This window comes from Ranitomeya imitator, chromosome 4, assembly GCF_032444005.1.
Source record: "Ranitomeya imitator isolate aRanImi1 chromosome 4, aRanImi1.pri, whole genome shotgun sequence".
NCBI lineage: Eukaryota > Metazoa > Chordata > Amphibia > Anura > Dendrobatidae > Ranitomeya > Ranitomeya imitator.
In genome coordinates this window covers 20,348,903-20,420,991 of record NC_091285.1, presented here as the reverse complement: position 1 = coordinate 20,420,991, position 72,089 = coordinate 20,348,903, and the positions used below count along the sequence as shown (strand labels likewise).

Genomic DNA, 72,089 nt, shown 5'->3' with positions numbered 1-72,089 from the left:
AAAGGCTGCCCAAAATACAAACTCCTCCAATGCTACGTTCTTGCCGTTTTTGAAGCGGATCTGCTTTAAAATAAATGTCAAAAATGTCAAACTGAACCTAGCGCAAATCCTCTTAAAAATAATAAAAATATATATATTAGTCCCACTGAGCCACTGGTTTGCTGCTTTGCGGTCTGCTTCTTAAAATGGCATACATAGTTAGGCTAGGTCGGCATGAAGATCAGTGTTGCCATACATCTAACGATCGTCATGGGGTCGCATTGTGATGGCAACACGGGCATCACAAAATAAATCCAAACCTGTTGGATTTTTGGCTGCCGATTGATCGATCGTGTCTGACCTGATATGGAAAGGTCCTCTTGTGTGGTGACGGATGCATTGCTCAGATTCCTTTAGTAATGGCTCATCCCTTGCTGCTTGTGTAAGATGACATCTTGATGGCTGATCTTTTGTTCCTTGTACTGATTTTTCTTTTTTTTTTTTTTTCTGGGGTTAGATTGATGTTGGCCACATGTCAAGCTGTCAGGTCATGGCATCTGTGGTCATGTTGGTCACATCGTTATGTGTCAGTGGTCATAGCGATGATGACCCAAACCGCACACAAATCCTTTATCCTGCTCATCTTACTCATAGACTATTCTCAGCGTCAGGAGGCTGACAAAAAGGCACCACATTTAAGTGGTGGCTGTGGTCTTATTGACATTGAAACTAGTTCACAACTTCTAACCACATGTAAACCTTACTCTGATCATTGCAACAAAAACAAACATCTCCATGGACTAAGTTAGTGGAAAAGCTACCAGCATTTATGGCCTAGGATAAAAGAAAGGGTCAACCACAACCAAAGATTATCCTTGTATTCATCAACCTCAGATCAGTGGAGACCTGAGACGCCACTGTTGCATGAAATACATAGCAGGGACCCAACAGCGCCTGCATGATCTAGTGGCCGTTCTTGAGTATAGCAGCGCGGCTATTATTGAAGCAAATGGGAGCTGGTCTGCAGAACATAACGTGTCGGAGCCTCAACGATCTGATATCGATGATTCAAAATAATCAATATCTTAGTCTAAGACAACCCCATCATTATTTGATTCCCTTTTGCTCCAATGTAGAAGAAAGGGCTAATATCGTCCTGGTGGTCTATGGAGCAATAATGGGATTACTCCCTGGTGACCGATATTGGTATAATGGGGTTTATGTTAATGAATAATGTTTATGAATGAGTGAGTAGGTTTTGTGTTGTTACCAGGTCAAATGTGGTAATATTTTACTTTTTTATTACACAAATTATTTTTTTTAATCCGACACTCTGTTCCAGAAATATGGGCCCTCTTATTTAGTGAAAATTTTAGTGCTTACCTAGAAGGCGTTGCTTACAAGGTAATTATGCAAAGCAGCCTAAAGACACACCCGAGAGGATCCTATGAACAACACTCCTTTGTACATACCAAAAAGAATCAACACTGTATTAAAAGAAAAAAAGCCATATAACTGGAACTATTGAGTAAAACAGCAACAATAAAAACATTAATAAAATACACACTTTTGACATGGTGACAGGTCCTCTTTGAAGGTAATCTGTCAGAAAGATCAACCCTCCTAAGCCATCTATATGGGAATGCTGGCCATAAGAAGCTGAATAAAATGGTATCTTGATATATGTAATCCGGTGTCTTAATCCAGATTTTCATTAACATGTAAATTTAGATCTATGGATGGGACATGGGTATCCTTAAGAATCTGCCTCCAGAACTTATTTTAATTAAAAGGGGTGTTGGCCGTTCCAGACATGACTGACAGTCTACTCTCCTGATCTACATGTCTCACACTGGTAATGCTCCCTGGAGGCAGATTCACAGGGAGATCTATGTCCAGCCCATAGATCTTAACGGCTCATTTACATATTAAGAAAAATCTGAAAGATGACATTGAATCGCAGATATCAAGGTCTCATTTTATTAAACTTCCTATGACCTGTATGCTCGTAGAGAAAACTAAGGAGGGTTGATCATACTGACAGATTCCCTTTAAGCAATTTGGGGCCCTTGTCCAAATCTATGATACAAGAACTTGTAGCCGTAGATCTTTCTTTATAAATTGTGGGTCCATAGATCGTGCTAGAGGTTCCTACACGCATTTCTCATCTGTGATCTTCAATTAACGTCATTAACTCGAAACCGATGGAGCCCTGAAGGCTCAGGAGCTCATCCAGTCTTACTTTTCCTCTGATCCAGGGCTTTGATCTCCTCCTATGATGCCATGTGAAGCTTCTGTGGCTTATGAGATATTATATAGAACCTGAAGACCACACAATATTAAACTGGTATATCTGGTGGTCTGGAAAGAACTGTAACCTCGGAGTATATATCTCTCATTATAGATGCCTTATATATTGGATTTCATGGGGTTGTGTCCTGTCCTTTCCTCTGGCTCTTTCTGGCAGTTTCTCACATTAAGGCCATGTGCACACGTTGAGGTTTTTTAAGCTCAGTATTTGTAAACCATAACCAGGAGTGGGCAAAAAAGTAGAGAAGTGGTGACGTGTTTCTATTATACTTTTCCTTTTTTTCTTACAAATACTCGACGTGTGCACGTAGTCTAAGAGAACATAACACACTTCCCTCCGGACAACGCCATGTATGTAGTAGAGTCTTCAATTTGACTGAAATGAACCCTTTTCTTACTCTTTTTTAGCTTGTCCCAATCCAGGGGAAGGAAATAAAATGATTGGATTTTACAAACCAAAGACCTACAGAAGTTCCAGGGGCTGCTGCATCTGCAAAGTCAAATCCTCCAGCAGCCGATTTACGGACAGCAAGCGCTATGAGGGCGAATTCCAGAATTGTTTTGGGTAAGAACATCGTTTTGCTGGTTTGTATGTTTGGTGTAATGGTGCTTGACTAAATGTGCCTTCGTCAGCCAGTGTGTCGTTCAACAAGAGCTGGATGGTTCATGGTTTATTCCTATCTTCATAAATGGATATTGTCGGATAGGTCTTGTAATTACAATATATTGGTTATCCGTATCAAAATGTTCAGTTGTTGAACAGACAATGGTCCACCCGTGGATTTTGGCCGGATTATTTTAGATATGCGGATGGTGGATCGAAACACATTGGAAGTTCTCTCGTTTTGACGCTATAGAATCTAAATTTGCTGTAACTAATAGAGAGTTCTTCCAGTTTGATGGAATTTGAGAGGCTTTGTAAGAACGTCACGTCAACTAAAGGGGTTAATATCTGATAGTTACAGGATCTTGGGTTCTCCTCGGACAGGCCCACTCCTTGAACCTTCCTCATATGATTAGATGTGAGTCTCTCCTGGGTAGGGTGCGGTCTCCCCAAAGATGGCAGAACATATGGGAGCAGCCGAATCCTATAAATATGAAATTTTGATGTTTTGGTATCCCTCTCCGGAGCTCCTTCACAGACTGAACCATCAGCTCCCAGATGTTTGCGGGCGTTGTTGCTCAGCATTTGGGTTCTCAGTTCCACATTTTCTGAGCTTGCCCTGGGCTTGCTGGACTTTGGGGAAAACCCTAATGCAAAAGGTTCTTTATGTAGGGGTTGAGCTGGACCCTGCTACATACCTACTAAATGTTTCTCCTAGAAGAATGAGGAGGAATTCGACCAGGCTGCTGTTACATTTGGTTGCCCTTCATTGAAGACAGACTACTTCCCCCTTTTATCAGAAGTTATTGGATAAAATAGCTGACATCCGCAGGATGGAACACATTGACAACCTTATCGAATGCGAGATTGGACAGATTTGAGACCGTCTGGGCTCCCTGGGATTATTTTGGGGCCCAAAGCAAGAGTTGGGATCATGTTGGTTTTTGAACAGGTTTCTTCTTCCCTATGTGTGTCTAGTCTTATTTAGTGTTGTGGTTTTATAAGAATCGTAATGGGGATGGAGTCTCCTTATCGTGGCATCAATTATAACATCTGTTGGACTTTCTTTTTTCTGTTCTATTGCACAATATGTTTTGATGCCACTAGGAGGAAACATCTTCCAATAGTTTATTTTCATTTTACTAAATTCTTTCTGATCCTCTAATTTGTAAGCCAAATTTTGATTGTTTTGTCTTATTTCTGATTGTAAAATTTAATAAATATTGGTTATTAAAATAGGATTCCTGTATATTACTTTAACCTAACAGGTGTTTGTTTTGTTTTTTTTTCTTCTCCTTTCTGTCCGGCCTACCCATCGTCCTTACAGCCTTCGAGAAATGCGTACCGGTGATATCTGCAACGCTTGTGTCCTATTGGTAAAGAGATGGAAGAAACTTCCGTCTGGCTCCAAGAAAAACTGGAATCATGTATGTGTCGTCTTCTTTATTTTACTTAATTTTTTTTTTTTTTTTTCAGCATTAGCCGCTCCTAGGGGAGCTAGATGCATAGCGTAGGCAGATATGTTTCACCACTCCGTCATGTCTGTTTTAGTAAATATTAGTATTCCTCATAAAATACCAATTCTGAAACTTTTCTCTTAATTCTGTGTCGTTTCTTTGAATATTCCTTTCAAATTTATGAATAAATTGACAATTTTGGGGTTGTGACCGTACAGTCTGAAACTTTCCAACTATTGCTGACACGCACACCGTTTTGACAAGAAGAATGGTGACGCCCATTTGTAATTTATTCATAATGTTTCAGGAGGAATAACAGGAACATGTTACCGTAAATATTTAGTGCTGTTTTTAAGGTATGACACTTTGACTGTAATAGGGGTTGTGCGTCTTACTTTTGTGTGGGGTTTACATAGAAATAAATTGACGGTAGCCTAGTATGAATTGTCCATGTGACCATGCTTTGCTTTTTTTTTTTTTTTCATGTAGGTTGTAGATGCTCGTGGCGGTACCAACCTAAAAGCTCTGCGAATCCGGCCTAAACGGCTCCGAATGCTGGCTGCGCAGAGGATGAAGAATAGAAAGGTCTTAAAGATGAAAAAAAGCCTTTGTAAGATATTTTATTCTAATTTTTTTTTTTTTTTTTTTTTTTTGAGGGGGGTATTGCCATAATTCTTCAGTTTGTATTTACTACATTTTTTGCAGTCTGACCAATAGTGTTTTTTGTTTGATTCCCCCCCCTCCCCCCCACAGATTCTGTGGCGCACAGCACTGCTTCCAGTACATCACCCACACACTCCTCCTCCTCTTGTAGCAACCACTCCGATACAGAAACTGACACTGAATTCCACACCGCTTCCAGCAGGAACTCCACGTTCTCCTTCCTGGATCCAACATACTGGAAAAGGTAACGGGCCTGCATTCTTAGGCTATGTGCCCACGTTGCAGAAATGCTGCGGAAATGTCCGCAGCATTTCCGCAACTCCCTGCCGCAGGTAAAACGCATGCGGAATTCGAATGCATTTTCCAAGTGATTTTGAAGCATCGCTTGGAAAAGAGATTGACAGGTTGGTCAAGCATAGTGCTTGGCAAGTGTCACTAACTTTTTAGTATTGATGCTGCCTATGCATGTTAAAAATAATTTAAAAAAAATATGATTATTCTCACCTTCCGACGGCCCCCGATCTCAGTGGCGCTCCTGGTATGATCCGTTCCCAATGATGCTTTGTGCGAAGGACCTTTGTGACGTCCCGGCCACGTGACCGATGTCATCTCAGGTGTTTCGTGCAATGCATCCCTGAGAACGGAAGCCGCCGCTGTGAGCCGGGAGGGCTTTGGGGGCCATCAGAAGGTAAGTATATCCCTATTTTATTTTATTATTATTATTAGTATATGGTTCCCAGAGCCTGGAGGAGAGTCTCCTCTCCTCCAGGCTGGGTACCATCCGCACATGAAGCACTCACTTAACGCATGGTGGGTATAGCCACATGCGTAAAGTGAGCGTTTCAGTGCAATCCTATGGCGGCGGAATTGCTGCGATTCCACAGAAATAAAGAACATGCTGCGGATTTTACCGCTATACGATTCCGCAGCAGGAAAATCCGCAGCATGGGTACAGCAACTGCGGAATGCCATAGGATTGCATGGGAATGCGTTTGTTTGTTTTTTAGTGTCTCTGCTGCGGCAGAAACACATAAAAAAAAGCAACGTGGGCACACAGCCTAACACTACCGCTTGCCTGACGGTAATAATCATCAGCCTTTGCATATTATGTATATATTTTTATTTATTTTTGTTTTTACTTAAGTATTACCCCCCCCTTTCCATTTCAGGCAAAAAGTTTGCTGTGGGATAATCTACAAAGGCCGCTATGGTGAAATACTCATCGACGCCCAACAGTACAAACCTTGCTGCAGTAATAAGAAAACAGAGGAAAGCGAGAACAGATGAGCAGGTTACCGCGATGTGTAACACTACCTATTCAGGGGCAGGGTCTATACTGTTAATGCACCACTTTATTTTGTTGTATTTTTATGCAGTTTTTTGTGTATGTAGATATAAAAAAATATATATTTAAGACGTTTATAATGTGTTTGAGGCCATTCCCCTGTTATGTTATTTTTATATAATGGTTTGCCAGTTACCACTTTTATTTTATTGATTTTTAAATGGACTGTGATGCAAATTCCCCACCCCGAACTGGATGAGGTGTATAGAAACCATCAACTCTTATAGCTTGTACTGGGATCTTCGTGGAGTTTTCAGAGTGACTTTTGGTGAGGACCCGTGACGTTCTTATAGACACGACTACTCAGGACGACATTGGACGTGCCTTTTCCTTGTTGCCTTAAACTGGCTATGCATTCCTAACTTTTTTTTTTTTAATTCCTTCTACACTCTATGGATGACCTGTTTGTTCAACCAAAGTCTGAATTGTGGTTTTGTTTTTTTAACTTCCCTTCCCATGTTTAAAAAAAAAAAAAAAAACTCAAAAAATGAGATTTAAAATGAAGAGAAATTTTGTATAAACAGATTAAATTTTTTATTTCAGTATTTTATATATTTTCCCTATCGACCGGTTATGATGAGAAGGCAAGGACTGTGGTATACCTCTAGCAATCATTACTATATGCAATATTTTGGCCTAGAAGGCCATTTTCACGGGCAGCGGATTCGGTGCATAGACGAAAATCTGTTTATTACATGTGACTACATTTTGTTTCTTTAGTGGGGGACATATAGACATATAAACTTTATTTTTTTTGGCAACAAATCTACCACATGTGAAACCTTATAGTATTGTGGTGTGGTGGTTTTTGTTTTTTTGTTTTTCTTCACAGCATGAGACCAACTGCTTTACTGCACAGCTGTTTTGAATTGTTGCCCATAGCAACCAGATACCTGACCAGTTTCTCTTAGAACACATTCCGATGGCCGTAATACCTCGCACACTTCACGTGAACTGACCTTCGATCACCATAGGGTTTTATGATGATCTAGGTTTAGTCCATTTGAGCCGTGGGGCTGGATTTGGGGTTTTCTAGCCTTTATTATGGCTATCTGAATAAATCCATAAACGACATGTGTATGTATGAAGATCTGATATGTATATATGTTTTTGTTTTCCATTTACTCCCCCCTGATGTTCAGCGGGAACGATATTATGTTGACCTGCTTCAGGTCAGTAAGCTACATGGTAAAAATGTTATCCTTTACTGACAGACTTGTATATTTTAGTCACTTGTAGGCTGTGACTGCAGCCAATTTTGTACAGGCCCGTCTAGTTTAAAAAAAAAAAAAAAAAAAAAAAAACAAACATGGCTGCCTCTGCTATGTAAAGTGACTCTGGTGTGCAGAAGTCAATATTATCAGAGCATGAATGGTTTTATCTCCTTGGGGAGAGACTACTCTGGCATCAGCTTTTCTTCCCTGAGAACTAAAAGATTGCGCATGTTGCTTTTCAACATGCCCGATCGTGATCTCCTCTAACATGTCGTCGGGGGGAACTTTTAAGGTGCATTGAGGCAAACCGTATAAATCGGACCACAATGCACGGTGTGGTCGGTGGTAAAGACGAGCAAACCTAAATTTAAAGGTTCGGGGTTCGTACCGAACGGTTGGTATCCTGGAAGTCCATTAGTAATGTTCGGAGTTCCAGGAAAAGTGTTGCAGAATAACTCCCCTCCCCCACCCAAATCATCATTGGTTTTGATAACAGAACTTCCAAGGGTCTGCTCATCCCTAGCCGGCGGGTCTCCTGACACGAGGGCGATAACTACATAAAAGTATATGAAGTTGTCACTTTCCTGTCGGGAGACCCGCCGGCCACTGTGTGGATTTTGGTCCGATCTCGGTTGTCTCAATGCACCCTAATGTTTATGGCCGACTGCGCACTCCTTCAGACAGACTGACCCTACTTTAACCCTTTTATCCCTCGGATACCTCAAGCAAACTATATAGTTTGTGGGCAGCTAATTGTGAATAGGGCAAACTGGAAAAATTTCTATTTCGATGTGATGCTTTGTGTATTTATAATTATGATACCTGTAGCATATATTTGTGGTTTTATACTCGGTTTGTGTTTTTTTTTTTTTTTTTTATTTTTTATAATGTTTTGTAATAAAAACTTTGGTTAATAATTTTGGTGTCGTTTTGTGGATAAGGGGGGAAAACGTGGATTTTTATCGGTGAACAATGCCCATGGGTTGTCAGGTATTGCTGCGTGGGGCTGTTATTATTAAATCTATTAGTAAAATGATAAAAAATCATCCTTGCCAGATTTCAGGGTCTGTATATGGTCTAGAATGCCCTGACTGTCTGGGTCTCCTGACCCTAAATTGTTGCCGCGGTCCGAAAACCGATTGTGGAAAAAGCTCTGCGTTATTCCGCCTCTGCTCCCCTGTTATCCGGATGAGTCCAGTGATTGCCACCTCTTGTTCTCCCCGAGCAAACTGAAACCAAAAGTGAATGAGGCCTAAATCACACTCATTACCAAGTGTACACTCCTGATTAAAGATTGACCTAAATGGTTTCCTCCGAAAGTAAGAGATGGCTCTTTTATGGGTTTTGCAGTGTAAACCAATGTCCTGGTTAGCTGGTGGAAATGCCTTCAATTTAGATATACGTTGAGTAGGGGTGAGTAATGTTTGCAGTTGTGGAGGCCACTTGCTGGCATTGGGAGTCATGGGTCAGGCAATGCTTCCTGGGGTAAAAAGATACGTAAATTACCGTAGCTCTCCATCAGGAAAAAGACTTCAGTCTCTAGTGTCATCTACTTCCTGCAACATGAGACCCTTTTCCATGGGGGGGGAAAGCTAATTTCCTTACCTTTTCACAGGGAGCATTGCCTGGCCTATAAAATGCCTTAGAACAGCGTGCGGTGAAGCGGTAACTATGGATTGAGATATCGGTCTTCTATGTTTTGCAAATGTTTTGGTCTTTATCAAGAGGGCAGAGCTTACAGGGTAATAAGGCAGAAAAGCCAAAAGACGCCCCCAGGGAATCCAGTGAGCCACGTCCCCTTGCTATAGAAAGGGTTATATCCCTGGCACTGTATGGCAGATATTAAAATATTATTTTTTTTATTTTACATATTGTGCTCCCCATAAGGTCATAAAAGACTTTTTTTTTTTTGGGGTGGGGGGAGCATTTAAATTTTTTCATTTAATTTCCCCTGTAACTGAGACTAATACATTGGACCCAGTTAGAAGGGAAATGCAGCAGAGCTGTCTGTCTCCTATGACCCAGCGGGTCCTGCTCCCTCCTTATATACAGTGATCACATAACTTCTGTGGACGGAGGAAGAATTGATCAATCTCTTCAATCGCACGTAAGTACATTTTATTTTAAGCAAGCAGGACAATCCCTTTAACACCTTCACGACATGCGCCGTACTAGTACCGGCGCATGTCGTGTCTCCCACTTTGATGTGGGCTCCGGCGATGAGCCCTCATCAAAGTCGAGACATGTCAGCTGTTTTGTACAGCTGACATGTGCGCGCAATAGCGGCAGGTGGAATCGCGTTCCACCCGCCGCTATTAACTAGTTAAATGCCGCTGTCAAACACTGACAGCGGCATTTAACTAGCGCTTCCGGCCATGCCGGAAATGCGTGCATTGCCAACCCCGTCACATGATCGGGGGTCAGCAATGCGTCGCCATAACAACCAGAGGTCTCCTTGAGTCCTCTATGGTTGTTGATGCCAGATTCCTATGAGCGCCACCCTGTGGTCGGTGCTCTTAGCAGTGCAGTAATTCTATATAGAGACGATCTGAGCTTCGCCTCTATGTATCAGAACCAATCAGGCTATACCAACTTCTAGTCTCCCATGAAACCTATTATAGCATGGCAAAAGTTTAAAAAAAAAAAAAAAAATGTTTAACCCCTTACCGGCATTGGACGTACTATACCGTCCGATGCCGGCTCCCCTGCTTTGATGCAGGGCTCCGCGGTGAGCCCGCACCAAAGCCGGGACATGTCAGCTGTTTTGAACAGCTGACATGTGCCCGTAATAGGCACGGGCAGAATCGCGATCTGCCCGCACCTATTAACTAGTTAAATGCCGCTGTCAAACGCAGACAGCGGCATTTAACTACCGCTTCCTGCCGGGCGCCCGGAAATGATGTCATCGCCGACCCCCGTCACATGATCGGGGGTCGGCGATGCATCTCCATTGTAACCATAGAGGTCCTTGAGACCTCTATGGTTACTGATCGCCGGTGGCTGTGAGCGCCACCCTGTGGTCGGCGCTCACAGCACACCTGCAATTCTGCTACATAGCAGCGAACAGCAGATCGCTGCTATGTAGCAGAGGCGATCGGGTTGTGCCAGCTTCTAGCCTCCCATGGAGGCTATTGAAGCATGGCAAAAGTAAAAAAAAAAAAGTTGAAAAAAATATAAAAGTTTAAATCACCCCCCTTTCGCCCCAATCAAAATAAATCAATAAAAAAATATAAAATCTACGCATATTTGGTATCGCCGCGCTCAGAATCGCCCGATCTATCAACTAAAAAAAAGCATTAACCTGATCGCTAAACAACGTAGCGGGAAAAAAATTAGAAACGCCAGAATTACGTTTTTTTGGTCGCCGTGACATTGCATTTAAATGCAATAACGGGCGATCAAAAGAACGTATCTGCACCAAAATGCTATCATTAAAAATGTCATCTCGGCACGCAAAAAATAAGCTTTCAACCGACCCCAGATCATGAAAAATGGAGACGCTACGGGTATCGGAAAATAGCGCAATTTTTTTTTTTTTTTTAGCAAAGTTTGGAATTTTTTTTCACCACTTAGGTAAAAAATAACCTAGTCATGTTTGGTGTCTATGAACTCGTAATGACCTGGAGAATCATAATGGCAGGTCATTTTAAGCATTTAGTGAACTTAGCAAAAAAGCCAAGCAAAAAACAAGTGTGGGACTGCACTTTTTTTGCAATTTCACCGCACTTGGAATTTTTTTCCCGTTTTCTAGTACACGACATGGTAAAACCAATGGTGTCGTTCAAAAGTTCAACTCGTCCCCCAAAAAATAAGCCCTCACATGGCCAAATTGACGGAAAAATAAAGTTATGGCTCTGGGAAGGAGGGGAGGGAAAAACAAAAAATCCCACGGTCATGAAGGGGTTAAATATAAAATATTCTTTCGCCCCATTCAAAATAAAACAATTAAAAAAAAAAAAAATCAAACATACACATTTGGTATCGCCGCGTTCAGAATCGCCCAATCTATAAAAAGAAAAAGGATTACCGTATATACTCGAGTATAAGCCGACCCGAGTATAAGCCGACCCCCCTAATTTTGCCACAAAAAACTGGGAAAACCTATTGACTTGAGTATAAGCCTAGGGTGGAAATGCAGCATTTACCGGTGAATTTCAAAAACAAAAATAGATCATTATTTCCCCATAGCTGTGCCATATAGTGCTCTGCACTGTTCATATTCCCCCTTGGCTGTGCCCCATACAGTGCTCTGCACTGTTATTATTATTATTTATTGTTATAGCGCCATTTATTCCATGGCGCTTTACATGTGAGGAGGGGTATGCATAATAAAAACAAGTACAATAATCTTAAACAATACAAGTCACAACTGGTACAGGAGGAGTGAGGACCCTGCCCGCGAAGGCTCACAATCTACAAGGGATGGGTGAGAATACAGTAGGTGAGGATAGAGCTGGTCATGCAGCGGTTTGGTCGATTGGTGGTAGCTGCAGGTTGTAGGCTTGTCGGAAGAATCCATACTCGCCTCTCTTGCTTGCAGCTCCCAGCGTCCGGTCCCGGCGTCTCCATCTTCCCGGCGTCTCTGCTCTGACTGATCAGGCAGAGGGCGCCGCGCACACTATATGCGTCATCGCGCCCTCTGACCTGAACAGTCAGAGCGGAGCGACGCAGGGAAGATGGAGCGGCGCCCGGCGGCTGGAGCGTGGACAGGTGACTATTACATACTTACCTGGTCCCGACGTCCCGCTCCCTCTGCCTGTCACAGCTGGTCTTCGGTGCCGCAGATTCTTTATCAGCGGTCACCGGCACCGCTGATTAGAGAAATGAATAGGCGGCTCCGCCCCTATGGGAGGTGGAGCCGCCTATTCATTTTTCTAATGAGCGGTCCCACGTGACCGCTGAAGAGGGGAAGAAGCTGCAGCACAGAAGCCCGTGGGACGGCAGGGACAGCGCGAGGATCGCTGGGACTAGGTAAGTATACCTCAGCGCCCTCACCCCCTCACCCGCCGACCCCACCGCTACCGTGAGTCGAGTATAAGCCGAGAGGGGCACTTTCAGCCCAAAAATTTGGGCTGAAAATCTCGGCTTATACTCGAGTATATACGGTAACCTGATAGCAAAAAGGCGTTGCGAGAAAAAAATTCAAAACAGAATTACGTTTTTTTGGTCGCCGCGACATTGCATTAAAATGCAATAACGGGCGATCAAAAGATCGTATTTGCAACAAAAGTGGTATCATTAAAAATACCAGCTCGGCATGCAAAAAATAAGCCCTCACCCAACCAAAGATCACAAAAAATGGAGACGCTACGGGTATTGGAATATTGTGCAATTTTTTTTTTTCCACCACTTAGATAAAAAATAACTTGGACATGTTTGGGGTCTATGAACTCGTAATGACCTGGAGAACCATAATGTCAGGTCAGTTTTAGCATTTAGTGAACCTAGCAAAAAAGCCAAACAAAAAAACAGTGTGGGATTGCACTTTTTGTTTTGCAATTTCACCGCACTTGGATTTTTTTTCTCCCATTTTCTTGTACAAGACATGGTAAAACCATTGGTGACGTTATACATCGTCTCACGATAAACAAGCCCTCACATGGCCATATTGATGGGGAAAAATAAAAGTTATGACTCTGGGAAGGAGGGGAGCGAAAAACAAAAACGCAAAAACGAAAAATGGCCGCGTCTTGAAGGGCTTAGGCTACGTTCACATTAGCATTTTGCGTGTTTGCGTCGGGCGACGCAGCGGCAACGCATGCGTCATGCACCCCTATATTTAACATGGGGGACGCATGGACATGCGTTGTGCTGCGCTGTGCGACGCATGCGTTTTTTTTGCCGCAAGCGTCGGGCGCAGGAAACGCAACAAGTTGCATTTTTCTTGCGTCCAAATTTCGGCAAAAAAGGACGCATGTGTCGCAAAATGCAGCGTTTTTGCGTGCGTTTTTATTTGCGTGTTGCGTCGCTATTCTCACTTATGACCACATGGTGGTGCTGTTTAGCCTCCCCCCAAAAAATAAGGTAAAAACAAAAGTTTTCTGAAGAATAGAGCTTTCTGGTTTTGTAGCCAGTGACAAAACGATACAGCATGGCAGCTTTTTGTTACAGTTCCTGCTTGCTGTCAGTGAATGGAAACATTCTTAAAATGACCAAATTTTTGCTTATGTAGCTGCTGGTGTTATCACTGTATTGGCCTAGTTGAAGGGATCATATCGCCTTGTATAAACATCCAGATAAGAGGAGAAACTAGACTTTCACACAGTATCCCCTTACAACTGATACTTAGATTGTATTAAGTCATTTCAGATGAGGACATTATATAAAATACTATAATAGAACAGCGCCCCCTTGTCCACAGGATGTGTGTGGTATTGCAACTCAGACCAATTCACTTAAATAGAGCTAAAGTTGCAGTATCAGACACAACCTGTGGACAGGGGTGGCGCTGTTTTAATCCTGGACATAAAATGTGATGATATAGCAGTGCTGGCCTTCAGCCTGTTGTCCCCTACATGCCGGGGTTTATAGTTGAGGGGTCCGGCTGCATCACTGACTACACTCCCCCGTCCAGCTGTGGTAATAGTGGCCTCTGTGTTGCTGCCTTTGTACATGGATTATTTATGCACCTGATAAAACATTCCACAGGCCGGAGGACGAGAACCCTCCTCCATCCCCCCCCAGCTGCCCATGGCCGAAAGGTATGGGGGCAGAAGGTGGGCCTCCTGAGGGGTACAGTAATACTTCAAAAGCAGCAACTGCAGATTTCCTTCCTCTCAATTCCATTGACTTGCCAAAAATTTTAACCCATTCCCATAAGACATTGGTCTTTAACCTTAGCATTCAGCTTTTTGTGGAAGGAGCCACATTTTTGTCACCAGGTAGCTATATGGGCCCACGTATCTTCACCATGTGGCTGTATAGGGGCCACATTTTCAGTCCATATGTACGGCAAAAATTATTTTAATATAACTTAACTCGTTTTTATTTAAAAAAAAAATTGAACTATGTTAAATTTTTCCACATCAGAATGACATTTGCGTTTTACTATCCAAGCCATATATTTGTTGTTTTTTTTTTATATTTTTTCATTTTCATATATACAGTATATGTACACTATATACAGTACAGACCAAAAGTTTGGACACACCTCATTTTAAGATTTTTCTGTATTTTCATGACTAATAAAATTGTACATTCACACTGAAGGCATCAAAACTATGAATTAACACATGTGGAATTATATACTTAACAAAAGAGTGTGAATCAACTGAAATTATGTCTTATATTCTAGGTTCTTCAGAGTAGCCACCTTTTGCTTTGATGACTGCTTTGCACACTCTTGGCATTCTCTTGATTAGCTTCAAGAGGTAGCCAACGGGAATGGTCTTCCAACAATGTTGAAGGAGTTCCCAGAGATGCTCAGCACTTGTTGGCCCTTTTGCCTTCACTCTGCGGTCCAGCTCACCCCAAACCATCTCGATTGGGTTCAGGTCTGGTGACTGTGGAGGCCAGGTCATCTGGCGTAGCACCCCATCACTCTCCTTCTTGGCCAAATAGCCCTTACACAGCCTGGAGGTGTGTTTGGGGTCATTGTCCTGTTGAAAAATAAATGATGGTCCAAGTACACGCAAACCGGATGGAATAGCATGCCGCTGCAAGATGCTGTGGTAGCCATGTTGGATCAGTATGCCTTCAATTTTGAATAAATCCCCAACAGTGTCACCAGCAAAGCCCCCCCCCCCCCCCACACCATCACACCTCCTCCTCCATGCTTCACGGTGGGAACCAGGCATGTAGAGTCCATCCGTTCACCTTTTCTGTGTCGCACAAAGATCTCAAATTTGGACTCATCAGACCAAAGCACAGATTTCCACTGGTCTAATGTCCATTCCTTGTGTTCTTTAGCCCAAACAAGTCTCTTCTGCTTGTTGCCTGTCCTTAGCAGTGGTTTCCTAGCAGCTATTTTACCATGAAGGCCTGCTGCACAAAGTCTCCTCTTAACAGTTGTTGTAGAGCTGTGTCTGCTGCTAGAACTCTGTGTGGCATTGACCTGGTCTCTAATCTGAGCTGCTGTTAACCTGCGATTTCTGAGGCTGGTGACTCGGATAAACTTATCCTCAGAAGCAGAGGTGACTCTTGGTCTTCCTTTCCTGGGGCGGTCCTCATGTGAGTCAGTTTCTTTGTAGCGCTTGATGGTTGTTGCCACTGCACTTGGGGACACTTTGAAAGTTTGCCTAATTTTTCGGACTGACTGACCTTCATTTCTTAGTGTAATGATGGCCACTCGTTTTTCTTTACTTAGCTGCTTTTTTTCTTGCCATAATACAAATTCTAACAGTCTATTCAGTAGGACTATCAGCTGTGTATCCACCAGACTTCTGCACAACACAACTGATGGTCCCAACCCCATTTATAAGGCAAGAAATCCCACTTATTAAACCTGACAGGGCACACCTGTGAAGTGAAAACCATTCCCGGTTACTACCTCTTGAAGCTCATCAAGAGAATGCCAAGAGGGTGCAAAACAGTCATCAAAGCAAAAGGTGGATACTTTGAAGAACCTAGAATATGACATAATTTCAATTGTTTCACACTTTTTTGTTAAGTATATAATTCCACATGTGTTAATTCATAGTTTTGATGCCTTCAGTGTGAATGTACAATTTTCATAGTCATGAAAATACAGAAAAATCTTTAAATGAGGTGTGTCCAAACTTTTGGTCTGTACTGTACATGATGAAAATGTATATTTTTCCATACAATTTATGAAGTACCTCAATCCAGCTTGAGGTAAATGTATTATCTTGCGATCGTATTCAAATTGTAAAAAAAAAAAAATTATTTTACTTTTTTTTTATCTTTTAGGTAATATATCAAAAATATTTTATTTTCTTTCCTGGTTTTATTATCAAGAATGTCATTTCGACCTGAGGTACAGTTTGTTGTGGTTGGTTACTAAATATCGTTTATTGCATTTTTTTGTGTTTTTTTTACATTTTTATATATTTTATGCTTTTGCAGATATAATAATGAAAATGCTTTTCATATTTTCCCCCTACATTTTAATGAGTATGTCATTCCCGGCTTGAGGAGAAGGTTTGTTTTGTGCTTGGTTTTCAAATCCGTCTCCAGTAACAAACATCCCCTTGTTTTGTTGAAGGGGCAGTTGTACCCCAGGGAGATTATAATTGGCAGAATACAGAACCCGCTATGTGGACGCCGGGCCGCGCGTCGCTCCTTCCAGATGGTTGGAGTAAGATACACAAACATGAAGTGATCGGGAAACACTGACATGAAGCTGTGGTCACACGGAGCCTCGATGCTTTCCCCCCCACTGTTCACGGGAGCGCAATTAATCTGTGCATCCAGAACATATTGTAGGACTCATCTAATATCCTAAGATCTGACACCACTCGATAACCAATATGGCCGCCACTAGTGTTTTGAGATTGTGTCTCAGCTTTCTCAGTCCTGGTCTACAGTAACTAGTAATGGTTGAACGTGACACACCTAGAAACCAAACTGAATAGAACACTAAAATACTTGTAGATGGTGTCTTGATTGCAAGATCTGACTACACAATGTTTGATTGTAGTCTGTTACCATGGAGACACATCTAATATATAAAGCTGTATGTGTGTGTGTATGTCGGGGATTGGCATCTGCACCGTCGCAGCTACAGCCACAAAATTTTGCACAGTCACACATCTGGACCCCGAGAGCGTCATAGGCTATGTTGTGAGGTGAAATTTTAACCCCGCGCTTTCCAATTCACCAAACAATTTTGCCCCTATCTACATAATGGGGGAAAAAGTGAAAGGAAAAGTGTTGGAGGCAAATTGACAGCTGCCAGATGTGAACAAGGGGGACTTAAAGAGTGAGAGCGATGGCGCCAAAGAGTATATACCGTACAGTTGCTAAGGTGGGGCCCCGACATGGGATACTCGCCACACACGGGGATATGAACTCCCACAAAATGCGCCACACACTACCACGTACTTGAACACATATACCACCCTCAGCACCCATTTCACCACACATACACCAACCTCGCCACATAAAAGTCGAAACACAAAAGTCGCCGCTCAAAACTCGCCACGCGCTAAATTCGCCACATGCAAAACTAGGCTCACGCAAAACTCACCTCATGGAAAACTCGCCACACGCAAAACTTGCACACGCGGAAAAATTGTCACATGCACAAAAGTTGCAACACATGCAAAAGTTGCCTCACACAAAACTTGCACATACTCAATAGGAACCAGACATAAAACTCGCCACGCGCAAAACTTGCTGCACACAACTTGCTACACTAACCCGTCGCATGCAACTCGACACACAAAAAGTTGCTACACGCATGTCGCCACACAAAACTCATCTCACAAAAGTCGCTACATGCATGTTGCCACACACAACTCAACACACAAACTTGACACATGAGACTCGCCCTAAAACACACACAAGTCTGGTATTATCCTTCAAAAATAAAAATCTGATTAGACAAACTACAAGAGCAACAAATGTACCATATAGGAAATACGGCAGCTGTCAGTCACATGACCTGTCTATTATGTGTATGTGTGAGCTAATATATACTGCCAGGGGGAGGGCTTCCTGTTGGCTGCCAATTTAGCTTACAAATACTGAGGTAAAAATACTGACGAAATAACGTGTGAACGAGGTCTAATACAGGAGGAGATGACACACAGATATATACTATATACAGGAGGAGATGACACACAGATATATACTATATACAGGAGGAGATGACACACAGATATATACTATATACAGGAGGAGATGACACACAGATATATACTATATACAGGGGAGATGACACACAGGTATATACTATATACAGGAGGAGATGACATACAGGTATATGGTGTATATATAGGAGGAGATGACACACAGATATATACTATATGCAGGAGGAGATGACACACAGATATATACTATATACAGGAGGAGATGACACACAGATATATACTATATACAGGAGGAGATGACACACAGGTATATACTATATACAGGGGAGATGACATACAGGTATATACTATATACAGGAGATGACATACAGGTATATACTATATATAGGAGGGGATGACATACAGGTATATACAGAAGAGATGACCTACAGGTATATACTATATACAGGAGGAGATGACACATAGGTATATACAATATACAGGAGGAGATGACATACAGCAGGTATATACTATATACAGGGGAGATGACATACAGGTATATACTATATACAGGAGATGATATACAGGTGTATACTATATATTAGGGAGATGACAAACATGTATATACTGAGGTGTGAGGTGAAAATGAAAAGGTGTGAGTGCAAAATGAGAGGAGTGAGGGAAAATAGTGGAGTGATCGGAAAATGACAGATGTGAGGTCGAAATGACAAGTGTTAGGGCGGAATGAGAGGAGTGAGGGGGAAAATAAGAGGAGTGAGGGAGAAAATGAAAGATGTGATGCGGAAAATGAGAGGCGTGATGGGAAAATAAGAGAAGTGAGGTGCTATAACTAATCACAGATATTTACTATGCCCAGGCAATGCCGGGCTCTTCAGCTAGTAGACATATATAGGAGCTACTAGATGGTGGCCCGATTCTAACACGTCGGGTATTCTAGAATATGCATGTCCACGTAGTATATTGCCCAGCCACGTAGTATATTGCCCAGCCACGTAGTATATTGCCCAGTCACGTAGTATATTGCCCAGCGACGTAATACATTGCCCAGTAACATAGTATATTGCCCAGCGACGTAGTATATTGCCCAGTAACGTAGTATATTGCCCAGCTATGTAGTATATTGGCCAGTCACGTAGTATATTGCCCAGCTACGTAGTATATTGCCCAGCCACATAGTATATTGCCCAGCCACGTAGTATATTGCCCAGTCACGTAGTATATTGCCCAGTCACGTAGTATATTGCCCAGCCACGTAGTATATTGCCCAGTCACGTAGTATAATGCACAGCCACGTAGTATATTGCCCAGCCACGTAGTATATTGCCCAGCGATGTAGTATATTGCCCAGCGATGTAGTATATTGCCCAGTCACGTAGTATATAATAATAATAATAATTTTATTTATATAGCGCCAACATATTCCGCAGCGCTTTACAAATTATAGAGGGGACTTGTACAGACAATAAACATTACAGCATAACAGAAATACAGTTCAAAACAGATACCAGGAGGAATGAGGGCCCTGCTCGCAAGCTTACAAACTATGGGGAAAAGGGGAGACACGAGAGGTGGATGGTAACAATTGCTTTAGTTATTCGGACCAGCTATAGTGTAAGGCTCAGGTGTTCATGTAAAGCTGCATGAACCAGTTACCTGCCTAAGTATGTAGCAGTACAGACACAGAGGGCTAATACTGCATAAAGTGTATGAGAACATGATGCGAGGAACCTTTTTTTTTTTTTTTATTATAAATAGGCCACACAGGGATCGTTAGGTTAATGCATTGAGGCGGTAGGCCAGTCTGAACAAATGAGTTTTTAGGGCACGCTTAAAACTGTGGGGATTGGGGATTAATCGTATTAACCTAGGTAGTGCATTCCAAAGAATCGGCGCAGCACGTGTAAAGTCTTGGAGACGGGAGTGGGAGGTTCTGATTATTGAGGATGCTAACCTGAGGTCATTAGCGGAGCGGAGGGCACGGGTAGGGTGGTAGACTGATACCAGGGAGGAGATGTAGGGTGGTGCTGAGCCATGGAGTGCTTTGTGGATGAGGGTAGTAGTTTTGTACTGGATTCTGGAGTGGATGGGTAGCCAGTGTAATGACTGGCACAGGGTAGAGGCATCGGTGTAACGGTTGGTGAGGAATATGATCCTGGCTGCAGCATTCAGGACAGATTGGAGCGGGGAGAGTTTTGCAAGAGGGAGACCGATTAGTAGAGAGTTACAATAGTCCAGACGAGAATGAATAAGTGAAACAGTCAGAGTTTTTGCAGAGTCGAAATTAAGAAAAGGGCGAATTCTAGAAATGTTTTTGAGATGCAGGTAAGAAGAGCGAGCCAGTGATCGGATGTAGGGGGTGAATGAAAGGTCAGAATCAAGGATGACCCCAAGGCAGCAGGCATGTTGCTTTGGAGTAATGGTGGAACCGCACACGGAGATGGCAATGTCAGGCAAAGGTAGGTTAGTAGAGGGAGAGAACACGAGGAGTTCAGTTTTTGACAGGTTTAGTTTCAGATAGAGGGAGGACATGATGTTAGAGACAGCGGTAAGACAATCACTGGTGTTTTCTAAAAAGGCCGGTGTGATATCGGGAGCAGAAGTGTATAATTGGGTGTCGTCAGCATAGAGATGGTAATGGAAACCAAATCTACTGATTGTTTGTCCAATAGGGGCAGTATACAACGAGAAGAGTAGGGGGCCTAGGACTGATCCTTGAGGAACCCCAACAGTAAGGGGAAGGTGAGAGGAGGAGGAACCAGCAAAACATACAGTGAAGGATCGGTCAGAGAGATAGGAGGAGAACCAGGAGAGAACGGTGTCCTTGAGGCCGATGGAGCGGAGCATAGTGAGGAGGAGCTGATGATCCACAGTGTCAAATGCTGCAGAGAGATCCAAGAGAATTAGCATGGAGTAGTGACCATTAGATTTAGCTGTTAGTAGGTCATTAGAGACTTTAATGAGGGCAGTTTCAGTAGAGTGTAAAGAGCGGAAGCCAGATTGAAGAGGGTCGAGAAGAGAGTTATCTGAGAGATAGCGGGTAAGACGGGAGTGGACCAGGCGTTCGAGGAGTTTAGAGATGAAGGGAAGATTAGAGACAGGTCTATAATTAGCGGCACAGTTTTGATCGAGGGATGGTTTTTTAAGTAATGGATGTATGATGGCATGCTTAAATGAGGAGGGAAAAATACCGGAAGTGAGGGAAAGGTTGAATATTTTTGTTAGGTGAGAGGTGATAGCCGGGGAAAGGGACTGGAGGAGATGTGACGGAATGGGGTCACTGGTGCAAGTGGTCGGGCGCGAAGATGCAAGGAGCCTGCTTACTTCTTCTTCTGTAACTGCTTCAAAGTCAGAGAGTGAACTAGATGCAGTGGGGGAGGGAGGACAGTGCATGGTATGAAGAGATTGGGAGATGATTTCCTGTCGAATGTGGTCAATTTTTTCTTTGAAGTAATTGGCCAGATCGTCAGCACGGAGATCCGTGGTTGGGGCCTGCTCTCTTGGGTTGAGTAGGGACTGGAACGTGTCAAAGAGACGTTTAGGGTTATTGGACAGGGAGGTGATGAGGGTGTTGAAGTAGGTTTGTTTGGAGAGGTGAAGGGCAGAATTGTATGTCTTTAGCATGAACTTATAATGGATGAAATCTTCGGGTAGATTAGATTTTCTCCACAGACGTTCTGCGCACCTGGAGCACCGCTGCAGGAAACGTGTTTGCAGCGTGTGCCACGGTTGTTGCCGTCTGTGCCGAGTTGTTTTATGTATAGGAGGAGCAGCTTCATCCAGAGCACTTTGCAGGGTTTCATTGTAATGCTTCAATGCAGAATCAGGACATGAGATGGAGGAAATAGGGGCCAATGAGGACTGCAAGTTCTTCATAAGTTTCTGGGTGTTAATGGCCTGTATGTTTCTATAGGTGTGGAAAGTGGGGGTGACCTGAGCGGGATGGCAGTTCTTGATAGAGAATGAAAGAAGGTTGTGGTCAGAGAGCGGGAGAGGGGAGTTTGTGAAGTCATCCACTGAGCAAAGTCGGGAGAAGACCAAGTCAAGGGAGTTTCCATCTTCATGTGTTGGAGAGTTAGTATGCTGCGAGAGGCCAAAAGAGGAGGATAGAGATAAAAGGTGAGAAACAGATGGGGAGAGGGGAGAGGCAATGGGGATGTTGAAATCACCCATGATAAGGGTAGGGGTGTCACAGGAGAGAAAGTGTGGAAGCCAGGTGGCAAAGTGATCCAGGAACTGATGAGAGGGGCCGGGAGGACGATACACCACCGCCACTCGCATGGAGAAGGGGACGTAGAGTCTGACCACATGGACCTCAAAGGAAGGGAAGACAAGTGAGGGTACTTGGGGGATAACTTGGAAAGTACATATATTGCCCAGCGATGTAGTATATTGCCCAGTCACGTAGTATATTGCCCAGCCACGTAGTATACAGCACAGAGCCACGTAGTATATTGCCCAGCCACGTAGTATATTGCCCAACAACGTAGTATATTGCCCAGCCACGTAGTATGTAGTATATTGGTCAGCCACGTATTATATTGCCCAGGAATGTAGTATATTGGCCAGTGACATAAAATAAAAAATAAACATATACTCACCTTAGTCCTGGCTCCTGTGTACGGTGCACGCGCAGCTTCTGGTGCCAGGGTTGGTATGACTATGAGCGCAGGACCTGTGATGATGTCGCGGTCACATGACCGTGACATCATGGTAGGTCCTTCTCGCCCAGGCGCGCAGGACCTGTGATGATGTCGCGGTCACATGACCGTGACGTCATGGCAGGTCCTTCTCCCATAGCATCCTTAGCACCGGAACCTGCCGGCGGAAAGCACGCACATCGGAGGGTGAGAATAACTGGGTTTTTTTCTTAATATTATTATTATTTGTAACATTAGATCGTTTTACTATTGATGCTGCATGCGCAGCATCAATAGTAAAAACTTGGTCACACAGGGTTTATAGCTGCGGTAATGGAGTGCGTTACACCGCACTCCGGTAACGCTGGCATTAACCCTGTGTAAGGGCTGACTGGATGACTGGAGGGGAGTATGGAGCGGGCACTGACTGCGGGGAGGAAAGAGCAGCCATATTGCCGCCGAACTGTGGCCGTCGCTGATTGGTCGTGGCAATGGTCGTGGGCGTTTTGCCACGACCAATCAGCGACTTGGATTCCATGACAGACAGAGGCCGCGACCAATGAATATCTGTGACAGAAAGACAGACAGAAGTGACCCTTAGACAATTATATATAGATTGATTCAAAATGGTTCAAATTTTTTAGCAAAATCAATCAAATGGTTCCAAATTTCCACACACCTAATTTGCACCTCTCGGTTGTTGTTAATATATATATGTTATAATCGTTCAAGAAAGAAATGGTCAACAATTTTACTGCATGTCATAGCAGTCTACATAGGAAAAAAATAAATGGGGTTTCCCACACAGGAAATAAGAAAATATTGCTAAGATATGCCAAGACTTACTGATCGGTTAACGTCTTGTAAGGTGTGACCCCCAAAGCTCCAGAAATGGAGTGCTGTAAATGGCTTTGGCCACTGAAGAAGAATCGGAGAGCAGTGCCACTGAAAAAGGAGGAGTTGTCGGAGAACCAAAAGGAACTGATCCCTTGATATGTTGCGCGTAGAGGCGCCATGTTCGATCCCCTGGAAGTGACAGTGAACCTCTCATTCTTAGAGTTATAGGAGCACTTTATGAGGCAGTGGGGAGGCGGACTATTAGATAGTGGAGGCCTAGCGGGTGAGAGGAGGTTCTCTACCTAATAGGGAGATTGCTTGTAGAGGTGAGATGGCTCCTAATTGTTAATGACCCACAGAGGAGAGATGTCTCGTAATGATTGATGACTCACAGAAGTGAGAGAGCCTGTATAGAGAGATTGGAGAGGTGAGATGGCCCACATAGTGGAGAGGGCCACCTGTAAGGAGAGATGGCCGACAGAGGGAAGATGGCCTGCAAGGAGAGAAGGTCCACAGAAGAGTAATGGTCTGTAAGGAGAGATGGCCTGCAGAGGTGAGAGAGCCTGTAACGAAAGATGACCCACAGAAGTGAGGTAGCTTATAGAGAGTGGCTTATAGACAGATGACCCGCATAGTGTTCATAGCCAACACGGGTGAGATGGCCCTGTAGAGAGTATGGTGCATCGGAGTATGAGGCTGATTTCTGATGTCATGGAGAGCTGTGGTCTGGAGGAGCTAAGAAGATGTACTTCCACCAGGTTTAGGCTGACAGCTATCTCAGCAGAATTCCCCAAACTCAGTAGTGCCCGCTTGGCTGGGCACTCCTATGTTCTCTATGAAAAAAACTACTCACTCGTTGGTCAGCAGCTTAACTCGGGGAAAACAATGCTATCTGCAGTCCAAAATTGGACATGCATGGTCGACATCACTCCTGACCATTATTTAGCCGGCACCCCCATACACATTGGACCATCGGCTGAACCAATCGATATCAACTCATTCGACTGATTAAATTTAATTTGTGTGACCAATTGTAGTTGCCCCCTGGTCACACATGGCGTAATCTCTGAGGTATTGAACCCTGGAGGCAGAGCTGCAAGTGAGACCCCAAACCTGAGATACCAGAGGTCTACATGGGACAGTTGTCCGCCTGACATCATTTCCTCACCATCCCATAGTTCCTTTACAGTTTGACTGCCTGGTCCCACCAGATCCACAGAAAGGAGATGTCGTTGCACTGGTTGCGCCGCCCTACGTGCAGGAGCTAATGAGATATTTGTCTCTTCATTCTCCATGATTCTCAACGACATGGTTCCCAGTGGTCACCCCTCAATCATAATGTTATTGCATATCCCAATGTTAGGTCATAGCATTAAATTATAGAAATGCCCTTTAAAGCTCTATAAGACTCGTCTTTGTCCATTACCTTTTATCGATCAGTCACGTGGATGCATCACCCTATGGTCCTAATGTTTCACAGGTATAGTGCTATAGCCACAACGGGACCACTAGGCCCCTTGGAAAAGCGGGTGGTGGCCTTTTTAATGATCACCATTTTATATTAATTTTTTTAACGTTTGTTTCTTTGGAGAGAAGTATCTATGCGGCTGGCCGCTGGGGTCTGTATGTCTGTATTGAGAGGGGTCTGGTCTGGAGTTTCTATTTATTTGAGGAGTGTAGTTCAGGGTCTTTATTAAAGGGGTATTCCCATCGCCAAGATCCTATCCCAATATGTAGTAGGTATAATACTATTAACAAATACCTCCAATTAGAAATGTAGTATATATATAGTTCTTCTGATTAGCGATGTCGCGTACCCCATGTGCAGGGCATTGCAGTAGCTTAGCATAGGTTCTTGGACATGGGAATACCATGATACCATATTTAGAAAGTTTTTGTTAGTTAAAGGGGTCTGGTTTGAGGTATGTATATATTTAGAGGTCTAATTTAGTTAAAGGGGTCTGGTATGAGGTCTGTAGAGGGTCTCTGATATTTGAGGGAATCTGGTCTGGGGGCTGTATATCTAAGAGGTCTCTGTTAGTTGAATAGGTCTGTCTATATTTAGGGGGTCTATGTTAGTTGAGGGGTCTGGTTTAGGATCTATATGTATTTAGGGGGCTTCTGTCACTTAAAGGGGTCTGGTTTGGTGTTTGTAAGAATTTAGGGGGTCACTGATATTTGAGAGAGTCTGGTCTAGGTACTGTAAGTTAAATGGGTTTGGTCTTCCTATATTTAGGAGATATCTGCTAGTTGAAGAGTTCGGTCTATATTTGGGGGTCTGTGTTAGTTGAGGGGTCTGGTGTAGGGTCTGTATTTAGAGGGCTTCTGTTAGTTAAAGGGGACTGGTCTCTGGTATGGAAGTATTTAGGGGGTCTTTGTTAGTTGAGGGGTCTGGTTTAGGGTCTGTATATACTTAGATGGCTTCTGTTAGTTAACGGGGACTGGCCTCTGGTATGGAAGTATTTAGGGGGTCTCTGTTAGTTGAGGGGTCTGGTTTAGGGTCTGTATATACTTAGATGGCTTCTGTTAGTTAAAGGGGACTGGTCTGGGTTCTGGAAGTATTTAGAGGGTCTCTGATAGTTGAGGGGTCTGGTTTAGGGTCTGTATATACTTAGATGGCTTCTGTTAGTTAACGGGGACTGGCCTCTGGTATGGAAGTTTTTAGGGGGTCTCTGTTAGTTGAGGGGTCTGGTTTAGGGTCTGTATATACTTAGATGGCTTCTGTTAGTTAAAGGGGACTGGTCTGGGGTCTGGAAGTATTTAGGGGGTCTCTGATAGTTGAAGGAATCTAGTCTGGGGGCTGTAAGTTGATGGGGTTTAGTCTGGAGGCTGTATATATTTAGGAGGTTTCTGTTAGTTGTGGGGTCTCGTCTGAGTTCTGTATTTGCTTGGTAGGCCTTGTCTGTATAAGATTGGGGACCTAATGTGGGGTCTTACAAAATGTTTGGGTGTAATTCAAAGGGTCACTTGCATTTTTTTGTGATGGGGGGCAAGGAGTATATTTTTTGAAAGGTAAGAGGAACATTTTTGTGCAGCGTTCACCACTTTTTATGGCACTTTTCAGATTCTCCTTCACCTCCTTTCCTAAAAGTTGGGATCAGACTGAGCTGTGGGACTTGCTCTCCACCCCATGTGAGTGCAGATGTAAGGGGGAATGGCGATGTGCTCATGAATGACCGGACCCGACACTGAGACTTCCTGCAGTACGGGGGCTGTGACCAGGGGTCCAGGATACAGAGACGCAGCCTTGTTTTTAATCCATGATTATTACACTGAGCCTTCACATCCTTAAACCTGAGGAGCTGAACGGAGACCTCTGACCGCACACTGGGATGGGGGTATCTCAGGAGACTTCTAGTGATGGAGACGAGAAGACCGGGGATGGGGCCGTGTACCTGAGGAAGAAGATTACCCTGCTTCGTGCCATCTCCTTGACTATTGGGACGATCATTGGAAGTGGCATCTTTATATCTCCTAAGGGGGTCCTAAAAAACTCTGGCAATATAGGATTGTCCCTCCTGATCTGGGTGGCCTGTGGTATTCTCTCCATGTGTGGTAAGTATGTACAACGCCGATTAGTCCTCCATGTTATGTGTTTCAGAAAACAGGGACCCTCCTTACAAGACACAGATACAGCTTAGGCCTCCTGGCCGGAAAACCTGCATGAAGAGTCCTCTTCCCTCATACTTTGTGGCACATGGACCTTTAAGACACCTCAGGTACCTGGGGCCTAAGTGAGATTCCCAAATTATGCCCCAGAGTTACACCATGAACCTTTTTCTGCTATGGTTACATAGCTCAATGGGCTCCATGCTAAATTGTGTACTCTGAGCACTATATGAATCTGCATTTAGTTACTTTACTTTGTAAATGTATTACTTTACTGATCATGCGTTACATCCTGTATTATACTCCAGAGCTGCACTCACTATTCTGCTGGTGCAGTCACTGTGTACATGCATTACATTACTGATCCTGAGTTACATCCTGTATTATACTCCAGAGCTGCACTCACTTTTCTGCTGGTGCAGTCACTGTGTACATACATTACTGATCCTGAGTTACATCCTGTATTATACTCCAGAGCTGCACTCACTTTTCTGCTGGTGCAGTCACTGTGTACATACATTACATTTCTGATCCTGAGTTACATCCTGTAGTATACTTCAGAGCTGCACTCACTATTCTGCTGGTGCAGTCACTGTGTACATACATTACATTACTGATCCTGAGTTACATCCTGTATTATTCCCCAGAGCTGCACTCACAATTCTGCTGGTGCAGTCACTGTGTACATACATTACATTACTGATCCTGAGTTACATCCTGTATTATACCCCAGAGCTGCACTCACTATTCTGCTGGTGCAGTCACTGTGTACATACATTACATTACTGATCCTGAGTTACATCCTGTATTATACCCCAGAGCTACACTCACTATTCTGATGGTAAAGTCACTGTGTACATACATTACATTACTGATCCTGAGTTACCTCCGGTATTATACTCCAGAGCTGCACTCACTATTCTGCTGGTGCAGTCACTGTGTACATACATTACATTACTGATCCTGAGTTACATCCTGTACTATACCCCAGAGCTACACTCACTATTCTGATGGTAAAGTCACTGTGTACATACATTACATTACTGATCCTGAGTTACATCCTGTACTATACCCCAGAGCTACACTCACTATTCTGCTGGTGCAGTCACTATGTACATACATTGCATTACTGATCCGGAGTTACCTCCGGTATTATACTCCAGAGCTGCACTCACTATTCTGCTGGTGCAGTCACTGTGTACTTACATTACATTACTGATCCTGAGTTACATCCTGTATTATACTCCAGAGCTGCACTCACTATTCTGCTGGTGCAGTCACTGTGTACATACATTACATTACTGATCCTGAGTTACATCCTGTATTATACTCCAGAGCTGCACTCACTATTCTGCTGGTGCAGTCACTGCGTACATACATTACATTACTGATCCTGAGTTACATCATGTATTATACCCCAGATCAGCACTCACTATTCTGCTGGTGCAGTCACTGTGTACATACATTACATTACTGATCCTGAGTTACATCCTGTATTATACTCCAGAGCTGCACTCACTATTCTGCTGGTGCAGTCACTGTGTACATACATTACATTACTGATCCTGAGTTACATCCTGTATTATACTCCAGAGCTGCACTCACTATTCTGCTGGTGCAGTCACTGTGTACATACATTACATTACTGATCCTGAGTTACATCCTGTATTATACTCCAGAGCTGCACTCACTATTCTGCTGGTGCAGTCACTGTGTACATGCATTACATTACTGATCCTGAGTTACATCCTGTATTATACTCCAGAGCTGCACTCACTATTCTGCTGGTGCAGTCACTGTGTACATACATTACATTACTGATCCTGAGTTACATTCTGTATTATACTCCAGAGCTGCACTCACTATTCTGCCGGTGCAGTCACTGTGTACATGCATTACATTACTGATCCTGAGTTACATTCTGTATTATACTCCAGAGCTGCACTCACTATTCTGCTGGTGCAGTCACTGTGTACATACATTACATTACTGATCCTGAGTTACATCCTGTATTATACTCCAGAGCTGCACTCACTATTCTGCCGATGCAGTCACTGTGTACATACATTACATTACTGATCCTGAGTTACATTCTGTATTATACTCCAGAGCTGCACTCACTATTCTGCCGATGCAGTCACTGTGTACATGCATTACCCTTCATTAAAGGGAACCTGTCACCAGGTTTGGCTGATATGAGATACGGTCAGTACCTTTCAGGCCTGATATACAGCATTCTATAATGCTGTTTATAAGCCCCAAACCCGACCTGTAAGAGAAGAAAAATGACATTTATTATACTCACCTGCGGGACTGTCCGGTCTGAGAGGTGTCGCTTTTCTTGGTCCGGTGTCTCCCTTCTTGCGATGCCGCCCTCCTGCTTGCTTCGTGTGGATGACGCATCTCCTCGGCACAGAGCTCCTGAGCAGGCGCACTTCTCTGTCCTGTTGAGGGCAGAGCAAAGTACTGCAGTGCGCATGCGCCGGGAAAGGTCAAAGAGTCCCAGCACCTGCGCACTGCAGTAATTTGCTCTGCGCTCAACAGGGCAGAGAAGTGCGCAGGAGCGCTGTGCCGAGGAGACTGTGTGGATGACGAAGGGCCGCGTCATGCACACGAAGCAAGCAGAAGGACAGAGATCGTAAAAAGATGGAAGGCGCCAGACCAAGACCAGCGATGCCCATCGGACCGGACCGCCCTGCAAGTGAATATAATAAAAGTTATTTTTCTTGTCTTGCAGGTCGGGTTGGGGGCAAATATACAGCCTTATAGAATGGTGGTGTATATCAGGCCTGAAAGGTGATGGACGTATCTCTCATCGACCAAACATGGTGACAGGTTCTCTTTAAGGCTGGTTTCTGCAACTCCAGTCTTAATAAATCAGCCCCAAGGAGTCTAGATTTCAGATGGATTTTATGCTGAAAGAGTTTGTTAGTGAAATATTTTTGGCAGAAGAGGGAGTGCAGCTGCCTGACCCACAAGTGAAAAACAAGATTTCAGCAGAGAGCTCCAGGGAGAGAAAACACGACCATTTATCAACATCACCAGTAAAAAGTCTCTGTATATAAAATACTGCGCAAAAGTTTTAGGCAGGTGTAAAAGTAATGCAGCAAAGTAAGAAACTTCCAGAACTAGAAGTGTTAATATTTTTATCAGGAATCAACATGCAAAGTGAATGAACAAAAGAGAAAGCTTACACCATCATTATTATAGTGACCGCCCCTTTGCTTTCATCACTTCTTCCGTACCTCCGAACCTTTGAAGAAGGCAAAGAGGGACAAAGGTTGCGGTGCGAGCAGGACGCGGCTGCAATTTTTAGGCCACACCCCTGACCACACCCATTTCACAACTAGTCACACCCATATCCACACCCCAACCACACCCATTTAGCACTGCTTATCACACTGTTTCATAAATAATAATTACAAACAGAAAACAATATGGCCACACAATGCTGCATACTGTATAATGGTCACACAGAGGTCCCTACTGTATAATGGCCTCACATGATCCTGCGTACAGTATAATGGCCACACATGAAGCTGCATACCGTATAATGGCCACACATGATGATCCATACTGTATAATTGCCACACAGTGCTCCATACTGTAAATTGGCCCCACATGATGCTGTGCACAGTTTAATGGCCCCATGTGATGCTTCATACTGTATAATGGCCCCACATGATGCTGCATACAGTAAAATGGTCCACCATCATGCTCCATACTGTATAATGGCCCTACATGATGCTTCATACTATATAATGGACGCAAAGCGCTCATACTGTATAATGGTCCCACATGATGCTGTGTACAGTATAATGGCCCCACATCATGGTTCATACTGTAAATTGGCCCCACATGAAGCTGCATACAGTATAATGGCCACACAGTGCTCCATACTTTATGATGGCCACACATTGCTTCATACTGTATAATGGCCCCACATGATGCTCAATACAGGATAATAGCTGGATAATAGCAGCACAGTGCTCCATAATGTATAATGGCCCCACGTGATGCTCAATACTGTATCATGGCCACACAGTGCTCCATAATGTATAATGGCCACACATGATGCTGCATACAGTATAATGGCCACACAGTTCTCCATACTGTATAATGGCAACACAGTGCTCCATACTGTATAATAGCCACACAGTGCTCCATAATGTGTAATGGCCCCACATAATGTTGCGCACAGTATAATGGCCCCACATGATGCTGTGTACAGTATAATGGCCACACAGTGCTCCATACTGTATAATGGCCACACAGTTCTCCATACTGTATAATGGCCCCACATCATGCTCAATCTACTATATAATTGTCTAAGGGGTTCTTTCGTCTGTCTGTCCCGGATATTCATTCGTCGCGGCCTCTGTCTGTCACGGAAATCCAACTCGCTGATTGGTTGCAGCAAAACAGCCACGACCAATCAGTCCGGCACCAAAATGGCCGCTCCTTCCTCCTCGCAGTCAGTGCCCGCTCCATACTCCCCTCCAGTCAGCGCTCACACAGGGTTAATGGCAGCACTAACGGACCGCATTATGCTGCGGTGTAACACACTCCATTAACGCTGCTATTAACCCTGTGTGACCAAATTTTTACTATTGATGCTGCCTATGCAGCATCAATAGTAAAAAGATCTAATGTTAAAAATAATAAAAAATCATTATATACTCACCTTCCGCCACCTTTCCCGCTCCTCGCGACGCTCCGGTGACCAGTCCATGCAAGCGGCAGGTTCCGGTGGCAAGGATGGTAAGCGAGAAGGACCTGCCATGATGTCACGGTCATGTGACCGCGACGTCATCACAGGTCCTGCGCTCATACAAATCCTGGGACCGGAAGCTGCCGTGTGCACCGCACACAGGGCCAGGACTTCCACGGGCTTTCGGAGGGTGAGTATGTTTATTTTTTATTTTAAGTCTGTATACTACGTGGCTCTGTGCTGTATACTCAGTCGCTGTGCAATATACTACGTGGCTGGGCAATATAGTACGGGACTGGGCAATATACTACGTGACTGGGCAATATACTACCAAACAACAAAATGGCGGCAGACAGCACTCTGTAATATAAAATGGTTGCTCGTCCTAACTCCACAGGATCCAAGTGGAGGAGTACATACCAAAGTTTCAGAAGTGAAGGACAGCATCCAATCCAGGTGAAAGAAATAAACACTTTATTGTGCCATAGGTGCAACGTTTGATAAAGACCCCTTAGGGGTTGAAACGTTGCACCTATGGCACAATAAAGTGTTTATTTCTTTCTTTCACCTGGATTGGATGCTGTCCTTCACTTCTGAAACTTTGGGCAATATACTACGTGACTGGGCAATATGCTACGTCACTGGGCAATATACTACATGGCTGGGCAATATACTACGTGACTGGACAATATACTACGTGACTGGGCAATATACTACGTGACTGGGCAATATGCTACGTGGCTGGGCAATATACTACGTGGCTGGGCAATATACTACGTGGCTGGGCAATATACTACGTGGCTGGGCAATATACTACGTGACTGGGCAATATACTACGTGACTGGGCAATATACTACGTGACTGGGCAATATGCTACGTGGCTGGGCAATATACTACGTGGCTGGGCAATATACTACGTGGCTGGGCAATATACTACGTGACTGGGCAATATACTACGTGGCTGGGCAATATACTACCTGGACATGCATATTCTAGAATACCCGATGCGTTAGAATCGGGCCACCATCTAGTACTGTATAACGGCCACACAGTGCTCCATACTGTATAATTGCCCCACATGATGCTCAATGCTGTATAACGGACTCACAGTGCTCCATACTGTATAATTGCCCACACGATTATTTGTACAGTTCAATGGCCACACAGTGCTCCATACTTTAAAATGGCCAAACAGTGCTCCATACTGTATAATGGCCACACAGTGCTCCATACTGTACAATGGCCCCACATTATGCTGCGTGCAGTATAATGGCCAAACATGATGCTCCATACTTTATAATGGCCACACAGTGCTGCATACAGTATAATGGGCCCACATGATGCTACGTACAGTATAATGGCCCCACATGAGGCTGCGTACAGTATAATGGCCCAACATGATGGTTCATACTGTATAATGGCCCCACATGATGCTGCATACTGCATAATGGCCACACAGTGCTCCATACTGTATAACGGCCCCACATGCTGCTGCATACTGCATAATGGCCACACAGTGCTCCATACTGTATAACGGCCCCACATGATGCTGCTTACAGTATAATGGCCACACAGTGCTCCATACTGTATAATGGCCACACAGTGCTCCATACTGTAAAATGGCCCCACATGATGCTCAATACTGTATAATGGCCACACAGAGCTTCATACTGTATAATGGCCCCACATGATGCTCAATACTGTATAATGGCCACACAGTGCTAAATACTATACTGTATATTGGCCACACATGATGCTGCGTATGATATAATGACCACACAGTGCTCCATACTGTATAATGGCCACACAGTGCTGCATACTGTATTATGGCCACACAGTGATCCATAATATATAATGGTGCCACATGATGCTGCGTACAGTATAATGGCCCCACGTGATGCTTCATAATGTATAATGGCCCCACATGATGCTGCATACTGTATAATGGCCACACAATGCTCAATACTATATAATGGTCCCACATGCTGCGTACAGTTTAATGGCCACACATGATCCATTCTGTAAAATGGCCACACACGATGACTTGTACAGTACAATGGCCACACAGTGCTCCATACTGTATAATGGGCACACAGTGCTCCATACTGTATAATGGCCCCACATAATGTTCCTTATGGTAAATTGGCCACACAATAATGCATACAGTATAATGGCCACACATGATGCTTCATACTGTATAATGGATACAAAGTGCTCCTTTATGTATAATGGCCCCACATGATTCTGCGTACAGTATAATGGCCCCACGTGATTCTCCATACTGTATAATGGCCACACAGTGCTTGTACTGTATAATGGCCCAACATAATGCTGCGTACAGTATAATTGCCCCACGTTATGCTTCCTACTGTGTAATGGCCCCACATGATGTTGCATACTGTATAATGGCCACAGAGTACTACAACCTGTATAATGGCCCCACATGATGCTCCATACAGTATAATGGCCCCACATAATGCTCTATACTGTATAATGGCCTCACATGATGTTCCATACAGAATAATGGCTCCACATGATCCTGCATACAGTATAATGGCCACACAGTGGTCCATACTGTATAACGGCTACACAGTGCTCCATACTGTATAATGGCCCCACATGATGCTCCATACTGTATAATGGCCACACAATGGTGCATACAGTATTATGGCCCCACATAATGCTCCATACTGTATAATGGCCACACATTGCTCCATACTGTGTAATGGCCCCAAATAATGCTGCGTACAGTATAATGACCACACAGTGCTCCGTGCTGTATAATGACCATACAGTGCTCCATACTGTATAATGATCACACAGTGCTCCATACTGTATAATGGCCCCACATGCTGCGTACAGTATAATTGCCCCACATGATGCTGCGTACAGTATAATGGCTCCACATGATGCTGCATACAGTATAATGGCCACATATGCTCCATACTGTATAATGGCCCCGCATGATGATGCATACTTCATAATGGCCTCACATGAAGCTCTGTACAGTACCATGGGCCCACATGTTGCTGCATGCTGTATAATGGCCACACAGTGGTCCATACTGTATAGTGGCCCCACATAATGCTGCATACTGTATAATGGCCACAAAGTGGTCCATACTGTATAATGGCCCCACTTGATGCTGTGTACAGTATAATGGCTCCAAATGATGCTGCGTACAATATAATGGCCACACATGATGCTGCATACCGTATAATGGCCACATTTGATGATCCGTACTGTGTAGTGGCAACACATGATGCACCATACTGTATAATGGTCCCACATGATGCTGCATAGAGTATAATGGCTCCATATGATGCTCCATACTGAATATTGGTCACGCAGTGCTCCGTACTGTGTAATGGCCCCACATGATGCTGCATACAGTATAATGGTCACACATTGTTCCATACTGTATAATGACCCCACATGATGTGTACTGTATAATGGCCACACATGATGCTCCATACTGTATAAAGGCCACACAGTGTTCCATACTGTGTAATGGCCCCACATGATGATGCGTACAATATAATGGCCACACATGATGCTCCATACTGCATAATGGCCACACAGTGCTTCATACTGTATAATTGGCCCACATGATGCTCCATACTGTACAATGGCCCCACATGATGCGGTGTAGAGTATAATGGCCCCACATGATGCTCCATACTGTATAATGGCCACACTGTGCTCATACGGTATAATGGCTCCACATGATGCTGCATACAGTTTAATGGTCCCACATGATGCTCCATTCTCCCCATGTGATGCTTCATACTGTATAATGGCCACACAGTGCTGCATACTGTATGTTGACCGCACATGATGATGCATACAGTATAATGGCCCCACGTGGTGCTCCATACTGTATAATAGCCCCACACAATGCTGCGCACAGTATAATGGCCACACATGATGATGCTTACAGTATAATGGCAACACAGTGCTCCATACTGTATAATAGCCCCACATGATGCTCAATACTGTAAAATGGCCACACAGTGCTCCATACTGTATAATGGCCCAACATGATGCTGCGTACAGTATAATGACCACACAGTGCTTCATACTGTACAATGGCCACACAGTGCTCCATACTGTATAATGGCCCAACATGATGCTGCGTACAGTATAATGACCACACAGTACTTCATACTGTACAATGGCCACACAGTGCTCCATACTGTATAATGACCCCACATGATGCTGTGTACAGTATAATTGCCACACATTATGCTCCATACAGAATATTGGTCACACAGTGCTCCATAATGTATAATGGCCCCACATGATGCTGCGTACAGTATAATTTCCACACAGTGCTCCATAATGTATAACCCCACCTGATGTGTACAATATAATGGCCACACATGAAGCTCCATACTGTATAATGGCCATACAGTGCGCCATTCTGTGTAATGGCCCCATGTGATGATGCATACAGTGTAATGGCCACACATGATTCTTCTTACTGAATATTGGTCACACAGCGCTCCATACTGTATATTGAAGCCCCCGGAAGAAGCCAGGGTGAAACGCGCGTCGGGGCGCTGGGAAAGTGACGTGGGAGGACGCACTTCATAGAGACCACCATTGGTAATTATTCAGACCCTCTCTCCCTATTTGCCTTATGCTTGCACGGGTTTCAGAACAGGCTTATAGAGATATGGTGGGATGAGAGTGTCTGTAGGACTGCCTTTACTTATGAGATTTTGATGCTTCAGAAAGGATGCTTTTTGCACCTATACTTTTATGTGTAATGTAGGTGGCCTGTTATATTTATTTTTTCTCATGGTATCTTCTTTATGTGTTCCTCACCGCCTTCCCATGGGGTATTACCAGGATTACATGTTGTAGCTTTTTTAGATTTTTGTGTATTAGTTGTATATTTTTTTCTGTAATAAATACTTTATTTTATCTTTATTTATGGCCGGCTTCTTTATAGATGTCAGGGACTTACTGCCATCTTGTGGTTAGTGCATATGTATTGAAGAAGTACCATTTGTTACTTGGTTGGATTTTTTTGGTATTGCTCCATACTGTATAGTTGCCTCACATGTTCCTGCGTACAGTATAATGGCCACACATGATGCTCCATACTGAATATTGGTCACACAGTGATCCATACTGTATAATAGCCCCAAATGATGCTGCGTACAGTATAATGGCCACACATGATGCTCCATACTGTATAATGGCCACACAGTGCTCCTTACTGTGTAATGGCCCCACATGATGATGTGTACAGTATAATGGCCACACATGATGCTCCATACTGTATAATGGCCACACAGTGCTTCATACTGTATAATGGGCCCACATGATGCTCCATACTGTATAATGGCCCCACATGATGCTGCGTACAGTATAATGGCCACACAGTGCTCCATACTGTATAATGGCCCCCACATGATGATGCATACAGTATAATGGCCCCAAATGATGTTCCATACTGTAATGGCCACAGTGGTCCATACTGTATAATGGTCACACATGATGATGCATACAATATAATGGCCCCGCATGATGCATACTGTATAATGGCCACACATGATGCTGCATACTGTATAATGGCCACACATGATGCTCCAAACAGTATAATGGCCCCACATGATACTGCGTACAGTATAATGGCCCCACATTATCCTCCGCACTGTATAATGGCCCCTCATGATACTGCATACAGTATAGTGGCCACACATGATGCTTCATACTGTATAATGGCCATACATGATGATGCGTACAGTATAATGGCCACACATGATGCTCCATACTGTATAATGGCCACACAGTGCTTCATTCTGTAACATGGGCCCACATGATGCTCCATACTGTATAATGGACACATGATGCTCCATACTGAATATTGGTCACACAGTGCTCCATACTGTATAATAGCCCCACATGATGCTTAGTACAGTATAATGGCCACACATGATGCTCCATACTGTATAATGGCCACACAGTGCTCTATACTGTGTAATGGCCCCACATGATGCTCCATACTGTATAATTGGCCCACATGATGCTCATACTGTATAATAGCCCCACATGATGCTGCGTACATGGCCACACAGTGCTTCATACTGTATAATGGTCCCACATGATGATGCGTACAGTATAATGGCCCCAAATGATGTTCCATGCTGTATAAAGGCTACAGTGCTCCATACTGTATAATGGTCACACATGGTGATGCATACGGTATAATGGCCACACATAATGTTGCATACTGTATTATGGCCACACATGATGCTGCATACTGTATAATGGCCCCACATGATGCTCCATACAGTAAAATAACCCCACATGATGCTGTGTATAGTATAATCAACCCACATGATGCTGCGTACAGTATAATAGCCACACATGATACTGCATACAGTAAGTGGCCATACATGATGCTTCATACTGTATAATGGCAAGACATGATGACGCGTACAGTATAATGGCCACGCATGATGTTCCATACTGTATATTGGCCCCACAGGATGCTGCGTTCAGTTTAATGGCCACACATGAGGCTCCATACTGTATAATGGCCACACAGTGCTCCACACTGTTTAATGGCCCCGCATGATGCTCAATACAGTATAATTGCCACACATGATGCTCTATACTGTATAATGGCCACACATGATGCTCCATACTGTATAATGGCCACACGATGCATACAGCATAATGGCCCCCATGATGCTGCGTACAGTATAATGGCCCCACATGATGCTGCGTACTGTATAATGGCCCCACACGATGCTGCGTACTGTATAATGGTCCCACGTGATGCTCCACACTGTATAATATCCCCACATGATGCTGCATACATTATAATGGCCCCACATGATGCTGCGTATAGTATTATGGCTCCACATGATGCTCCATACTTTATAATGGTCCCACACGATGCTGCGTACAGTGTAATGGCCTCACATGATGCTGTGTACAGTATAAAGGCACCACATGATGCTGCATACTGTATAATGGCCCCATATGATGCTGCGTACAGTATAATTGCCTTGCATGATGCTGCGTACTGTATAATGGCCCCACATCATGCTGCATACAGTATAATGGCCCCATATGATGCTGCGTACAGTATAATGGCCCCAAATGATGCTGTGTACTGTATAATGTCCCCACATGATGTTGCGTACAGTACAATGGCCCCACATGATGCTGCGTACAGTATAATGACCCCACATGATGCAGATACTGTATAATGGCCCACATGATGCTGCATACAATATAATGGTCCCATATGATGCTGGGTACAGTATAATGGCCCCACATGATGCTGTGAACAGTATAATAGCCCCACATGATGCAGTGTACAGTATAATAGCCCCACATTATGCAGGGTACGGTATAATGGTCCCACATGATGCTGCGTGCAGTATAATGACCCCACAAGATGCTGAGTACAGTATAATGGCCTCACATGATGCTGCATACTGTATAATGGCCACAGATAGTTACCCCACCCCCATCATTGCCCTCACACCCCCATCTTTGACACACACACCTCAGTCCAGGAGAGCGCCAGAATGTCCTCTCTCCCTCTCTGAGCCACCGAAAGAAGATACGGAAGGGGCATGGCCTAATACAAGGGGGCGCGTCAGCTGCTTCTCCTGCTGTGCGGGAGAAGTAGAGTCCCATGCAGGACTGCGAGGCACAGCCTCAAAATCAGGAGAGTCCCACAGTATGAGGGACAGTTGGTAGCTATGCTTCTTCTCACATGTGCACAGTTTTTGAAGCAACTTGGCAGGACGTTGTTCCAACCATCATGGAGAGCTGACCCCAGATCTTCTCTGGATGTCACTCGTGCGGATCCTTCTGTCTCTTCATGTGATCCCAGACAGACTTGATGATGCTGAGATCAGGGCTCTTCGGGGGGCCGGATCATCACTTCCAGGACTCCTTGTTCTTAATGACATTGGTTGGATGTTTGGGGCCATTGTTCTGCTGCAGAATGAATTAGGAGCTGATCAGATGCATTACTGATGGTGTTGCATTTTGGATAAGTGTCTGCCTGTATTTCTCAGCATTGAGGACCCCAATAATCCTGACCAAATCCCCACTCCATTTGCTAATATACATCTTCACGGCACGGGGGAGACGAAAGACAAAGAGAGGTGAGCGGGGAGAGGACAACAGCCGTTTCACGCCAACACCGGCGCTTCTACGGGTCCACCGTAGGTGTTGGCGTGAAACGGCTGTTGTCCTCTCCCCGCTCACCTCTTTGTCTTTCGTCTCCCCCGTGCCGTGAAGATGGTTTCACAGTTGCTTTAATAAAGGAATAGTCTGCTCTACAGGGTCGGTGAGTGTTGCCACGTCTTTTTCTATTTTTGCTATTATATGCCTGCTTTGTTTCGGACGTGAGCACCTCCCTGAAGTGTTAGGCTCGGCTGCTCCATTAGTGACTCCACACTTTATCTCGCTGCTGGGCTGTGCTGCTTTTCTTTCTTCTTCTTTTTTGTGCATTTGCTAATATACAGCCTCAGTCTTGGAGGACCAATCCAGCCCTATGGAGAACAAACTACCTTTTGTTGCAGCTGAATATTTCACATTGTGACTCCTCTGTCCAGAGCATCTGCTGCCATTTTTCTGCAACCCAATTCCTATGTTTGTTTGTTTTTTTCTAGATTTAAGTTGCTTGGTCTAATTTCTATGTAGAAGGTATAATGTTTAGCCACAATTCTTCCATGAAGATTACTTCTGTCCAGATGAGTTAACTACATCCACAGGTTGCTGCCAGTTCTGAGTTGATGGCACTGCTGGACATCTTCTGATTGATTTTCAAGAGAAGTAAATATGACGTGTCTTTCGAGTCTCCTTGGCTGACCACTGCATCTATGGTTCTCGATGTTGCTCATTTCTTCTACAAAGAGCCTGAACAGCACATCATGAAACCATAGTCCACTGTGACATTTTTGCCTGGGAGACATCTTGCTGATGCAGTATAACTACCTTGTGTCTTGTTGCTGTGCTCAGTCTTGACACAGTGTATGACCTCTGACATGAAACGGTCTTCCACAACCTCACCCTTCTAGCAAAGTTTGGCTGTTCTTAATTAACAGATTTAAAGACTGTTTTAACCTATGTATGATATTGATGATCACCTGGTTTGTAGATGCTTACTTAGCAGCTTTTTTTTTCATACCTGCCCAAAACTTTTTGAAGATTTAGCCCTAGTGTATTAGAGTTCAGGTTACTGAGTATTGGTCTCTTCAGATTGACTTCTGTGCATACAGTGAGCGAAATAAGTATTGAACATGTCACAATTTAATAAGTAAATCATTTGTAAAGGTGCTATAGACATGAAATTCTCGCCGGATGTCGGTAACAGCCCATCCAATCTACAAGAAATCAAACTATGGATGTCCATAAATGATGTATAATAATGAGAAATGACACAGGGAAGAAGTATTGAACACACTTACTGAAATGTATTACTTCGTAATACTTTGCCTTTGATCAAATTTCAAGTCACTTCCTGCATGGAGAAACTAGTTGCAGGCATTGCTCAAGTGTGATATTGGCCCATTCTTCCACACAAACACTCTTCACATCCTGAAGATCCCATGAGCACTTTCTATGAACTCTGAGCTTTAGTTCCTTCCATAAATTTTCTTTCTTTGGATTCAGATCCTGTGATCAGAAATCAATTGAGAGTTTCCTTGACTGTGTGTTTTGACTCATTTTCTTGGTATCATCCTGGTAGATGGCAGCAGATTTTTATCAAGAATGTCTCAGTACATTTGTCCATTTCTTCCTTCAAACATATGAAGTTTGCCAGTGCTACACTCTGAAAATCAGCCCCACACCAAGATGTTTCCACCTCCAGACTTCAATGTAGGTATGGTGTTTTATGGTGATATGCAGTGCCTTTTGACCTCCAAACATTGTGTGTATTACAGCATCCAAAGAGTTAAATTTTGGTCTCATCTGACCAGACAATATTCTCCCAGTATTTCACAGGCTTGTCTAAATGTTGTTGAGAAAACTTTAAACTCTCTCGAGCATGCCTTTTGCTCAGCAATAGAGTCTCGCGTGGTGAGCATGCATACAGGCCATTGAGGGTGAGTGTATTACTGATTGTTTTCTTTGAAACAATTGCACCTGCTGGTTCCAGGTTTTTCTGTAGCTCTCCAGAGGTGGTCGTTGGCTCTTGGACAACTTTTCTGATAATTCTTTTCACTGCTATGTCTGAAATCTTGTGGAGAGCACATGGTCATGTCCGGCTTATGGTGAAAGGATAGTCTTTCCACTTCTGGATTATGGCCCTAGCAATGCTCACTGGAACCTTCAGTAGTCTAGAAATTCTTCTGCAATCAGTATGTTTTGCAACAATAATGTTACAAAGGTCTTGAGACAGCTCACTAGTTTTACCGATCATGAGATGTTTCTTGTCTGACACCTGGGTAAGGAGATGCTTTTTTTTGCAGGGAATCAGTTAAACCAGTTGATTATTTTTTTACTAAGTATCAGGATTACTTTCTAATTACTGATAGATTACAGCTGGTGTCAGAACTTTCCATGGCTTTTTGCATCTCTTTCTTTTATACCTGTGTTATTTCTCATTAATACACATAACGTATAGACATCTATGGATGATTTCTTTGCCTGTGTGGATTAGATGGTTTGTTACCGACATCTGGTGAGAATTTTATGTCAATAGCATGTATAGAAATATTATTACTTAGAAAATAGAATAGTGAGAGCAGCTCTGGGGTATAATACGGGATGTAACTCATGATCCGTACAGGATCAGTAATGTAATGTATGTACACAGCAACTGCATCAGCAGAATAGTGAGTGCTGATCTGGAGTATAACACAGGATGTAACTCAGGATCAGTAATGTAATGTATGTACACAGTGACTGCACCAGCAGAATAGTGAGTGCAGCTCTGGAGTATAATACAGGATGTAACTCAGGATCAGTAATGTAATGTATGTACACAGTGACTGCACCAGCAGAATAGTGAGTGCAGCTCTGGAGTATAATACAGGATGTAACTCAGGGTCAGTGCTAGATAAATAAAGTAAATGTAATGAAATGGGAGTTCCAAGGAGGAGTTACCCTTTAAGGACCATATAAAATAACTTTTCTGCCTTCTCATTGATCTCTCCACTTCTGTTTTAGGGGCATTATCCTATGCAGATCTGGGAACATCAATCAAAAAATCTGGAGGCCACTACACCTATTTACTGGAGACTCTTGGCCCTGTTCCAGCCTTCCTGAGACTTTGGGCTGAATTTGTGATGATTCGGTGATGTTCTCTTTGTTTTGCAAGTTTACGATGTTATTTTTATATTATTGTGTCACTTTATCACCATTCCAAGATCTCTGCTTGCATTTAATGAATTGAAATATTCTTGTACATACAGCAGAATCAATGAATCACCTGTGCGCTTACTTTCAGGCCCGCAAATATCGCTGTGGTGTGTTTAGCATTCGGTCGATACCTAATAGAACCTCTGTATGTACCGTGCAACGCCCCGACCATCACTGTCAAACTAGTCAGTGCCATCGGTATTGGTAAGTCGTGTGTGCATTCTCCCTCCCAGCCATATTATAGCAGTTATATTCATGTACATAGGGGCAGTATTATAGTAGTTGTATTCTTGTACATAGGGGCAGTATTATAGTAGTTGTATTCTTGTACATAGGGGCAGTATTATAGTAGTTGTATTCTTGTACATAGGGGCAGTATTATAGTAGTTGTATTCTTGTACATAGGGGCAGTATTATAGTAGTTGTATTCTTGTACATAGGGGCAGTATTATAGTAGTTGTATTCTTGTACATAGGGGCAGTATTATAGTAGTTGTATTCTTGTACATAGGGGCAGTATTATAGTAGTTGTATTCTTGTACATAGGGGCAGTATTATAGTAGTTGTATTCTTGTACATAGGGGCAGTATTATAGTAGTTGTATTCTTGTACATAGGGGCAGTATTATAGTAGTTGTATTCTTGTACATAGGGGCTGTATTATAGTAGTTGTATTCTTGTACATAGGGGCAGTATTATAGTAGTTGTATTCTTGTACATAGGGGCAGTATTATAGTAGTTGTATTCTTGTACATAGGGGCAGTATTATAGTAGTTGTATTCTTGTACATAGGGGCAGTATTATAGTAGTTGTATTCTTGTACATAGGGGCAGTATTATAGTAGTTGTATTCTTGTACATAGGGGCAGTATTATAGTAGTTGTATTCTTGTACATAGGGGCAGTATTATAGTAGTTATATTCTTGTATATAGGGGCAGTATTATAGTAGTTATACTCTTGTACATAGGAGCAGTATTATAGTAGTTATATTCTTGTATTTAGAGGCAGTATTATAGTAGTTATATTCTTGTACACAGGAGCAGTATTATAGCAGTTATATTCTTGTATATAGGGGCAGTAGTATAGTAGTTACATTCTTGTACATAGGAGCAGTATTATAGTAGTTATATTCTTGTACATAGGGGGCAGTATTATAGCAGTTATATTCTTGTACATAGGAGCAGTATTATAGCAGTTATATTCTTGTACATAGGAGCAGTATTATATTACTTATATTCTTGTACATAGGGGCAGTATTATAGTAGTTATATTCTTGTATATAGGGGCAGTATTATAGTAGTTATATTCTTGTACATAGGGGCAGTATTATAGTAGTTATATTCTTGTATATAGGGGCAGTATTATAGTAGTTATACTCTTGTACATAGGAGCAGTATTATAGTAGTTATATTCTTGTATTTAGAGGCAGTATTATAGTAGTTATATTCTTGTACACAGGAGCAGTATTATAGCAGTTATATTCTTGTATATAGGGGCAGTAGTATAGTAGTTACATTCTTGTACATAGGAGCAGTATTATAGTAGTTATATTCTTGTACATAGGGGGCAGTATTATAGCAGTTATATTCTTGTACATAGGGGCAGTATTATAGCAGTTATATTCTTGTACATAGGAGCAGTATTATAGTAGTTATATTCTTGTACATAGGGGGCAGTATTATAGCAGTTATATTCTTGTACATAGGAGCAGTATTATAGCAGTTATATTCTTGTACATAGGAGCAGTATTATATTACTTATATTCTTGTACATAGGGGCAGTATTATAGTAGTTATATTCTTGTATATAGAGGCAGTATTATAGTAGTTATATTCTTGTACATAGGGGGCAGTATTATAGTAGTTATATTCTTGTACATAGGAGCAGTATTATAGCAGTTATATTCTTGTACATAGGAGCAGTATTATAGTAGTTATATTCTTGTACATAGGGGGCAGTATTATAGTAGTTATATTCTTGTACATAGGAGCAGTATTATAGCAGTTATATTCTTGTACATAGGAGCAGTATTATAGCAGTTATATTCTTGTACATAGGAGCAGTATTATATTACTTATATTCTTGTACATAGGGGCAGTATTATAGTAGTTATATTCTTGTACATAGGAGCAGTATTATAGTAGTTATATTCTTGTACATAGGAGCAGTATTATAGTAGTTATATTCTTGTACATAGGGGGCAGTATTATAGTAGTTATATTCTTGTACATAGGAGCAGTATTATAGCAGTTATATTCTTGTACATAGGAGCAGTATTATATTACTTATATTCTTGTACATAGGGGCAGTATTATAGCAGTTATATTCTTGTACATAGGGGGCAGTATTATAGCAGTTATATTCTTGTACATAGGAGCAGTATTATAGCAGTTATATTCTTGTACATAGGAGCAGTATTATAGCAGTTATATTCTTGTACATAGGAGCAGTATTATAGCAGTTATATTCTTGTACATAGGAGCAGTATTATATTACTTATATTCTTGTACATAGGGGCAGTATTATAGTAGTTATATTCTTGTATATAGAGGCAGTATTATAGTAGTTATATTCTTGTACATAGGGGCAGTAGTATAGTAATTACATTCTTGTACATAGGAGCAGTATTATAGTAGTTATATTCTTGTACATAGGGGGCAGTATTATAGTAGTTATATTCTTGTATATAGAGGCAGTATTATAGCAGTTATATTCTTGTACATAGGAGCAGTATTATAGCAGTTATATTCTTGTACATAGGAGCAGTATTATAGTAGTTATATTCCTGTACATTCTGGCAGTATTATAGTAGTTATATTCTTGTATATAGAGGCAGTATTATAGTAGTTATATTCTTGTATTTAGAGGCAGTATTATAGTAGTTATATTCTTGTACATAGAGGCAGTATTATAGTAGTTATATTCTTGTACATTGGGGCAGTATTATAGTAGTTATATTATTGTACATAGGAGCAGTATTATAGTATTTATAATCTTGTACATAGGAGCAGTATTATAGCAGTTGTATTGTTGTACATATTATGCAGTATTGTATTAGTTTATATTCTTGTATGCACATGACTTTTCCTTCCTTGCAGCATTCCTTGTTGCTTTAAATTGTTGGAGTGTTAGTTGGTCGGCAAACCTCCAGACCGCCTTTACAGTTCTGAAGTTATTGGCTATTGCACTGATTATTATACCTGGGATGGTGGCTTTAGCAGGAGGTAAGACATGTCTGAGTTTATTATATATACCGTATATAAAATCAAACTTTGCCTGAACTTTTACATAATCCTAATTGAAATCTCCTTTGACATTTTAAATTACTTTTATTTTTCCACCCTGGATAATTGGAAGTATATGTGCATTGTCATGGTGCTACGGGCGAGGGGTAAATATAGATATATATGAGCAGTATATTGTGGTATTATTTCAGCACTGTATATTGTATTACATGAGCGCTGCCTGATGGTATTATTTAGGCAGTGCATGTTGGTATTATATGCATTGTGTGGTGGCATTTACGTTTTTTTCCCCAATACTACACAGTATGTCTGTATTATATGAGCATGGTGAGGCGGTAGTACTGTATATTGGTATTATATGAGCACTGTGTTGTGATATTTGAGCACTGTATACGGATTTTAGCATTGTACGTTAGTATTATATGAGCACAGACAGGAGATATTATTGTATTTTGGTATTAGGTAAGCACTGTGTGGTGGTATTATTTAACCACTACGATTTTTATTACAGGTATTGTATGTTTGTATTATACGAGCACGGTGAGGTGGTATTAATTTAGTACTGTATGTTAGCGTTATATGAGCAGTTTATGGTGGTATTTTTTCATTACTTTACTATATGTTGGTAATATATGAGCAGTATGTTATGGTATTTTGAGTATTGTACGGTTGTATTATTTCCGTACTGTATGTTAGTATTATTTGAGCAGTTTGGTCGGAGTATAATTTTGGTGGAATTTTATAGAATTGTTATTTGACTACTTCAGTATGTATTTACTGTGCTATAGTTATAGTTTTCAAGACTGATGGAACATTACATTTCAGGAAAGACCGAAAACTTCCATGATGCATTTGATACAAGTTCATTGGCTCTGGATAAAATTCCCCTAGCCTTTTATTCGGGAATGTTCGCCTTTGGAGGCTGGTAAGTGATTCTGTTTCGATGGATTAGATATAAATTGTAGCCATTGGTGGCCACCTTGTTTACGACTCCTCTTAGACCCGGGTTCCTTTGTATTTTTTTTTTTACATGCTCTAAGGGGGTAAATACTTTTGCAAGGCGTTCTTTGTATATATTTTTGTTTTTTACATATTTTATTCCATTATTTCCAGGTTTTATATTACCTTTGTTACTGAAGAAGTTATTAATCCAGAAAGGTAAAAACGTAAAAAAAAATAAATAAATATATATATAAATAAATAAATCTAATTTGTCTGTTTTTGTTCCCCCCAGGAACATCCCGATCACTGTGATCGTCTCACTTATTGTTGTCACAATCTGCTACCTTCTCACCAATGTCTCCTATTACACCATCCTGACCACCAGCGAAGTTCTGACCTCGGAGGCCGTGGCCATGGTTAGCGACTTCTCTTTCAATCTGGCTTGTAACGTTAGAGTCGGCCATACCGGGAGGGTAGCCGATCCATTTTATAATAATTTATAATTATGCTCAGTTTTTCTGATGCAGGGCTTCAAATCCCCCCCAATTATGACAGAATGAATATTCTGGCTGTTTGCAGCCACCACTAGAGGGAGCTCATTGCATATAGAGTTTAATAGTAAATTTGTATACAGTGAGCTCCCCCTAGTGGTGGCTGCAAGCAACTAGAGTTTTTAGAATTTCATTTCGTGGCTGTTTGAAGCAAATCAGGGAATTTGTATCTCTTTAATAATAGCGTGGACATCCAAAAAGCATCATCCCATGTCAGTAGTATGTAACACTCATATTTTTCTCCTTTAAGAGTTTCGCTGAACATACTCTGCATCAAATCTCTCCCGTCATCTCCTTACTGGTGGCCATGTCGTGCTTTGGGGCCTTGAATGGTGGAATTTTTGCCTCCTCTAGGTACATAATCTAAAGTCTATGGTCTTCAATTTTTTTAAGCCATTCGTGACCCCACTAATCAATCATGAGACATGTTCCCCCCATTGAGAATGGACCATGAACTCAGCTCCATTCACTTCTATGGGTGTCACCTCCTCCACCATGACGAGCGGTAGAAAGGTGAAGGTAGAAATTTTATTGAACGCTGGTTTCTCATAATTAGGATGCTTTTCGCGGCTTCCAGAGAAGGGCATTGGCCTAATTTGTTTTCGATGATCCACATCAGAAGACACACACCTCTTCCGGCCTTGTTACTAATGGTAAGATTTTTCACATTGTCATCCACCTGGCCATAACCAGAAGGTAGCAGTTCCACATGGTCCTTGTCCTAAGGGACATAGCTACAACAAGCCAAGGTAGCAGTCACATCTGAGCCTTGGTTGCTAAGGGCCGTTGCTATGAGGGTGCGGAGGTAACAGTCACAAGAAATTGAATAAATGTTGTAGCTTTAAAGGATTCACAGGTAGCATAGGGCCTTTAAGCCTGAGGGTGATTATTATAGGGGTGTAGAGGCAGCTTTCACTCGGTCTTGGTTCCTGGGAGGCATTGTTAAACAGCGTACAAAGGTAGCCGACCCACTTGGGCCTTAGATTCTTAGTGGTGAAGATTTAAAGGGTGGCGAGGTAGAGCGTGGTCTTGGTTCCTGAGGGGCGTTGCTACAGGAGCACAAAGGTAGCAGCCACACCCAGGTCTTGGTTCCTGAGGGCCGTTGCTATAGTGAAGCATCAGTAGCAGCCACACCCAGGCCTTGGTTTCCGAGGAGCGCTGCTATAGCGATGTAGCAACCACACCTAATACTTGGTTCCTGAGGGGCATTGCTACAGGGACCAATAGGTAGCAGCCACACCTAAGACTTGGTTCCTGAGGGGCATTGCTACAGGAACCAAATATGTAGCAGCCAAACCCAGGCCTTGGTTCCTGAGGGGTGTTGCTACAGGGACCAATAGATAGCAGCCACACCCAGGCCTTGGTTCCTGAGGGGCGTTGCTACAGTGACGCAGCAGTGGCAGCAACACCCAAGACTTGGTTCCTGATGGTCGTTGGTACAGGGACGCATAGGTAGCAGCCACACCCAGGCCTTGGTTCCTGAGGGATGTTGCTATAGTGAAGCACCAGTAGCAGCCACACCTAGGCCTTGGTTTCCGAGGAGCGCTGCTATAGTGATGTAGCAGCCACACCTAAGACTTGGTTCCTGAGGGGCGTTGCTACAGGAACCAAATATGCAGCAGCCAAACCCAGGTCTTGTTTCCTGAGGGGCGTTGCTGCAGGGACCAATAGGTAGCAGCCACACCTAGGCCTTAGTTCCTGAGGGATGTTGCTATAGTGAAGCACCAGTAGCAGCCCCACCCAGGCCTTGGGTTTCCGAGGAGCGCTGCTATAGGGATGTAGCAGCCACACCTAAGACTTTGTTCCTGAGGGGCATTGCTACAGGGACCAATATGTAGCAGCTACACCCAGGCCTTGGTTCCTGAGGGGCGTTGCTACAGTGACAGCAACACCCACGACTTGGTTCCTGATGGTCATTGCTACAGGGACACATAGGTAGCAGCCACACCCAAGACTTGGTTCCTGAGGGGCATTGCTACAGCGTTCGTTGCAGTCATACCAAAGAGTTGGTGCTGAAAAGGTCCATATCCACGTGAGTATTTGGGCGCAGTCTTCTAGTTCCACGTCCTGACCATAGACATCTTCTGGCATTACTACATCGCTCTTTTCTGCAGATGCCGCTGGTTTTCTTAATGATCGGTATTGGGGATCTCTACGGACTCCTGAACTTCTACAGTTTTTCTCGTTGGCTTTTTATGGGATTAGTCACCACTGGTCTAATTATTCATCGTCAGAGACATCCTCATCTACCCCGACCCTTTAAGGTTTGCTGCTTTCCACCACTTTACAGCCTCATTTCCACCTTTAACGATTAGACCTTCACCATTTCTATCTTTTCTTTTTAAGGTCCCGCTGATTATTCCCATAGTGTTCAGCGCTATGTGTCTTTTCATTGTGGGCCTGTCGCTCTACTCCGACCCAGTGAACACCGGCATTGGCTGCCTCATCACATTAAGCGGTTTGCCAGTGTATTACTTAACCATCTACAAGCAGCAATTGCCGCCGAGGTTGAGGGAAACCATCAGTAAGTTGAATATAGTTACCATCTTGGATAAATAGATCCATACTGTCCACTTTATGGGAAAGAAAATGGGTGGGACCCAGGATTGATGTCAGATTAATGAAGATAACTTGGGAAAACTATTCATTGGTATTCATATACTACTGCCGTACGGTGCACAGAATATTGCAACCCTAATACCCGAAGAGTAGCATTAAATGGCACCTAAAAAAGTACCAAAATACCCCAGCTTCCCATCATTAACTATTACATTGATAAGATGGTTAATAGTTTTTCTTAAGAAAAAGCAGAATTGTGAAGGCAGCTCCAGTTGTCCATGTCTCTAAATTAACTTTAAATATTTTAATTAAACCTTTTTCAGATCTCCTGACGTTGAAACTGCAAGTATTAATGGAAGTTATTCCTCAAGAAGTAAAAACTTACTAAGATATGAAGATCTGCTACCATCACCCATCCATCCTCCATCTTCAACTACGTACATAATAAAGTGACAGCGTATAAGCTAGTTTCATTTGTAAGGCCACTAAGGCTGCCGCACCAAACATAGGTCCTTGGTTGTAGCCAGAGGGTACAAAGGAGGCAATCACACCAACAAAAAGCCCCTTGTAATACAGGACATCGGACATAAAGACAAGCACTAAACCTATAGTAAAAGCCAGAAGAATACATTCAAGCTTGCCATAAACTTTACATAGCGAGCAATCGAGTGATGGGAATTCCCTTCGACTTTACCATATTCACTTACGTTCTTCTCAGTCAAGCATGCATGTGATCTGAATACAGAGCACGTTGATAGCGTAAGGATCGGCCACGTTAAAATCCAACATGGCAACTATTCCTTTCCCTGAGTAAAGCCAGAAGCCGTGTACGCGTAATTACCATTTCATTCACAAGTAACTTAAGGCTACTTGGGTGAAACTTGTACAAAGAATAACTTTTTTGATGACATTCAACCAAGAACAGGAGATACATTGTCAAGATTATTAGATCACGGGTCGATTTAGGTAAACTCTGTTACATAAAGAAAAAGGTTGATCGTTTATGTGTTGGGTTTTTTTTTTGTACACTGCTCCTGTCATAAGTAACTTAAGGCCACATGGGTGAAACTTACACAAAAAGTCTTTAACACTTTCAAACAATATCCAACCATAAATAGACAAAATGGCCAAGATTTTTAGTTCAGGGATCCTTCAGGGGGCAGCGCCGATGTCACTGCTCTGAGTACAGAGTGGTGGCTGTAACTGCACTCCCGTCTGACAGACACTGGCTCTGCTTTAGGGCCGGTTGTCAGTTAGGGCTGAGGGGTGCGGTTACAGCCGCCGCTCTGCAATCTCAGAGCGGTGACTGAACAAGTGTCGGCGCCACCCCTGTGACAAACCTGAATGCTGCCATGGTGAATAAATTTAATTTTCTCCCTGCAGCGTTCGCCGAAGGGCGGGCCCGGGCAGGTTAGTAACGTTGTTAACAAGCAGGTTAACCCCATCACTGCAGGTTAAGGGTTCATTTCTGGTGACAGGTTCCCTTTAAGGCCACATAAGTGAGATTTAACCAAAAGACACTTCATTCATGGTTGCATATTCCTCAAGAAGGTTACATAGTTAGTAAGGCCGAAAAAAGACATTTGTCCATCCAGTTCAGCCTATATTCCATCATAATAAGTCCCCAGATCTACGTCCTTCTACAGAACCTAATAATTGTATGATACAATATTGTTCTGCTCCAGAAAGACATCCAGGCCTCTCTTGAACCCCTCGACTGAGTTCGCCATCACCACCTCCTCAGGCAAGCAATTCCAGATTCTCACTGCCCTAACAGTAAAGAATCCTCTTCTATGTTGGTGGAAAAACCTTCTCTCCTCCAGACGCAAAGAATGCCCCCTTGTGCCCGTCACCTTCCTTGGTATAAACAGATCCTCAGCGAGATATTTGTATTGTCCCCTTATATACTTATACATGGTTATTAGATCGCCCCTCAGTCGTCTTTTTCCTAGACTAAATAATCCTAATTTCGCTAATCTATCTGGGTATTGTAGTTCTCCCATCCCCTTTATTAATTTTGTTGCCCTCCTTTGTACTCTCTCTAGTTCCATTATATCCTTCCTGAGCACCGGTGCCCAAAACTGGACACAGTACTCCATGTGCGGTCTAACTAGGGATTTGTACAGAGGCAGTATTATGCTCTCATCATGTGTATCCAGACCTCTTTTAATGCACCCCATGATCCTGTTTGCCTTGGCAGCTGCTGCCTGGCACTGGCTGTTCCAGGTAAGTTTATCATTAACTAGGATCCCCAAGTCCTTCTCCCTGTCAGATTTACCCAGTGGTTTCCCGTTCAGTGTGTAATGGTGATATTGATTCCTTCTTCCCATGTGTATAACCTTACATTTATCATTGTTAAACCTCATCTGCCACCTTTCAGCCCAAGTTTCCAACTTATCCAGATCCATCTGTAGCAGAATACTATCTTCTCTTGTATTAACTGCTTTACATAGTTTTGCATCATCTGCAAATATCGATATTTTACTGTGTAAACCTTCTACCAGATCATTAATGAATATGTTGAAGAGAACAGGTCCCAATACTGACCCCTGCGGTACCCCACTGGTCACAGCGACCCAGTTAGAGACTATACCATTTATAACCACCCTCTGCTTTCTATCACTAAGCCAGTTACTAACCCATTTACACACATTTTCCCCCAGACCAAGCATTCTCATTTTGTGTACCAACCTCTTGTGCGGCACGGTATCAAACGCTTTGGAAAAAGGTTAGAGAAAAATAGCCAAGATTAGTAGAGCAGAAATTCACTTAGGTAAACTCTGTTACGTAAAGACAAAAGTTGAAAAGACAAAAGTTGATCGCTTGTGCATTTTTTTCGTACACTGCTTCTGTCACAAGTAACTTAAGGCCACATGGGTGAAACTTTGCAAAAGACTAACCTTCTTGATGAATAGCCAACCAAGTATAGAGACAGATGGTGAAGATTATTAGTAAAGGGGTCCACAAAATACGTAAAGACAAAAGAATGATTGTTTTTTTTTGCGTGGAATCAATTAAGTCGGCCACTTTTTTTGTCAAAGCATACTTTGTAGAGGAAATAATGACGACACACAAAAGGGGATGATTCAGAATTTTTTTTTCTCCCCTCAAACAAGCCCTTATTATTTACAAATCTGATATTTACACATTCAAAGATAAAAGGAGCACACAAATCTGGTGAAAGTAGGAAAAAAAAAACAAACAAGAAGAAAAACAACTATTACCTACATATAAATTAATTTAAAAAAAACACGATAATTCATCGAAATTCATAAAATACAGAAAATGCATAATCAACAAGGATATAATGTGAGCAACAAAAAATATATATCTAAACAAAGAAAAACACACCAATAACCTGTGTGCTTCTCGAGCCACCGTAAAAAAAACAAAAAAAACAAACAAACCAAAACATACAAAAGGAGATCTCTATAAATTCTATATTATATACACTAATTCCTGCCTGCAGGTGAACAGGATAGGTATAAAACACACAACTTTAAATACTTGTCTTTAAAGCTAGATTCATAAAGACCCTTCTCTATGTCTACAGCACAAAGATCATCAGGTTCAACGTACACTGTGGGAAAATACTGAAGTGCGCTCCCGGGGAAATACTGAAGTGCGCTCCCAAAAAAGAAAAAAAAAAAAAAAAGTGTGGGAGGACAAAATATATTACATTTCTAAAATGTATATTTTTTTCCGTTAACGGTGGTTGGTTACTTAATTTTGCAACTTTTTTCATTATAAAAAGAAAAAAAAAAAAAGATAGAAATATTTCTTATTTATTTTACTCACATATTAATGGGTAGAGTTTTGAATAGATTTTCTTAATTTAAAATTAAGAAAGAAAAGATCATCAGAAGTGGATAAATCGAACATCTACAGAACATGTAGAGGAAAAAAAAAAGTGAAAAATTGAAAAAAATTTATACGACTGTTGGGGTTCTTTGTATGTATCCTGTTCACCTACATTTCACAAAGCATTGCAAGTAGCAAAAACACAGTCAGCTGGTCAAGAAACCCAACCCCATCTACTTATCAAAAGGTGACAGTTTAATGGTTAGTCGTTAGCGAGTCCCTTTGTTTTGTGTTTTTCACTTTTTTTTTTTTTTTCAATTTTTCCAAAAATGTGAAAAATTAAAAAAAAAAAAAAAAAATTTAAAATCCTCTCCTGCTTACAAATACAGAAACTCAGGACATGGTATGCTGATTTGTGGCTCATAAATAGCAATGTATACGTAGGCATTTGTAGACACTTTTACGCTGCATAGGTAAGTAACTGAGGTGCTTTGTCGTAGCCGTGAAGCTCAATAGAAAGTCACATGAAGGGCAAAAAGGAGTATAAATCACGTTCTCGGATAAAAAGGTTCATCTCGGTCGCCGCTAGAATCCGATTTTGTAGGCAGAAATCACATTTGGTATATTCTGTATAAAATTCAGAATCCCATCATTGTAAAAAAAACAAAAAAAAAAACATAAGAAAACCAAAAATACACTACAAATTCCATAATGTCCTCCAATTGTTAGTTACTGTGTGATCAGATGCATTCAGTGCAAATAAGTCCTGCAAACAAGAGCACAAATCCTGCGGTTTAGCAGTTTCCCAAAATAAACAAACAAACAAAAAAAAAAAACTAAATATAAAAAAAAAAAAAAAAAAAAAAATTTTTTTTAAGTTTTACAAAAAAAAGGAAAGTAGAACTTTTTTATATTTAAAACAAAAATCAAGTATAAACATTAAAAAAAAATGTTTGTCATTTAGCAGTTTTATTAAAATATGTAAAATAAATGTATGTAAAATTGTTTATTTTTTTATACTATTTTAATTTACTATTTAAGTGCTTTCGGTTTACACTTTTTTTTTTTTTTTTTTAACCTGCAATAATTTTTAAGTTATGGGGAAAAAAAAAAAAAAAAATTCCCAATTCATATGAGGGCTTGCTTGCCCACACCCTTTGACACTACGGTATATCTCTGAGAATAGATTTCTTTGGTTTCGATTTTTTGTGTGTTTTTTTTTTTTATTATTATGGTTGGGGGTGGGGGGGGGGGGGTTCAAGAAAGTTCATAAAAGAGAATAATGTTTAGTAAAAATTGCCAATTAAAATCTAGGCAGGTTATGTTCATTTTTATGGAAATATCAAATTTATTTATTTTTATTTTTTTAGGCTTTTATATAAGATGGGAAAATTGTTCTGAAGATTTTTTTTTTTTTTTTTTTTGAGCGTTCGCTATTGTAATATGGAGAAAGTTCATATGAAAAAAAAAACAAAAAAACGAACAAGTTTATTTAAAAAAATAAAAAAAATTAAAAATAAGATTACTAATATGGAGGGCAGTAGAAATGTTTAAAATGGGGATTCGGTGAGAAAGGTGTAAACACGAGCCACGATAGCTCTCAATGGCTTTTTAACTTGCTGGTAATCATTAATGAAGTGAATGGCGGCATTAAAAAGTTTAGTTTTTTGTTTTTTTTCTTAAAATCACAAATTACTATCCATTGTCAAAACACAGTGAAATACATAACACAAACATAAAAGAAAAAGAAAAAATAAACTAAAAAAAAAAAAAAAGGAAAAAAAATAAAAAGGAAAAAAAAAAAAAAACCCGTTAAATATTTAATTTTATATTACAAGAAAAATACAAAAGTTTACGCCTTTATATACAAGTGAATCGAAACTGGCATATGCGGAGACTGGCACAGAAAAAAACAAAAAAAAAAGGGGGGGGGCACGAGTTGATGCAAACATATACAGAAACAAAGGAAACACATAATAGAGAAACGAAACATATAAAACATGTGAAACCGGCTCAGTGAGTAAAAGTCTTTTTTTTTTCTTCTTCCTTATGAGCCAATGGTGGAACATTTAATGCCAAGTGAGGGTGGGGGAGGGGTTGTGGAAGATTGGTGGTGGGGGGGGGGGGGCTGACATAACCTGAAATCAGGTACCTGGCACCTTTCTGCCAAAACTTCCAAAATTCATTTACCCTGAGATCCACGCAGTTTTTATTGAAAGGCTGCTTGTCTGATGCAACGTCTAGATCGATAAAGCTTTTATATAAAAAAAAAAAAAAAAACCCAAACATAAAAAAAAACCTAAACAAAAACACGACTCCAAATAATGCAGTTTTCAGTTTAGCAGTTAGCGTAAAGCATTTCCTTAAAGCTGCAATATAAAAGGAGACATTTTTTGCAAGGGTGCACCAAAAATAAAATAAAAATCATATATATAACTAAATCCTGCAAATAATAATTAAAATTGTAGAACAGAAACAAAGAAATCTCTTTTTAGCACCAAACTGAACACCCTACAAATACGAGGGAAAAACTTGGCTAAAATGACTTGTACAGAAAAAAAAAAAACAAACAAAACAAAAAAAAAAAAAAACAGCAAAATTAGCTTAGCCCTTATATCTCCCAGGAAGATCATAGAGGTAAATAAAAAAAAAAATAATAATCTCCCACCTATTAATAAAATACAGTGTTGACTTTTCGCTTGGCCATGACACTGCCAATAGCTTACAAGTTACAATAAAAAAAAAATAAAAAAAATTATATATATATATATATATATATATATATATATATATATATATATATATATATATATATATATATATATATATATATATATATATACATATATACATACACACACACACAAAAAAAAAATAAGATTAAAAACAGTAAATAAAATAACAATTCACGTTAATATACAAAGAGGGAAAAAAAAAAAACTGCATCAAATCCCTGTTTAAGACTACATCCTGAATATCAAGTAAAAAGAAAGCAAAAGTTGTGGCCCTACCTTTCACCACACCAAAAAAACAAAAAACAAAAAGAAATCACAAAATTATATTAAAAAAAAAAAAAAAAAAAAACTTCACATTTAAAAACCTAAAGTAAATTAATACGACCCTCAGATTTATCTGAAATAAATTAAAATGAGTAAAAAAATAAAAAAAAAATAGGATTCTCTGAAAGCAAAAAAAAAAAAAGTAAAAAAATAAAAACCAAAAAGTTTCAATAAATTATTGAAGAACACTGAGCACCCGCCCCGTTCCGTTCCCAGCTGCACAAAGTAGAAATACAGAGAAAGAAAAAAATCTGAAGAAAATTCGATTCTGATTCCAAAAGTTGAAAAAAGGGATCCATCCGACGACCACGGAAGGATCCTTGGGTTTCGACAATTCTTCTCCTCCGGTTATTGCTGAGTGGCTGTGGCACAGTGTAAGCAAAAAAAATAAAAAAAAAAATAAAATAAAAATAAAAAAAAAAGAAACACAAACTATTTTTGTTCGTCAGGCAGTGTTTGGTGTGGGACTTGTAGTTCCACCCTTGGTAGAGGACGGGCAGAAGGCTCCAGGCCTACGCCCTCCTCAATACTGTTGTATGGATGAAAAATAGCCAGAAAGCGGTCGTCAAACGAAGAAGCGCGCGTGACCGTGTCGATTGAGCTTCAGGATTTTGCCCAGGCGTTGCTTAGCGGTTGCCATGCCCTTCTTTGGCCGTTTACCTGCAAAAAAAAACCAAAAAACATGAAAATAGGTCAAATATCACCATCCATTGCCTTTAGCTCACTACACACAAACAATTGAAGCAAACCTGCAGCTGTGAGCAAGAGGAATTGGTGAGGGGGCAACAGTTTCCTGAAGTTGGGATAACCCAAAAAGCACCTCCAACAGGCTCCGCTGAATAGGAAGTGACTGCAAACGTCACCTGACCATGCAGCCAATCAGTGGCTTCAGTGGTCACGTGACTGGACTGGCGGCCATGACATCATCCTTTGCAGGCTGGCGGAGAAAAGGGAGGCGACTCCTGGGGTAAGTAGGTGTTCTTCATTTTTTTTTCCTCTCTCTTACTCCAGGCTCCACCCTCCCCATCAGGAATAAAAACACACAGGAGAACCCCTTTAAGGAACGGAATGTTTTTGGGATGCGATAGTGGGGGTCGGACCTCTATAACCACCATTGATCCGGCGTTGCTCCCCCCACCTGCCCATCCTTTCATTCTCAGGATCGTTGGGGGTTCCAATGACCGATGGAAATACCCCTTTAAGGACCCCAGATCCCCGTACCTTTAGTGGCCTGGTTGCTAATAGGGGGTGGGTTTGAGGCAGGTCTCTTGGTGGGGTGCAGGGGCACAGTTGGCGAGGTGTCTCCGTAGATCCGGTCTGGACTCAGGCTTCCTTCGCTGAAGTCGCAGTCCCCGGGGCTCAGGCTGCCCTCCTGCTCATATTTCTCATCATGGTGGTATCTTGGCGAGTCCCAGCCTTCACTTTCAGAATAGTGTTTGATCTTGTGACGATGTCCGCCGGAGTCCGAAGAATGTTCGCGCCTCTGAGATTTTGCCGCTTTGCAGAAGTCCTGCATCAAAGACGAAGGAGAGAGACGTAAAAAGATGTGCCGCCAAACCGTGACCAAGTCACCGCGACTCTCACGCCGTCGTGTTACTTACTGGAGGGTCCGACCTGCACGACGAATCCATCTGACTCATCCAATCCGTAGTGGTCAGCCCTGCGTCCACGCGGTCACGGTGACCTAAGACGAAAAAGTCACTCATCAGACCTGACTCAGATCCATGTAGTATGGAAAGGTTCTGCCCTCCCCTGGTCCAAAAACTGCCGTCACCACCCTTTAATTTTTGTTTACCCCCAATATTTTCCAAAGGGTGGGTGGGAATTTAGGTTCCTAAAAAGTAACCCATCAGTTTGGCTACGTGGACGCAGTCTTGATATTTCTTACCGTTGTTCAGTAATTTCGGCTCTTGACAGTCCGCCTTCTCCTGAGAGAACTTGATGTGCAACTGAGGGTAGACGATCCCCATTTTGCAGCTCGCGCTCCTCGCCTCTGCCGGAGACCGAGAGGGGTAGTGCAAAGAAGCCATTGTTAGCATGCCCTCCACTGCGTCCTCCACAGTGCTGGCCGAGCTCAGAAACTCACTGAAAAATAATAAATTAAGTACATTAAAAAAAACAAAACAATAACCACCAAGCCAGCCAATCAACCCAACAACAAAACCCACCCCCCTCCCACCAACAAAACCCAGCCCCACCAAAAACTCAAATCCCCAACCCCCCTCGCCAACAAAACCTACCACCTAACCAATCGAGAAGCCATTAAGCATTTATACTATGTCCCTCCAACAACAAAACCCAATCCCACCCCCCACCAACAAAACCCAACCCCCTCGTCAACAAAGCCCAACCCCCATCGCCAACAAAACCCAACCCCCCTCGCCAACAAAACCTACCACCTAACCAATCGAGAAGCCATTAAGCATTTAGACTATGTCCCTCCAACAACAAAACCCAATCCCACCCCCTCGCCAACAAAACCCAACCCCCCTCGCCAACAATACCCAACCCCCCTCGCCAACAACACCCAACCCTCCTCGCCAACAAAACCCAACCCCCTTGCCAACAAGACCCAACCCCCCTCGCCAACAAAACCTACCACCTAACCAAACGAAAAGCCATTAAGAATTTAGACCATGTAGCTGATCATGGTAAGATGATGGAGTTGTCTAATTTGAAGACGATCAGTGAGGGTCCAGCTTCACTACAGCTGCGAGCGCCAGGAGGGCCAAAACCAGACATGTACGTCCCCTGCCAGCCAAATACTGGTCTACGGACCACCCCGCCCAAACGGACTTGTTCAGCAGTGGGACTAGTGTTCTTGGGAATCACATGACTGGCCACGAAATTTGCCTGGGGGGGGGGGGGATCACCAACAGAGAAACGCCCCTTTAAGAAATCGTGCAGACTCTTGCCTTTCTTTCCGTGGTATTTCAACAGCAGACCAGCAGTGATCTTCATCTCCGGTGGTCTCGGGGTCCTCCTCCTTAAAATCTGCTGTGTCCTCCTGCGTCTCCTCGTCACCTGAGCTGTCCGAGTCCTCCGAGACGCTTTTCTGCAAAAAAAAAAAAAAAAAACGTCATGGCCGAAAATGAATTGTGATGATGATGGTAGCAGGACGCATCCACCAGGTGGCGCTGCGAGGGCGGCAGATACAGCGCGACGCAGACTACAGTCCTGGAGCCGAGAGATTCCCAGAACAGCCGAGAACATTTCCCGTAATGGCAGCAACAAGGGACATCGGCGCAGAAAGGAAATGGAGATCATGAAGCCTAATGACCTTCATCACTTAAGGAAAAAAAAAAAATATTGATCGGCTGAGGATCCTTTTTCTACACATAAGCCGATAGAGCACGCACGTGGCGCTGAATTATGCATCAGCCGCGCAGTCCACTGCGGTGGCGGTAAAGGCGGAAATGGGGTGGAGGGAGGGGGTGGTGGTCCGGATCTAAAAGTATCACAGGGAAGAAAACCTCAGAATCACCCACCTGATTAGTGCAATCGGCTTCAGATCCTTCGGAATCAGAAATATCGGAGTATTCGGGGGCCCCGTACCGGAGCTCGGACTTCACACTTTCAAAAAACACTGAAACAAAAAAAAAAGGGGAAAGAGTTCAGCGACTGTTGTATGTGTGATCCCCAGGGCGGGGGAGGGGAAATAACGCCTCATCCCGGCCCATAGATCATATGTACACGCACACATACTGTTCAGTGGTTTCTGATGATCGGCTTTATCGTCTGCCTCTGAGCTGGAGCACGGCTTCTCCGGCTTTATGTCTTTCGTCTTTTTCGATCGCGCTCGATCGTCTTCGTCCTCGCTATCCGCAGTGTAAAGACTCCGGTCAGTGAACGGCTGCCGCTCATCTCTGCGCAGGAAACGTACAAGGAAAAGCCATTATGTATACAAGTCAGATAAATACGGAAGTCCTGTATTATACCCCAGAGCTGCACTCACTATGTATACACATAACATAACAGATCCCGAGTTACATCCTGTATTATACTCCAGAGCTGCACTCACTATTCTGCTGGTGCAGTCACTGTGAACTTACATTACTGATCCTGAGTTACATCCTGTATTATACCCCAGAGCTGCACTCACTATTCTGCTTGTGCAGTCACTGTGTACATACATTATATTACTGATCCTGAGTTACATCCTGTATTATACCCCAGAGCTGCACTCACTATTCTGCTTGTGCAGTCACTGTGTACATACATTACATTACTGATCCTGAGTTACCTCCTGTATTATACTCCAGAGCTGCACTCACTATTCTGCTGGTGCAGTCACTGTGTACATACATTACATTACTGATCCTGAGTTACCTCCTGTATTATACTCCAGAGCTGCACTCACTATTCTGCTGGTGCAGTCACTGTGTACATACATTACTGATCCTGAGTTACATCCTGTATTATACCCCAGAGCTGCACTCACTATTCTGCTGGTGCAGTCACTGTGTACATACATTACATTACTGATCCTGAGTTACATCCTGTATTATACTCCAGAGCTGCACTCACTATTCTGCTGGTGCAGTCACTGTGTACATACATTACATTACTGATCCTGAGTTACCTCCTGTATTATACTCCAGAGCTGCACTCACTATTCTGCTGGTGCAGTCACTGTGTACATACATTACTGATCCTGAGTTACATCCTGTATTATACCCCAGAGCTGCACTCACTATTCTGCTGGTGCAGTCACTGTGTACATACATTACATTACTGATCCTGAGTTACATCCTGTATTATACTCCAGAGCTGCACTCACTATTCTGCTGGTGCAGTCACTGTGTACATACATTACATTACTGATCCTGAGTTACATCCTGTATTATACCCCAGAGCTGCACTCACTATTCTGCTGGTGCAGTCACTGTGTACATACATTACATTACTGATCCTGAGTTACATCCTGTATTATACTCCAGAGCTGCACTCACTATTCTGCTGGTGCAGTCACTGTGTACATACATTACATTACTGATCCTGAGTTACATCCTGTATTATACCCCAGAGCTGCACTCACTATTCTGCTGGTGCAGTCACTGTGTACATACATTACATTACTGATCCTGAGTTACATCCTGTATTATACCCCAGAGCTGCACTCACTATTCTGCTGGTGCAGTCACTGTGTACATACATTACATTACTGATCCTGAGTTACCCCCTGTATTATACCCCAGAGCTGCACTCACTATTCTGCTGGTGCAGTCACTGTGTACATACATTACATTCCTGATCCTGAGTTACATCCTGTATTATACCCCAGAGCTGCACTCACTATTCTGCTGGTGCAGTCACTGTGTACATACATTACATTACTGATCCTGAGTTACATCCTGTATTATACTCCAGAGCTGCACTCACTATTCTGCTGGTGCAGTCACTGTGTACATACATTACATTACTGATCCTGAGTTACATCCTGTATTATACTCCAGAGCTGCACTCACTATTCTGCTGGTGCAGTCACTGTGTACATACATTACATTACTGATCCTGAGTTACATCCTGTATTATACCCCAGAGCTGCACTCACTATTCTGCTTGTGCAGTCACTGTGTACACACCTTACTATCCTTCCATTGGAGAGCAGCAGGCAGACATCATTGTCTTCCATTTTCTTGTCCGGCACGGTTGATGTTGGCTGTAGGGACTTCATATTTAATTTATAAGTGCCCATATCCTAAGAAGAAATCATATGTTAAATTAAGTCTTTACAGAATTAGAATAATTGACTTGTTTCCTCCCAAACAATAGCGCCACTTGTATCCGCAGGTTGTGTCTGGTACTGCAGCCTTGTCTCATTCACCACAATGGAGCCAAGCTGCAAGGTCAGACCCGACCTCTGGACCACGGACAGTCCATGGACACTCACCTCTTGCCATGGAGACACCTCCAGCCTTTTCAGCACCTCCTTGGTGTGGTGCTCCAGGATATCGAGGTTGGAGGGGGCTTTGCTCGCGTGGTCCCGCAGCCGCCTGGCTTTCCGCTTGGAATGATGAGAGGCGTTCTCGTGCGAGGATCGGGAGAGTGGACACAGCCCATGGATTCCCTGAGATTTGACTGGCTTGCTCCCCTCCTCCTGCAATCAAGTGCATGAATTTTACGTACTTTTATCAATTTTCCAGAGCTGCGCTCACAATTCTGCAAACTTCGGAGCTGGAATTACTAAAGGTCTCTTGTGATTTGCGTTCTGAAAAGTGTTATATACCTTGACTGATCCAAAAACCAGTGCAGGAAAAACTGATCACTACCCTGCACTATATAGTAGCTGCACTGGTTTCCCTTCCTTTTACATTGTACTCCAGAGCTGCATTCACAATACTGCCGACTTCAGAGCTGGAATCTCCCAGCATTCTTTGCATATTGAGCGTCTCTTGTGGTTTCTTTTGAGAACTAATCATTCGATGTAGCATAAACTGCCCACATTCCTCCATCATCGGCTCTCAGGAACGTGGCCCACTACAAGCTTGCTGACTGTTTCCAATGATCGATCGTGTCAAGTGTACAGCTGTGCTCACTGAAGGACTTGCAGCCTTTCTACAGTAATTTATCTCCAGGTTATATCTTATGTTCTCCTTCCTTTTACATACTGCATAATACTCCAGAGCTGTATTCATAATACTGCCGACTTCAGATCTGGAATCTCCCAGAATTCACTGCATATAGTGTTTTTATTTTTTTTATTACAAGCATTCTGGAAAGGGATATTATACCGTCTAATATAAGATAACCGCTCCCTGATAATATGATCTCAGGCGTCTGTCTGACTACAAGCTTGCTGACTGTTTCCTATAATCAACCATGTAAGTGTACAATTGCGTTCAATGAAGGACATATGACCATTCCGCTACAATTAATCTACAGTTTACAGTTGTTTTTTTTTGTTTTTTTTTACACTTCGGGTAATTTTCCAGAGCTGCATTCACAAACCTGCAGACTTCAGAGCTGGAATCTCCCAGCATTCCTTGCTTAGTGCCATTCACAAGTGCTTTGACATCTGGCATTGTCTAATGATCTTATAGGTAGTGAAACTCCCATGACCCCCTACACTATAGGAGCTCAGGAGGGGGGTCCGGAGGCAAGCTTGCTGACTGTTTCCAATAAAGTATCCTTTGTGTTCACTGAGACATTCCCTTTAAATAGCCTTTAAACTGAGAGCAATACAGGATTCCAAAAAGATGTACGTTTGGGTGTTACGGTAATATGTGACCCCCTTCCCCACCAGAAACCGAGGATCGGGGGCAGATGTGAATCTGTTTACAGACCATTATGGCTTTTATCCAAACTATTTCCCAATAATAAATGTTTGTCAGGCACAAAAATAAAAAAAAAATAAAAAGTCACCGCGCTCCACAGAGCGGCTCGGTGGGGTAATGAGAGCGATTTCACAATAGGAGCCCGCAGGGAGTCGGCGATCCCCGCATGATCTCTGGATGAGGCAATAACGGCTAATTGAATTTACAGGTCCCAAAATAGAAATTTAACATAGGAAACAGTCAGCTGTAAGGGAAAGCGAAGTGCTGCAGAGGTACAACATACAAAAAGAAAAAAAACCGATGGAAATTGGAATTCATAAAAAAAATAAAAAAGTACCGTACACATTGCTGGCTGTATAAGGAGTTAACAGAGAATCAGTCAGTAAGCTCATCCTGATGGGAGCTCGTAACCGTCTGTTTCCCCCTCTGTGCTGTTTGGTGCGGTCTGTGGTCACAAATGAGCACAGAGGGGTTCAGAATTAACAGATACACTCGTTCTTAACCATATTTCTCTTAATTCCTCTGTATCGTGAACTTTGATGAGGTCATAAATCAGCACAGAGGAGCTTGAGAAACAAAAAAAAGGTTGATGTTTGTAACTATTTTGCTCCTCTGATGAGGTCATAAATCAGCTTAGAAAGGCTGATTCCAACCTTTTTTTTTTTTTTTTTATAAGCCCCTCCATGCTAATTTATGACCTCATCAAAGTTCTTGTCAGCTTTGATGTGGTCACAAATGAGCACAGAGAGGCTTAGAATCAACAGATAATCCATCAGTGAACTCGTTCTTATCCATATTTCTCTGAATCTCTCATTTATGTTACATCAATTCTAACATGAACTATGAGGTCATAAATCAGCACAGAGGAGCTTGAAAAAAAAAAAAGGTTGATGTTGATCGCTCCTCTGATGAGGTCACAAATCAGCTTTAAAAGGTTAGTTACAAAGCTCAACTGTACCTTTTTTTTTTAAGCCCCTCCATGCTAATTTATGACCTCATCAAAGTTCATGTCAGCTTTGATGTGGTTATAAATGAGCACAGAGGGGTTCAGAAAAAGATGAATAAGAACGAGTTAACTGAGGGATTAGTTTTCTTATTCTGAACCCTTATGTGCTCATTTATAACCACTTCAAAAATGACATGAACTTTGATGAGGTCATAAATCAGCACGGAGGAGTTTGAAAAACAAAAAAAGGTTGATGTTTGAAACTATCTCGCTCCTCTGATGAGGTCATAAATCAGCTTAAAAAGGCTAGTTACAAACCTCAACTGTATTTAAATTTTTTTTTTTAAGCCCCTCCGTGCTAATTTATGACCTCATCAAAGTTCTTATCAGTATGATGTGGTTATAAATGAGCACAGAGGGGTTAAGAAAAAGACAACCAAGAATGAGTTCACTGAGGGATTCGTTTTCTTATTCTGAAGCCTTCGGAGCTCATTTATAACCACATCCAAGCTGACATGAACTTTGATGAGGTCATAAATCAACACCGAGGAGCTTAAAAAACACATATATAAAATTTTTTATCCGTTTTACCTTTTTTTTAAGCTCCTCTTTCCTGATTTATGACCTCAAAGTTCATGTCAAGATTTGAAGTGATTATAAATGAGCACAGAGGGATTCATAAAATGGTGAATACGAATGAATGGAGAAAAATATATAAATAAAAAGACAGAAACATTTGCAATTTCCCATCAAATTGAGCTCACCAACAGGTGCTCAGTTAACTCAGCGAGGAAAAAAATTAACAAAAAAAAAAAATCTTCTATAAACGTATTTTTTTTAATCCTTTCTGGATTATGGGATATTTCAGATGGGGGCTTCACCAAGGTGTAGTGGTCTACCCCCACCTTCCAGGATATTCTCCCTAGTCGCAACGTCGCGCACTCACCTCTACAGAGCGAATCACTTTCGACAGCTCTTTAACGAGATTCCCGGGTCTGATGTTTTCTGGGATTTCAAAAGCATGTTCTGCTACAGACTGGAGAGAAGGTAAGTGTCAGGAGAGGGTCCGGTTACTGTACGCCCACCCGGCAAGACCCTCACTAGACATCCTACAAGATAATAGTGGAGGCCCACATCTTTTAGGTCCCTGCCTATTGTGAATGGTGGATCCTGTGTTATCTACTGTATATAGAGGTGTTATCAGTCATTGTACAGGAGGAGGTGAGCTGTGACATCACCTATTGGGAATGATGGATCCTGTGTTATCTACTGTATATAGAGGTGTTATCAGTCAAAGTACAGGAGGAGGAGGTGAGCTGTGACATCACCTACTGTGAATGGTGGATCCTGTGTTATCTACTTTATATAGGGGAGTTATGAGTCATTGTACAGGAGGAGGAGGTGAGCTGTGACATCACCTATTGTGAATGGTGGATCCTGTGTTATCTACTTTATATAGGGGAGTTATGAGTCATTGTATAGGAGGAGGAGGTGAGCTGTGACATCACCTATTGTGAATGGTGGATCCTGTGTTATCTACTTTATATAGGGGAGTTATGAGTCATTGTACAGGAGGAGGAGGTGAGCTGTGACATCACCTATTGTAAATGGTGGATCCTGTGTTATCTATTGTATATATTTATTTTAATATAGACAAATATAAATATATTTAACATACAAAAACCCGGATTTAGACAATAGGTAATTAATTGATGACACATTCCCTTTAATAACCCTAATAGACACGTGCCCATGTTAGTGACTCACTTCTTTCTTCATCCAGCTCTTCAGTGCGGTAATTAACGCTTTCACACCTTGCTTTAAATAATTTGGAGGATGGAAGCCATCTTCTCTGAGCTCTGCGAGAGGCAACGCGAAAGAGTGGTTAGACAATCATCTGAGAAGATTTGTAGCCTTCGGGCATCGCATAATGACGAATTTTACCTTTCAAAGTTTCAAGTAGGTTTTTGGCCACAAACCAACAAATTGCCTCGAAAAAAGGGAACTTGAAGAGATCCGGGGTCTTCAATCTTTTCTCCATCTCGTAACACCTAATTTAAAAGAAAAAAAATGCTTCATTCTTGGTCACACATTTAATTTTTTTAAGTTGATTAAAAAAACAAAACAAAAACAAAATCTGGACTGCAATCACCACTAGGGGGAGCTCACTGCATACAGCCTATACACCAATTAATCAGAAAACAGTATGCAGTGAGCTCCCTCTAGTGGTGGCTACAAGAAGCCAGAATTTTATCACTCATCTCTTAAAGAAAAACGTAAAAAAAAATTATATATATATTTTTTTTTACCTGAGCTGCATGCCAATGTTTAGGTTGTGCAGAAAGTTCCCACCAAAGGCCATGCAATCCTGAGACGTGAGGACAGCGTGAATCCAGCCTGTAAGCAAATAACATATTAAAATATAGTCAAAAATCATGAAAATAGTTGTTTTTTGGGGGTGGCACAAAACAACCATTAAGAGGTTTGGAAAAAAACATTGTGGCTTTCTTGACAAAGCAGCGCCACACCTGACCACAGGTTGTAAGTGGCACTGCGGCTGAGCTCCATTGAAGTGAACGGGACTGAGCTGCAATACCAGTGTCTACCTGTAGACGGCGGAGGGACTTTTTTTTATTATTATTTTATTAAACCCCCCCCCCCCCCCCCAAACAAACATGTTATTCTAATCCGAGCCAACCCCTTTTAATAATACACAACTTCTATTTTGAGGCTGTTCTGCCCAATTTTGGGTTGGTTGGGTTCTTCCCACTTACCGGTTGGGAGAAAGAGCGTGTGCCCCTGTTTCAGCACGCACTTGTAACAGTTATCCACCTTGTCCCCAAAAAACTCCTCGCTTTGGGTAACTGAAGAGCTCCATGATTCGTACAGGGCCAGGTTCTCATCCGTGGGCTTTATCAAGTAGAAAATCTTCTCCCCCTGGAAGTGAAAAAGGACGATTATATTTGAGGACAGCCCCAAATTCTGGGACCTTACGAAATCATAAGAATGGGATGTTGAAGAGATCAGTGCTTGCGCATTACCGCTCCATTCATTGTCTATTGGACTGCCATAGTAGTAAAGATGCACTGCACTACTATTGGGAGTACCGGAGATATCGGGGCACTGTATTACTATTGGAGTACCAGAGATATTGGGGCACTGTACTACTATTGGGAGTACCGGAGATATCGGGGCACTGTACTACTATTGGAGCACCGGAGATATCGGGGCACTGCACTACTATTGGGAGTACCGGAGATATCGGGGCACTGTACTACTATTGGAGCACCGGAGATATCGGGGCACTGTACTACTATTGGAGTACCGGAGATATCGGGGCGCTGTACTACTATTGGGAGTACCGGAGATATCGGGGCACTGTACTACTATTGGGAGTACCGGAGATATCGGGGCACTGTATTACTATTGGAGTACCAGAGATATCGGGGCACTGTACTACTATTGGGAGTACCGGAGATATCGGGGCACTGTACTACTATTGGAGCACCGGAGATATCGGGGCACTGCACTACTATTGGGAGTACCGGAGATATCGGGGCACTGTACTACTATTGGAGCACCGGAGATATCGGGGCACTGTATTACTATTGGAGTACCGCAGATATTGGGGCACTGTATTACTATTGGAGCACCGGAGATATCGGGGCACTGCACTACTATTGGGAGTACCGGAGATATCGGGGCACTGTACTACTATTGGAGTACCAGAGATATTGGGGCACTGTACTACTATTGGAGCACCGGAGATATCGGGGCACTGCACTACTATTGGGAGTACCGGAGATATCGGGGCACTGTACTACTATTGGAGCACCGGAGATATCGGGGCGCTGTATTACTATTGGAGTACCGGAGATATCGGGGCGCTGTATTACTATTGGAGTACCGGAGATATCGGGGCACTGTACTACTATTGGAGTACCGGAGATATCGGGGCACTGTACTACTATTGGAGTACCGGAGATATCGGGGCACTGTACTACTATTGGAGTACCGGAGATATCGGGGCACTGTACTACTATTGGAGCACTGGAAATATCGGGGCACTGTACTACTATTGGAGTACCGGAGATATCGGGGCACTGCACTACTATTGGAGTACCGGAGATATCGGGGCACTGCACTACTATTGGAGTACCGGAGATATCGGGGCACTGTACTACTATTGGAGTACCGGAGATATCGGGGCACTGTACTACTATTGGAGCACCGGAGATATCGGGGCGCTGTATTACTATTGGAGTACCGGAGATATCGGGGCACTGTATTACTATTGGAGTACCGGAGATATCGGGGCACTGTACTACTATTGGAGATCGGAGATCGTGGAGCACTGTACTACTATTGGAGTACCGGAGATATCGGGGCACAGCACTACTATTGGACTACCGGAGATATCGGGGCACTGTACTACTATTGGAGCACCGGAGATAGTGGAGCATTGTATTAAGCCATCTCCATCAGTCCCATAGAAAAAAAAGCCAGCAGGGAATTCCAGCTCCCTCTTTTCAGGGTCGGTGACGTTATGGCCGCGCATGCGCGACATGTATCCATTCATTGTCTATTCGACTATCAGAGATATTGCAGTATTTATCTCCATCAGTCCCATAGACTAGAAACTAGGCCATGTTGCGCATGCACTGCCATCGCTCCATTCACACAGGGCACTACGTATGGCGCTTACCCATAAGACGTGATACCAGACGGAAGTGCCACCAAAGTCTATGTGGAAATCGGTGTAGCTGTCCTCCACTCCCATCAGGCAATACTTTTGAACAAAGGGCTTTGTGAAGACGGAGTCGTCCGGCCAGTAATTCTCTACCCAAGACAATTTTTTACCGATATCTGGTACTTTAACCAACTCGGACATCCTAAAATGGCAAATAAAAAAAAATCATCAGACGTGTATTACAACATCGAGGAGGACGAGGGTCAGAGGGGGAGGGATGTACATAGGAGGTCTACGGTTCCATTAAGAACTTACTTGGTGTCGGAGAATTCCAGGCTGATGACGTTTAATACTTTGGGTCGGTCGGCGTTCATGAAGTATTTTACAAAATTTCGGAGCTTCATCTTGCTGTCGGCCTGCCTCGCCACATCGATGACATCTATGATTTTGTCCCCACCTGCAAAAAAGGATTGCAGCAAATTAAAGGGGCGGCATATAGTATGTCAATAGGGTGGTGTTAAGACAGGCTGGCTACATATCAGGTTTTGGTGGCAGCAGCTAACTAATGGTGACCTCCTAAACGAATTTATTAGTAGGACATAGGATCGGGCATGTTGGCTTTTAACATGCCTGATTTTAGAAAACGATATACTGCTATATGAGACTAGTGTGAACGGTCTACTATATACAAGTCAGATCTGAAGTAGGATTGGACATACTGTATTTCAACATGCCTGATCTTTTGCTCCCAGTGGAAATGGGTGACATTTAAGGTTTTTTTTTTTTAGGACATGAATGGCAGAAAGTGTCTCTGTGATCCAATTCCTTCAGCTCCAGGCGCATTTGCAAAAGACGTGACCGAATACAGATTTATTCCACTCGTCAAAGTGAATCCAGCAGCGAATCGTCGTGACCAAGGAGACCCCTTTTTAATTTCGCCAGGTCTCCAGGGATGGGAAAGCCTTACTCTAACCTATGTCTGTCGAATCCGTGCACATCTCCGACAGAGCACATTAACATGCGCGTTTGCTTCACCCATGGGCATTGTGCCATCTGCCGTCCTAATGGCACTGTGTGCCAGGAAGCGTTCCGGAGTATCGGATAATTGCGCCCGTAAAGTACAAACAAACAAGTAAGAGGCAGAATTCCCTGTTCCAGACGCAAGAAGCGAGCCAAAAATGGAAATGGGAAAGCGGCCAAAGATAGATTAAAAAGCCTGGCATCCTGGACCTTGCCGAAAACGGAGGAACGAAGGAAGAACATATTGCGGGTTAATCCTATAGAAATCCCACAACGGCGCTGAACGAGCGCAGAGAGACGATCTTCACATAATGTATGGCTCAGACGCCGTCATCTAATTAGATCACATCCGCGGCTCACATCTGTGCAGCGGCACCGCCATGGGCACGGCGCATAGCCAGGCGCAATTACTGACATTATTATTTTTATGGGTGTGCGGTCATGAAATAAAAAAAACAAAAAAAAAACAAGACATTTTGACAGGAACCCGTACACAATGGCTTAAATCTGAGACTGAAGGCAAAGTAATTCCCCCAATATTTCTATCATTTCCTCAAGATAAGCGGCGGCAGAG

At 42.6% G+C, this 72,089-nt stretch overlaps 3 protein-coding genes across 5 annotated transcripts in view; 2 read left to right on the top strand and 1 right to left on the bottom strand.

Moving 5' to 3' along the window:
- The window catches only part of SINHCAF (SIN3-HDAC complex associated factor), a 12,691-nt gene extending 5,025 nt beyond the window's left edge, over window positions 1–7,666 (top strand). The window contains exons 2-6 of the mRNA XM_069763281.1: window positions 2,698–2,854; window positions 4,221–4,320; window positions 4,840–4,960; window positions 5,104–5,257; window positions 6,183–7,666. Of these exons, the coding sequence (XP_069619382.1) occupies window positions 2,727–2,854; window positions 4,221–4,320; window positions 4,840–4,960; window positions 5,104–5,257; window positions 6,183–6,300 (621 nt within the window). The 5' untranslated portion in view covers window positions 2,698–2,726 and the 3' untranslated portion in view covers window positions 6,301–7,666. The remainder of the gene's footprint in view (window positions 1–2,697; window positions 2,855–4,220; window positions 4,321–4,839; window positions 4,961–5,103; window positions 5,258–6,182) is intronic.
- A 19,217-nt stretch (window positions 7,667–26,883) lies between these two features.
- LOC138675233 (cystine/glutamate transporter-like) lies at window positions 26,884–51,724 on the top strand. The gene is made up of 12 exons (XM_069763280.1): window positions 26,884–27,313; window positions 43,236–43,362; window positions 43,516–43,631; window positions 46,524–46,649; window positions 47,496–47,595; window positions 47,784–47,828; window positions 47,905–48,028; window positions 48,414–48,517; window positions 48,720–48,816; window positions 50,278–50,427; window positions 50,510–50,687; window positions 51,046–51,724. Exons 1-12 carry the CDS (start codon window positions 27,091–27,093, stop codon window positions 51,108–51,110), a joined length of 1,455 nt encoding a protein of 484 aa, XP_069619381.1. The 5' UTR covers window positions 26,884–27,090; the 3' UTR covers window positions 51,111–51,724.
- A 5,665-nt stretch (window positions 51,725–57,389) lies between these two features.
- The window catches only part of KDM7A (lysine demethylase 7A), a 53,262-nt gene continuing 38,562 nt past the window's right edge, over window positions 57,390–72,089 (bottom strand). For 2 of the 3 annotated variants that reach the window (XM_069763277.1, XM_069763279.1), the window contains 16 exons: window positions 70,811–70,952; window positions 70,511–70,697; window positions 68,580–68,742; window positions 68,115–68,202; window positions 67,750–67,856; window positions 67,573–67,664; window positions 66,752–66,841; window positions 63,476–63,682; window positions 63,168–63,283; window positions 61,282–61,448; window positions 61,071–61,168; window positions 60,498–60,637; window positions 59,471–59,667; window positions 59,184–59,266; window positions 58,804–59,092; window positions 57,390–58,242 (listed from right to left, as the gene is read on the bottom strand). In XM_069763277.1, coding sequence (XP_069619378.1) covers window positions 58,148–58,242; window positions 58,804–59,092; window positions 59,184–59,266; window positions 59,471–59,667; window positions 60,498–60,637; window positions 61,071–61,168; window positions 61,282–61,448; window positions 63,168–63,283; window positions 63,476–63,682; window positions 66,752–66,841; window positions 67,573–67,664; window positions 67,750–67,856; window positions 68,115–68,202; window positions 68,580–68,742; window positions 70,511–70,697; window positions 70,811–70,952 — 2,261 coding nt within the window. In that variant the 3' untranslated portion in view covers window positions 57,390–58,147. The remainder of the gene's footprint in view (window positions 58,243–58,803; window positions 59,093–59,183; window positions 59,267–59,470; window positions 59,668–60,497; window positions 60,638–61,070; window positions 61,169–61,281; window positions 61,449–63,167; window positions 63,284–63,475; window positions 63,683–66,751; window positions 66,842–67,572; window positions 67,665–67,749; window positions 67,857–68,114; window positions 68,203–68,579; window positions 68,743–70,510; window positions 70,698–70,810; window positions 70,953–72,089) is intronic. The other variant, XM_069763278.1, reaches the window with a different exon arrangement.

Coding starts and splice junctions, on each gene's coding strand:
- LOC138675233 (XM_069763280.1), top strand. CDS start 27,091: ATGGGGGTATCTCAGGAGACTTCTAGTGATGGAGACGAGAAGACCGGG. Junction 27,314..43,235: donor TGGTATTCTCTCCATGTGTG/GTAAGTATGTAC, acceptor CTTCTGTTTTAG/GGGCATTATCCTATGCAGAT. Junction 50,428..50,509: donor ATCTACCCCGACCCTTTAAG/GTTTGCTGCTTT, acceptor TTTCTTTTTAAG/GTCCCGCTGATTATTCCCAT.